The sequence below is a fragment of the Ovis canadensis genome, chromosome 8, assembly GCF_042477335.2.
Source record: "Ovis canadensis isolate MfBH-ARS-UI-01 breed Bighorn chromosome 8, ARS-UI_OviCan_v2, whole genome shotgun sequence".
Taxonomy (NCBI): Eukaryota; Metazoa; Chordata; class Mammalia; order Artiodactyla; family Bovidae; genus Ovis; species Ovis canadensis.
The window spans coordinates 4742759-4813738 of NC_091252.1; positions in this window are offsets into that span (position 1 = coordinate 4742759).

Genomic DNA, 70980 nt, shown 5'->3' on the forward strand with positions numbered 1-70980 from the left:
GGCCCCGACTCCACACAAGGTCTTAGGCCCCGGCATCGACGGGAGAGGAATCCCGAGACGCCCCCGAGGAACTCGCATGGGGACTGGCCTTTCCTGAGGCCACCAGAGCGGGTCCCTGAGGTCCCCGTCGTAAGTCGAGAGCACCTGCCGCAACTCGAGAAAATCCAGGAGGTTTTGCCCTCCAGGCGAGATGAGGCCCATTTCCGCTGAGGCTTCTCGAGGCCAATCACATCTAACCACTGGAACTTCCAAAGGGTCCTTTACACCCTTGCTGCAACTCAAGAAGTTCCCCGACATACCCGTCTCCACTCGAGAGGAAGCACTTGGTGTCCCGCACACATCCAGGGGAGCCCCGTTTCCGCCTCCTAGCTCGAGATGAGGGATCCTTTCCCTGTTTCGTAGGGAAAGAATTCCCGGCGTTCCCGTCGCATCTCAAGAGGAGGCGCTCTCCACAGGCAAGGCGAGAGGAACTCCAGGGTCGTGACACCATTCCAAGAGTCCCCCAGATGTGTCAGTCCATTCCAGAGGAACCTGTTTTCCCTGCACTGCCTTGACGTTCAAGCCAAGGATCGACTCCCACCACGTGTGCCCGTGGGACAGCCCTGTGGGAAAGCCTCGTGGGAAAGACTCGTGGGAAATACTCGAGGGAAAACCATAGATCCTTTGATCCACGCGGCGGGCTGCGTGACACTGCTGCTACCGCTCTGGAGGAAAGCGCAAGTGCATGCCCGCATTCGAGACGAGGACTGACTCCCCTGGGGAGACTCCAGAAGTACCCCAAGATCCATGTCAGCACTGGAGAGGAATCCTCAGGTTCCGGCCCCGACTCCACACAAGGTCTTAGGCCCCGGCATCGACGGGAGAGGAATCCCGAGACGCCCCCGAGGAACTCGCATGGGGACTGGCCTTTCCTGAGGCCACCAGAGCGGTTCCCTGAGGTCCCCGTAGTAAGTCGAGAGCACCTGCCGCAACTCGAGAAAATCCAGGAGGTTTTGCCCTCCAGGCGAGATGAGGCCCATTTCCGATGAGGCTTCTCGAGGCCAATCACATCTAACCACTGGAACTTCCAAAGGGTCCTTCACACCATTGCTGTAACTCAAGAAGTTCCCCGACATACCCGTCTCCACTCGAGAGGAAGCACGTGGGTTCCCGCACACATCCAGGGGAGCCCCGTTTCCACCTCCTAGCTCGAGATGAGGGATCCTTTCCCTGTTTCGTAGGGAAAGAATTCCCAGCGTTCCCGTCGCATCTCAAGAGGAGGCGCTCTCCACAGGAAAGGCGAGAGGAACTCCAGGGTCGTGACACCATTCCAAGAGTCCCCCAGATGTGTCAGTCCATTCCAGAGGAACCTGTTTTCCCTGCACTGCCTTGACGTTCAAGCCGAGGATCGACTCCCACCACGTGTGCACGTGGGACAGCCCTGTGGGAAAGCCTCGTGGGAAAGCCTCGTGGGAAAGACTCGAGGGAAAACCATAGATCCTTTGATCCACGCGGCGGACTGCGTGACACTGCTGCTACCGCTCTGGAGGAAAGCGCAAGTGCATGCCCGCATTCGAGACGAGGACTGACTCCCCTGGGGAGACTCCAGAAGTACCCCAAGATCCATGTCAGCACTGGAGAGGAATCCTCAGGTTCCGGCCCCGACTCCACACAAGGTCTTAGGCCCCGGCATCGACGGGAGAGGAATCCCGAGACGCCCCCGAGGAACTCGCATGGGGACTGGCCTTTCCTGAGGCCACCAGAGCGGGTCCCTGAGGTCCCCGTCGTAAGTCGAGAGCACCTGCCGCAACTCGAGAAAATCCAGGAGGTTTTGCCCTCCAGGCGAGATGAGGCCTATTTCCGCTGAGGCTTCTCGAGGCCAATCACATCTAACCACTGGAACTTCCAAAGGGTCCTTCACACCATTGCTGCAACTCAAGAAGTTCCCCGACATACCCGTCTCCATTCGAGAGGAAGCACGTGGGGTCCCGCACACATCCAGGGGAGCCCCGTTTCCGCCTCCTAGCTCGAGATGAGGGATCCTTTCGCTGTTTCGTAGGGAAAGAATTCCCGGCGTTCTCGTCGCATCTCAAGAGGAGGCGCTCTCCACAGGAAAGGCGAGAGGAACTCCAGGGTCGTGACACCATTCCAAGAGTCCCCCAGATGTGTCATTCCATTCCAGAGGAACCTGTTTTCCCTGTACTGCCTTGACGTTCAAGCCGAGGATCGACTCCCACCACGTGTGCACGTGGGACAGCCCTGTGTGAAAGCCTCGTGGGAAAGCCTCGTGGGAAAGACTCGAGGGAAAACCATAGATCCTTTGATCCACGCGGCGGACTGCGTGACACTGCTGCTACCGCTCTGGAGGAAAGCGCAAGCGCATGCCCGCATTCGAGACGAGGACAGACTCCCCTGGGGAGACTCCAGAAGTACCCCAAGATCCATGTCAGCACTGGAGAGGAATCCTCAGGTTCCGGCCCCGACTCCACACAAGGTCTTAGGCCCCGGCATCGACGGGAGAGGAATCCCGAGAGGCCCCCGAGGAACTCGCATGGGGACTGGCCTTTCCTGAGGCCACCAGAGCGGGTCCCTGAGGTCCCCGTCATAAGTCGAGAGCACCTGCCGCAACTCGAGAAAATCCAGGAGGTTTTGCCCTCCAGGCGAGATGAGGCCCATTTCCGCTGAGGCTTCTCGAGGCCAATCACGTCTAACCACTGGAACTTACAAAGGGTCCTTCACACCCTTGCTGCAACTCAAGAAGTTCCCCGACATACCCGTCTCCACTCGAGAGGAAGCATGTGGTGCCCCGCACACATCCAGGGGAGCGCCGTTTCCGCCTCCTAGCTCGAGATGAGGGATCCTTTCCCTGTTTCGTAGGGAAAGAATTCCCGGCGTTCCCGTCGCATCTCACGAGGAGGCGCTCTACACAGGAAAGGCGAGAGGAACTCCAGGGTCGTGCCACCATTCCAAGAGTCCCCCAGATGTGTCAGTCCATTCCAGAGGAACCTGTTTTCCCTGCACTGCCTTGACGTTCAAGCCGAGGATCGACTCCCAAAACGTGTGCACGTGGGACAGCCCTTTTGGAAAGCCTCGTGGGAAAGCCTCGTGGGAAAGACTCGAGGGAAAACCATAGATCCTTTGATCCACGCGGCGGACTGCGTGACACTGCTGCTACCGCTCTGGAGGAAAGCGCAAGTGCATGCCCGCATTCGAGACGAGGACTGACTCCCCTGGGGAGACTCCAGAAGTACCCCAAGATCCATGTCAGCACTGGAGAGGAATCCTCAGGTTCCGGCCCCGACTCCACACAAGGTCTTAGGCCCCGGCATCGACGGGAGAGGAATCCCGAGACGCCCCCGAGGAACTCGCATGGGGACTGGCCTTTCCTGAGGCCACCAGAGCGGGTCCCTGAGGTCCCCGTCGTAAGTCGAGAGCACCTGCCGCAACTCGAGAAAATCCAGGAGGTTTTGCTCTCCAGGCGAGATGAGGCCCATTTCCGCTGAGGCTTCTCGAGGCCAATCACATCTAACCACTGGAACTTCCAAAGGGTCCTTCACACCATTGCTGCAACTCAAGAAGTTCCCCGACATACCCGTCTCCACTCGAGAGGAAGCACGTGGGGTCCCGCACACATCCAGGGGAGCCCCGTTTCCGCCTTCTAGCTCGAGAAGAGGGATCCTTTCCCTGTTTCGTAGGGAAAGAATTCCCGGCGTTCCCGTCGCATCTCAAGAGGAGGCGCTCTCCACAGGAAAGGCGAGAGGAACTCCAGGGTCGTGACACCATTCCAAGAGTCCCCCAGATGTGTCAGTCCATTCCAGAGGAACCTGTTTTCCCTGCACTGCCTTGACGTTCAAGCCGAGGATCGACTCCCACCACGTGTGCACGTGGGACAGCCCTGTGGGAAAGCCTCGTGGGAAAGCCTCGTGGGAAAGACTCGAGGGAAAACCATAGATCCTTTGATCCACGCGGCGGACTGCGTGACACTGCTGCTACCGCTCTGGAGGAAAGCTCAAGTGCATGCCCGCATTCGAGACGAGGACTGACTCCCCTGGGGAGACTCCAGAAGTACCCCAAGATCCATGTCAGCACTGGAGAGGAATCCTCAGGTTCCGGCCCCGACTCCACACAAGGTCTTAGGCCCCGGCATCGACGGGAGAGGAATCCCGAGAGGCCCCCGAGGAACTCGCATGGGGACTGGCCTTTCCTGAGGCCACCAGAGCGGGTCCCTGAGGTCCCCGTCGTAAGTCGAGAGCACCTGCCGCAACTCGAGAAAATCCAGGAGGTTTTGCCCTCCAGGCGAGATGAGGCCCATTTCCGCTGAGGCTTCTCGAGGCCAATCACATCTAACCACTGGAACTTCCAAAGGGTCCTTTACACCCTTGCTGCAACTCAAGAAGTTCCCCGACATACCCGTCTCCACTCGAGAGGAAGCACTTGGTGTCCCGCACACATCCAGGGGAGCCCCGTTTCCGCCTCCTAGCTCGAGATGAGGGATCCTTTCCCTGTTTCGTAGGGAAAGAATTCCCGGCGTTCCCGTCGCATCTCAAGAGGAGGCGCTCTCCACAGGCAAGGCGAGAGGAACTCCAGGGTCGTGACACCATTCCAACAGTCCCCCAGATGTGTCAGTCCATTCCAGAGGAACCTGTTTTCCCTGCACTGCCTTGACGTTCAAGCCGAGGATCGACTCCCACCACGTGTGCCCGTGGGACAGCCCTGTGGGAAAGCCTCGTGGGAAAGACTCGTGGGAAATACTCGAGGGAAAACCATAGATCCTTTGATCCACGCGGCGGGCTGCGTGACACTGCTGCTACCGCTCTGGAGGAAAGCGCAAGTGCATGCCCGCATTCGAGACGAGGACTGACTCCCCTGGGGAGACTCCAGAAGTACCCCAAGATCCATGTCAGCACTGGAGAGGAATCCTCAGGTTCCGGCCCCGACTCCACACAAGGTCTTAGGCCCCGGCATCGACGGGAGAGGAATCCCGAGACGCCCCCGAGGAACTCGCATGGGGACTGGCCTTTCCTGAGGCTACCAGAGCGGTTCCCTGAGGTCCCCGTAGTAAGTCCAGAGCACCTGCCGCAACTCGAGAAAATCCAGGAGGTTTTGCACTCCAGGCGAGATGAGGCCCATTTCCGCTGAGGCTTCTCGAGGCCAATCACATCTAACCACTGGAACTTCCAAAGGGTCCTTCACACCATTGCTGTAACTCAAGAAGTTCCCCGACATACCCGTCTCCACTCGAGAGGAAGCACGTGGGTTCCCGCACACATCCAGGGGAGCCCCGTTTCCGCCTCCTAGCTCGAGATGAGGGATCCTTTCCCTGTTTCGTAGGGAAAGAATTCCCAGCGTTCCCGTCGCATCTCAAGAGGAGGCGCTCTCCACAGGAAAGGCGAGAGGAACTCCAGGGTCGTGACACCATTCCAAGAGTCCCCCAGATGTGTCAGTCCATTCCAGAGGAACCTGTTTTCCCTGCACTGCCTTGACGTTCAAGCCGAGGATCGACTCCCACCACGTGTGCACGTGGGACAGCCCTGTGGGAAAGCCTCGTGGGAAAGCCTCGTGGGAAAGACTCGAGGGAAAACCATAGATCCTTTGATCCACGCGGCGGACTGCGTGACACTGCTGCTACCGCTCTGGAGGAAAGCGCAAGTGCATGCCCGCATTCGAGACGAGGACTGACTCCCCTGGGGAGACTCCAGAAGTACCCCAAGATCCATGTCAGCACTGGAGAGGAATCCTCAGGTTCCGGCCCCGACTCCACACAAGGTCTTAGGCCCCGGCATCGACGGGAGAGGAATCCCGAGACGCCCCCGAGGAACTCGCATGGGGACTGGCCTTTCCTGAGGCCACCAGAGCGGGTCCCTGAGGTCCCCGTCGTAAGTCGAGAGCACCAGCCGCAACTCGAGAAAATCCAGGAGGTTTTGCCCTCCAGGCAAGATGAGGCCCATTTCCGCTGAGGCTTCTCGAGGCCAATCACATCTAACCACTGGAAATTCCAAAGGGTCCTTCACACCATTGCTGCAACTCAAGAAGTTCCCCGACATACCCGTCTCCACTCGAGAGGAAGCACGTGGGGTCCCTCACACATCCAGGGGAGCCCCGTTTCTGCCTACTAGCTCGAGGTGAGGGATCCTTCCCTGTTTCGTAGGGAAAGAATTCCCGGCGTTCCAGTCGCATCTCAAGAGGAGGCGCTCTCCACAGGAAAGGCGAGAGGAACTCCAGGGTCGTGACACCATTCCAAGAGTCCCCCAGATGTGTCAGTCCATTCCAGAGGAACCTGTTTTCCCTGCACTGCCTTGACGTTCAAGCCGAGGATCGACTCCCACCACGTGTGCACGTGGGACAGCCCTGTGGGAAAGCCTCGTGGGAAAGCCTCGTGGGAAAGACTCGAGGGAAAACCATAGATCCTTTGATCCACGCGGCGGACTGCGTGACACTGCTGCTACCGCTCTGGAGGAAAGTGCAAGTGCATGCCCGCATTCGAGACGAGGACTGACTCCCCTGGGGAGACTCCAGAAGTACCCCAAGATCCATGTCAGCACTGGAGAGGAATCCTCAGGTTCCGGCCCCGACTCCACACAAGGTCTTAGGCCCCGGCATCGACGGGAGAGGAATCCCGAGAGGCCCCCGAGGAACTCGCATGGGGACTGGCCTTTCCTGAGGCCACCAGAGCGGGTCCCTGAGGTCCCCGTCGTAAGTCGAGAGCACCTGCCGCAACTCTAGAAAATCCAGGAGGTTTTGCCCTCCAGGCGAGATGAGGCCCATTTCCGCTGAGGCTTCTCGAGGCCAATCACATCTAACCACTGGAACTTCCAAAGGGTCCTTCACACCATTGCTTCAACTCAAGAAGTTCCCCGGCATACCCGTCTCCACTCGAGAGGAAGCACTTGGTGTCCCGCACACATCCAGGGGAGCCCGGTTTCCGCCTCCTAGCTCGAGATGAGGGATCCTTTCCCTGTTTCGTAGGGAAAGAATTCCCGGCGTTCCCGTCGCATCTCAAGAGGAGGCGCTCTCCACAGGCAAGGCGAGAGGAACTCCAGGGTCGTGACACCATTCCAACAGTCCCCCAGATGTGTCAGTCCATTCCAGAGGAACCTGTTTTCCCTGCACTGCCTTGACGTTCAAGCCAAGGATCGACTCCCACCACGTGTGCCCGTGGGACAGCCCTGTGGGAAAGCCTCGTGGGAAAGACTCGTGGGAAATACTCGAGGGAAAACCATAGATCCTTTGATCCACGCGGCGGGCTGCGTGACACTGCTGCTACCGCTCTGGAGGAAAGCGCAAGTGCATGCCCGCATTCGAGACGAGGACTGACTCCCCTGGGGAGACTCCAGAAGTACCCCAAGATCCATGTCAGCACTGGAGAGGAATCCTCAGGTTCCGGCCCCGACTCCACACAAGGTCTTAGGCCCCGGCATCGACGGGAGAGGAATCCCGAGACGCCCCCGAGGAACTCGCATGGGGACTGGCCTTTCCTGAGGCCACCAGAGCGGTTCCCTGAGGTCCCCGTAGTAAGTCCAGAGCACCTGCCGCAACTCGAGAAAATCCAGGAGGTTTTGCCCTCCAGGCGAGATGAGGCCCATTTCCGCTGAGGCTTCTCGAGGCCAATCACATCTAACCACTGGAACTTCCAAAGGGTCCTTCACACCATTGCTGTAACTCAAGAAGTTCCCCGACATACCCGTCTCCACTCGAGAGGAAGCACGTGGGTTCCCGCACACATCCAGGGGAGCCCCGTTTCCGCCTCCTAGCTCGAGATGAGGGATCCTTTCCCTGTTTCGTAGGGAAAGAATTCCCAGCGTTCCCGTCGCATCTCAAGAGGAGGCGCTCTCCACAGGAAAGGCGAGAGGAACTCCAGGGTCGTGACACCATTCCAAGAGTCCCCCAGATGTGTCAGTCCATTCCAGAGGAACCTGTTTTCCCTGCACTGCCTTGACGTTCAAGCCGAGGATCGACTCCCACCACGTGTGCACGTGGGACAGCCCTGTGGGAAAGCCTCGTGGGAAAGCCTCGTGGGAAAGACTCGAGGGAAAACCATAGATCCTTTGATCCACGCGGCGGACTGCGTGACACTGCTGCTACCGCTCTGGAGGAAAGCGCAAGTGCATGCCCGCATTCGAGACGAGGACTGACTCCCCTGGGGAGACTCCAGAAGTACCCCAAGATCCATGTCAGCACTGGAGAGGAATCCTCAGGTTCCGGCCCCGACTCCACACAAGGTCTTAGGCCCCGGCATCGACGGGAGAGGAATCCCGAGACGCCCCCGAGGAACTCGCATGGGGACTGGCCTTTCCTGAGGCCACCAGAGCGGGTCCCTGAGGTCCCCGTCGTAAGTCGAGAGCACCTGCCGCAACTCGAGAAAATCCAGGAGGTTTTGCCCTCCAGGCGAGATGAGGCCTATTTCCGCTGAGGCTTCTCGAGGCCAATCACATCTAACCACTGGAACTTACAAAGGGTCCTTCACACCATTGCTGCAACTCAAGAAGTTCCCCGACATACCCGTCTCCATTCGAGAGGAAGCACGTGGGGTCCCGCACACATCCAGGGGAGCCCCGTTTCCGCCTCCTAGCTCGAGATGAGGGATCCTTTCGCTGTTTCGTAGGGAAAGAATTCCCGGCGTTCCCGTCGCATCTCAAGAGGAGGCGCTCTCCACAGGAAAGGCGAGAGGAACTCCAGGGTCGTGACACCATTCCAAGAGTCCCCCAGATGTGTCATTCCATTCCAGAGGAACCTGTTTTCCCTGTACTGCCTTGACGTTCAAGCCGAGGATCGACTCCCACCACGTGTGCACGTGGGACAGCCCTGTGTGAAAGCCTCGTGGGAAAGCCTCGTGGGAAAGACTCGAGGGAAAACCATAGATCCTTTGATCCACGCGGCGGACTGCGTGACACTGCTGCTACCGCTCTGGAGGAAAGCGCAGGCGCATGCCCGCATTCGAGACGAGGACAGACTCCCCTGGGGAGACTCCAGAAGTACCCCAAGATCCATGTCAGCACTGGAGAGGAATCCTCAGGTTCCGGCCCCGACTCCACACAAGGTCTTAGGCCCCGGCATCGACGGGAGAGGAATCCCGAGAGGCCCCCGAGGAACTCGCATGGGGACTGGCCTTTCCTGAGGCCACCAGAGCGGGTCCCTGAGGTCCCCGTCATAAGTCGAGAGCACCTGCCGCAACTCGAGAAAATCCAGGAGGTTTTGCCCTCCAGGCGAGATGAGGCCCATTTCCGCTGAGGCTTCTCGAGGCCAATCACGTCTAACCACTGGAACTTCCAAAGGGTCCTTCACACCCTTGCTGCAACTCAAGAAGTTCCCCGACATACCCGTCTCCACTCGAGAGGAAGCATGTGGTGCCCCGCACACATCCAGGGGAGCGCCGTTTCCGCCTCCTAGCTCGAGATGAGGGATCCTTTCCCTGTTTCGTAGGGAAAGAATTCCCGGCGTTCCCGTCGCATCTCACGAGGAGGCGCTCTACACAGGAAAGGCGAGAGGAACTCCAGGGTCGTGCCACCATTCCAAGAGTCCCCCAGATGTGTCAGTCCATTCCAGAGGAACCTGTTTTCCCTGCACTGCCTTGACGTTCAAGCCGAGGATCGACTCCCAAAACGTGTGCATGTGGGACAGCCCTGTGGGAAAGCCTCGTGGGAAAGCCTCGTGGGAAAGACTCGAGGGAAAACCATAGATCCTTTGATCCACGCGGCGGACTGCGTGACACTGCTGCTACCGCTCTGGAGGAAAGCGCAAGTGCATGCCCGCATTCGAGACGAGGACTGACTCCCCTGGGGAGACTCCAGAAGTACCCCAAGATCCATGTCAGCACTGGAGAGGAATCCTCAGGTTCCGGCCCCGACTCCACACAAGGTCTTAGGCCCCGGCATCGACGGGAGAGGAATCCCGAGACGCCCCCGAGGAACTCGCATGGGGACTGGCCTTTCCTGAGGCCACCAGAGCGGGTCCCTGAGGTCCCCGTCGTAAGTCGAGAGCACCTGCCGCAACTCGAGAAAATCCAGGAGGTTTTGCCCTCCAGGCGAGATGAGGCCCATTTCCGCTGAGGCTTCTCGAGGCCAATCACATCTAACCACTGGAACTTCCAAAGGGTCCTTCACACCATTGCTGCAACTCAAGAAGTTCCCCGACATACCCGTCTCCACTCGAGAGGAAGCACGTGGGGTCCCGCACACATCCAGGGGAGCCCCGTTTCCGCCTTCTAGCTCGAGAAGAGGGATCCTTTCCCTGTTTCGTAGGGAAAGAATTCCCGGCGTTCCCGTCGCATCTCAAGAGGAGGCGCTCTCCACAGGAAAGGCGAGAGGAACTCCAGGGTCGTGACACCATTCCAAGAGTCCCCCAGATGTGTCAGTCCATTCCAGAGGAACCTGTTTTCCCTGCACTGCCTTGACGTTCAAGCCGAGGATCGACTCCCACCACGTGTGCACGTGGGACAGCCCTGTGGGAAAGCCTCGTGGGAAAGCCTCGTGGGAAAGACTCGAGGGAAAACCATAGATCCTTTGATCCACGCGGCGAACTGCATGACACTGCTGCTACCGCTCTGGAGGAAAGCTCAAGTGCATGCCCGCATTCGAGACGAGGACTGACTCCCCTGGGGAGACTCCAGAAGTACCCCAAGATCCATGTCAGCACTGGAGAGGAATCCTCAGGTTCCGGCCCCGACTCCACACAAGGTCTTAGGCCCCGGCATCGACGGGAGAGGAATCCCGAGAGGCCCCCGAGGAACTCGCATGGGGACTGGCCTTTCCTGAGGCCACCAGAGCGGGTCCCTGAGGTCCCCGTCGTAAGTCGAGAGCACCTGCCGCAACTCGAGAAAATCCAGGAGGTTTTGCCCTCCAGGCGAGATGAGGCCCATTTCCGCTGAGGCTTCTCGAGGCCAATCACATCTAACCACTGGAACTTCCAAAGGGTCCTTTACACCCTTGCTGCAACTCAAGAAGTTCCCCGACATACCCGTCTCCACTCGAGAGGAAGCACTTGGTGTCCCGCACACATCCAGGGGAGCCCCGTTTCCGCCTCCTAGCTCGAGATGAGGGATCCTTTCCCTGTTTCGTAGGGAAAGAATTCCCGGCGTTCCCGTCGCATCTCAAGAGGAGGCGCTCTCCACAGGCAAGGCGAGAGGAACTCCAGGGTCGTGACACCATTCCAACAGTCCCCCAGATGTGTCAGTCCATTCCAGAGGAACCTGTTTTCCCTGCACTGCCTTGACTTTCAAGCCGAGGATCGACTCCCACCACGTGTGCCCGTGGGACAGCCCTGTGGGAAAGCCTCGTGGGAAAGACTCGTGGGAAATACTCGAGGGAAAACCATAGATCCTTTGATCCACGCGGCGGGCTGCGTGACACTGCTGCTACCGCTCTGGAGGAAAGCGCAAGTGCATGCCCGTATTCGAGACGAGGACTGACTCCCCTGGGGAGACTCCAGAAGTACCCCAAGATCCATGTCAGCACTGGAGAGGAATCCTCAGGTTCCGGCCCCAACTCCACACAAGGTCTTAGGCCCCGGCATCGACGGGAGAGGAATCCCGAGACGCCCCCGAGGAACTCGCATGGGGACTGGCCTTTCCTGAGGCCACCAGAGCGGTTCCCTGAGGTCCCCGTAGTAAGTCCAGAGCACCTGCCGCAACTCGAGAAAATCCAGGAGGTTTTGCCCTCCAGGCGAGATGAGGCCCATTTCCGCTGAGGCTTCTCGAGGCCAATCACATCTAACCACTGGAACTTCCAAAGGGTCCTTCACACCATTGCTGTAACTCAAGAAGTTCCCCGACATACCCGTCTCCACTCGAGAGGAAGCACGTGGGTTCCCGCACACATCCAGGGGAGCCCCGTTTCCGCCTCCTAGCTCGAGATGAGGGATCCTTTCCCTGTTTCGTAGGGAAAGAATTCCCAGCGTTCCCGTCGCATCTCAAGAGGAGGCGCTCTCCACAGGAAAGGCGAGAGGAACTCCAGGGTCGTGACACCATTCCAAGAGTCCCCCAGATGTGTCAGTCCATTCCAGAGGAACCTGTTTTCCCTGCACTGCCTTGACGTTCAAGCCGAGGATCGACTCCCACCACGTGTGCACGTGGGACAGCCCTGTGGGAAAGCCTCGTGGGAAAGCCTCGTGGGAAAGACTCGAGGGAAAACCATAGATCCTTTGATCCACGCGGCGGACTGCGTGACACTGCTGCTACCGCTCTGGAGGAAAGCGCAAGTGCATGCCCGCATTCGAGACGAGGACTGACTCCCCTGGGGAGACTCCAGAAGTACCCCAAGATCCATGTCAGCACTGGAGAGGAATCCTCAGGTTCCGGCCCCGACTCCACACAAGGTCTTAGGCCCCGGCATCGACGGGAGAGGAATCCCGAGACGCCCCCGAGGAACTCGCATGGGGACTGGCCTTTCCTGAGGCCACCAGAGCGGGTCCCTGAGGTCCCCGTCGTAAGTCGAGAGCACCTGCCGCAACTCGAGAAAATCCAGGAGGTTTTGCCCTCCAGGCGAGATGAGGCCTATTTCCGCTGAGGCTTCTCGAGGCCAATCACATCTAACCACTGGAACTTCCAAAGGGTCCTTCACACCATTGCTGCAACTCAAGAAGTTCCCCGACATACCCGTCTCCATTCGAGAGGAAGCACGTGGGGTCCCGCACACATCCAGGGGAGCCCCGTTTCCGCCTCCTAGCTCGAGATGAGGGATCCTTTCGCTGTTTCGTAGGGAAAGAATTCCGGGCGTTCCCGTCGCATCTCAAGAGGAGGCGCTCTCCACAGGAAAGGCGAGAGGAACTCCAGGGTCGTGACACCATTCCAAGAGTCCCCCAGATGTGTCATTCCATTCCAGAGGAACCTGTTTTCCCTGTACTGCCTTGACGTTCAAGCCGAGGATCGACTCCCACCACGTGTGCACGTGGGACAGCCCTGTGTGAAAGCCTCGTGGGAAAGCCTCGTGGGAAAGACTTGAGGGAAAACCATAGATCCTTTGATCCACGCGGCGGACTGCGTGACACTGCTGCTACCGCTCTGGAGGAAAGCGCAGGCGCATGCCCGCATTCGAGACGAGGACAGACTCCCCTGGGGAGACTCCAGAAGTACCCCAAGATCCATGTCAGCACTGGAGAGGAATCCTCAGGTTCCGGCCCCGACTCCACACAAGGTCTTAGGCCCCGGCATCGACGGGAGAGGAATCCCGAGAGGCCCCCGAGGAACTCGCATGGGGACTGGCCTTTCCTGAGGCCACCAGAGCGGGTCCCTGAGGTCCCCGTCATAAGTCGAGAGCACCTGCCGCAACTCGAGAAAATCCAGGAGGTTTTGCCCTCCAGGCAAGATGAGGCCCATTTCCGCGGAGGCTTCTCGAGGCCAATCACGTCTAACCACTGGAACTTCCAAAGGGTCCTTCACACCCTTGCTGCAACTCAAGAAGTTCCCCGACATACCCGTCTCCACTCGAGAGGAAGCATGTGGTGCCCCGCACACATCCAGGGGAGCGCCGTTTCCGCCTCCTAGCTCGAGATGAGGGATCCTTTCCCTGTTTCGTAGGGAAAGAATTCCCGGCGTTCCCGTCGCATCTCACGAGGAGGCGCTCTACACAGGAAAGGCGAGAGGAACTCCAGGGTCGTGCCACCATTCCAAGAGTCCCCCAGATGTGTCAGTCCAGTCCAGAGGAACCTGTTTTCCCTGCACTGCCTTGACGTTCAAGCCGAGGATCGACTCCCAAAACGTGTGCATGTGGGACAGCCCTGTGGGAAAGCCTCGTGGGAAAGCCTCGTGGGAAAGACTCGAGGGAAAACCATAGATCCTTTGATCCACGCGGCGGACTGCGTGACACTGCTGCTACCGCTCTGGAGGAAAGCGCAAGTGCATGCCCGCATTCGAGACGAGGACTGACTCCCCTGGGGAGACTCCAGAAGTACCCCAAGATCCATGTCAGCACTGGAGAGGAATCCTCAGGTTCCGGCCCCGACTCCACACAAGGTCTTAGGCCCCGGCATCGACGGGAGAGGAATCCCGAGACGCCCCCGAGGAACTCGCATGGGGACTGGCCTTTCCTGAGGCCACCAGAGCGGGTCCCTGAGGTCCCCGTCGTAAGTCGAGAGCACCTGCCGCAACTCGAGAAAATCCAGGAGGTTTTGCCCTCCAGGCGAGATGAGGCCCATTTCCGCTGAGGCTTCTCGAGGCCAATCACATCTAACCACTGGAACTTCCAAAGGGTCCTTTACACCCTTGCTGCAACTCAAGAAGTTCCCCGACATACCCGTCTCCACTCGAGAGGAAGCACTTGGTGTCCCGCACACATCCAGGGGAGCCCCGTTTCCGCCTCCTAGCTCGAGATGAGGGATCCTTTCCCTGTTTCGTAGGGAAAGAATTCCCGGCGTTCCCGTCGCATCTCAAGAGGAGGCGCTCTCCACAGGCAAGGCGAGAGGAACTCCAGGGTCGTGACACCATTCCAACAGTCCCCCAGATGTGTCAGTCCATTCCAGAGGAACCTGTTTTCCCTGCACTGCCTTGACGTTCAAGCCGAGGATCGACTCCCACCACGTGTGCCCGTGGGACAGCCCTGTGGGAAAGCCTCGTGGGAAAGACTCGTGGGAAATACTCGAGGGAAAACCATAGATCCTTTGATCCACGCGGCGGGCTGCGTGACACTGCTGCTACCGCTCTGGAGGAAAGCGCAAGTGCATGCCCGCATTCGAGACGAGGACTGACACCCCTGGGGAGACTCCAGAAGTACCCCAAGATCCATGTCAGCACTGGAGAGGAATCCTCAGGTTCCGGCCCCGACTCCACACAAGGTCTTAGGCCCCGGCATCGACAGTAGAGGAATCCCGAGACGCCCCCGAGGAACTCGCATGGGGACTGGCCTTTCCTGAGGCCACCAGAGCGGTTCCCTGAGGTCCCCGTAGTAAGTCCAGAGCACCTGCCGCAACTCGAGAAAATCCAGGAGGTTTTGCCCTCCAGGCGAGATGAGGCCCATTTCCGCTGAGGCTTCTCCAGGCCAATCACATCTAACCACTGGAACTTCCAAAGGGTCCTTCACACCATTGCTGTAACTCAAGAAGTTCCCCGACATACCCGTCTCCACTCGAGAGGAAGCACGTGGGTTCCCGCACACATCCAGGGGAGCCCCGTTTCCGCCTCCTAGCTCGAGATGAGGGATCCTTTCCCTGTTTCGTAGGGAAAGAATTCCCAGCGTTCCCGTCGCATCTCAAGAGGAGGCGCTCTCCACAGGAAAGGCGAGAGGAACTCCAGGGTCGTGACACCATTCCAAGAGTCCCCCAGATGTGTCAGTCCATTCCAGAGGAACCTGTTTTCCCTGCAATGCCTTGACGTTCAAGCCGAGGATCGACTCCCACCACGTGTGCACGTGGGACAGCCCTGTGGGAAAGCCTCGTGGGAAAGCCTCGTGGGAAAGACTCGAGGGAAAACCATAGATCCTTTGATCCACGCGGCGGACTGCGTGACACTGCTGCTACCGCTCTGGAGGAAAGCGCAAGTGCATGCCCGCATTCGAGACGAGGACTGACTCCCCTGGGGAGACTCCAGAAGTACCCCAAGATCCATGTCAGCACTGGAGAGGAATCCTCAGGTTCCGGCCCCGACTCCACACAAGGTCTTAGGCCCCGGCATCGACGGGAGAGGAATCCCGAGAGGCCCCCGAGGAACTCGCATGGGGACTGGCCTTTCCTGAGGCCACCAGAGCGGGTCCCTGAGGTCCCCGTCGTAAGTCGAGAGCACCTGCCGCAACTCGAGAAAATCCAGGAGGTTTTGCCCTCCAGGCGAGATGAGGCCTATTTCCGCTGAGGCTTCTCGAGGCCAATCACATCTAACCACTGGAACTTACAAAGGGTCCTTCACACCATTGCTGCAACTCAAGAAGTTCCCCGACATACCCGTCTCCATTCGAGAGGAAGCACGTGGGGTCCCGCACACATCCAGGGGAGCCCCGTTTCCGCCTCCTAGCTCGAGATGAGGGATCCTTTCGCTGTTTCGTAGGGAAAGAATTCCCGGCGTTCTCGTCGCATCTCAAGAGGAGGCGCTCTCCACAGGAAAGGCGAGAGGAACTCCAGGGTCGTGACACCATTCCAAGAGTCCCCCAGATGTGTCAGTCCATTCCAGAGGAACCTGTTTTCCCTGCACTGCCTTGACGTTCAAGCCGAGGATCGACTCCCACCACGTGTGCACGTGGGACAGCCCTGTGGGAAAGCCTCGTGGGAAAGCCTCGTGGGAAAGACTCGAGGGAAAACCATAGATCCTTTGATCCACGCGGCGGACTGCGTGACACTGCTGCTACCGCTCTGGAGGAAAGCGCAAGCGCATGCCCGCATTCGAGACGAGGACAGACTCCCCTGGGGAGACTCCAGAAGTACCCCAAGATCCATGTCAGCACTGGAGAGGAATCCTCAGGTTCCGGCCCCGACTCCACACAAGGTCTTAGGCCCCGGCATCGACGGGAGAGGAATCCCGAGAGGCCCCCGAGGAACTCGCATGGGGACTGGCCTTTCCTGAGGCCACCAGAGCGGATCCCTGAGGTCCCCGTCATAAGTCGAGAGCACCTGCCGCAACTCGAGAAAATCCAGGAGGTTTTGCCCTCCAGGCGAGATGAGGCCCATTTCCGCTGAGGCTTCTCGAGGCCAATCACGTCTAACCACTGGAACTTCCAAAGGGTCCTTCACACCCTTGCTGCAACTCAAGAAGTTCCCCGACATACCCGTCTCCACTCGAGAGGAAGCACGTGGGTTCCCGCACACATCCAGGGGAGCCCCGTTTCCGCCTCCTAGCTCGAGATGAGGGATCCTTTCCCTGTTTCGTAGGGAAAGAATTCCCAGCGTTCCCGTCGCATCTCAAGAGGAGGCGCTCTCCACAGGAAAGGCGAGAGCAATTCCAGGGTCGTGACACCATTCCAAGAGTCCCCCAGATGTGTCAGTCCATTCCAGAGAAACCTGTTTTCCCTGCACTGCCTTGACGTTCAAGCCGAGGATCGACTCCCACCACGTGTGCACGTGGGACAGCCCTGTGGGAAAGCCTCGTGGGAAAGCCTCGTGGGAAAGACTCCAGGGAAAACCATAGATCCTTTGATCCACGCGGCGGACTGCGTGACACTGCTGCTACCGCTCTGGAGGAAAGCGCAAGTGCATGCCCGCATTCGAGACGAGGACTGACTCCCCTGGGGAGACTCCAGAAGTACCCCAAGATCCATGTCAGCACTGGAGAGGAATCCTCAGGTTCCGGCCCCGACTCCACACAAGGTCTTAGGCCCCGGCATCGACGGGAGAGGAATCCCGAGACGCCCCCGAGGAACTCGCATGGGGACTGGCCTGTCCTGAGGCCACCAGAGCGGGTCCCTGAGGTCCCCGTCGTAAGTCGAGAGCACCTGCCGCAACTCGAGAAAATCCAGGAGGTTTTGCCCTCCAGGCGAGATGAGGCCCATTTCCGCTGAGGCTTCTCGAGGCCAATCACGTCTAACCACTGGAACTTCCAAAGGGTCCTTCACACCCTTGCTGCAACTCAAGAAGTTCCCCGACATACCCGTCTCCACTCGAGAGGAAGCATGTGGTGCCCCGCACACATCCAGGGGAGCGCCGTTTCCGCCTCCTAGCTCGAGATGAGGGATCCTTTCCCTGTTTCGTAGGGAAAGAATTCCCGGCGTTCCCGTCGCATCTCACGAGGAGGCGCTCTACACAGGAAAGGCGAGAGGAACTCCAGGGTCGTGCCACCATTCCAAGAGTCCCCCAGATGTGTCAGTCCATTCCAGAGGAACCTGTTTTCCCTGCACTGCCATGACGTTCAAGCCGAGGATCGACTCCCAAAACGTGTGCATGTGGGACAGCCCTGTGGGAAAGCCTCGTGGGAAAGCCTCGTGGGAAAGACTCGAGGGAAAACCATAGATCCTTTGATCCACGCGGCGGACTGCGTGACACTGCTGCTACCGCTCTGGAGGAAAGCGCAAGTGCATGCCCGCATTCGAGACGAGGACTGACTCCCCTGGGGAGACTCCAGAAGTACCCCAAGATCCATGTCAGCACCGGAGAGGAATCCTCAGGTTCCGGCCCCGACTCCACACAAGGTCTTAGGCCCCGGCATCGACGGGAGAGGAATCCCGAGAGGCCCCCGAGGAACTCGCATGGGGACTGGCCTTTCCTGAGGCCACCAGAGCGGGTCCCTGAGGTCCCCGTCGTAAGTCGAGAGCACCTGCCGCAACTCGAGAAAATCCAGGAGGTTTTGCCCTCCAGGCGAGATGAGGCCCATTTCCGCTGAGGCTTCTCGAGGCCAATCACATCTAACCACTGGAACTTCCAAAGGGTCCGTCACACCATTGCTGCAACTCAAGAAGTTCCCCGACATACCCGTCTCCACTCGAGAGGAAGCACGTGGGGTCCCGCACACATCCAGGGGAGCCCCGTTTCCGCCTTCTAGCTCGAGAAGAGGGATCCTTTCCCTGTTTCGTAGGGAAAGAATTCCCGGCGTTCCCGTCGCATCTCAAGAGGAGGCGCTCTCCACAGGAAAGGCGAGAGGAACTCCAGGGTCGTGACACCATTCCAAGAGTCCCCCAGATGTGTCAGTCCATTCCAGAGGAACCTGTTTTCCCTGCACTGCCTTGACGTTCAAGCCGAGGATCGACTCCCACCACGTGTGCACGTGGGACAGCCCTGTGGGAAAGCCTCCTGGGAAAGCCTCGTGGGAAAGACTCGAGGGAAAACCATAGATCCTTTGATCCACGCGGCGGACTGCATGACACTGCTGCTACCGCTCTGGAGGAAAGCTCAAGTGCATGCCCGCATTCGAGACGAGGACTGACTCCCCTGGGGAGACTCCAGAAGTACCCCAAGATCCATGTCAGCAATGGAGAGGAATCCTCAGGTTCCGGCCCCGACTCCACACAAGGTCTTAGGCCCCGGCATCGACGGGAGAGGAATCCCGAGAGGCCCCCGAGGAACTCGCATGGGGACTGGCCTTTCCTGAGGCCACCAGAGCGGGTCCCTGAGGTCCCCGTCGTAAGTCGAGAGCACCTGCCGCAACTCGAGAAAATCCAGGAGGTTTTGCCCTCCAGGCGAGATGAGGCCCATTTCCGCTGAGTCTTCTCGAGGCCAATCACATCTAACCACTGGAACTTCCAAAGGGTCCTTTACACCCTTGCTGCAACTCAAGAAGTTCCCCGACATACCCGTCTCCACTCGAGAGGAAGCACTTGGTGTCCCGCACACATCCAGGGGAGCCCCGTTTCCGCCTCCTAGCTCGAGATGAGGGATCCTTTCCCTGTTTCGTAGGGAAAGAATTCCCGGCGTTCCCGTCGCATCTCAAGAGGAGGCGCTCTCCACAGGCAAGGCGAGAGGAACTCCAGGGTCGTGACACCATTCCAACAGTCCCCCAGATGTGTCAGTCCATTCCAGAGGAACCTGTTTTCCCTGCACTGCCTTGACTTTCAAGCCGAGGATCGACTCCCACCACGTGTGCCCGTGGGACAGCCCTGTGGGAAAGCCTCGTGGGAAAGACTCGTGGGAAATACTCGAGGGAAAACCATAGATCCTTTGATCCACGCGGCGGGCTGCGTGACACTGCTGCTACCGCTCTGGAGGAAAGCGCAAGTGCATGCCCGCATTCGAGACGAGGACTGACTCCCCTGGGGAGACTCCAGAAGTACCCCAAGATCCATGTCAGCACTGGAAAGGAATCCTCAGGTTCCGGCCCCAACTCCACACAAGGTCTTAGGCCCCGGCATCGACGGGAGAGGAATCCCGAGACGCCCCCGAGGAACTCGCATGGGGACTGGCCTTTCCTGAGGCCACCAGAGCGGTTCCCTGAGGTCCCCGTAGTAAGTCCAGAGCACCTGCCGCAACTCGAGAAAATCCAGGAGGTTTTGCCCTCCAGGCGAGATGAGGCCCATTTCCGCTGAGGCTTCTCGAGGCCAATCACATCTAACCACTGGAACTTCCAAAGGGTCCTTCACACCATTGCTGTAACTCAAGAAGTTCCCCGACATACCCGTCTCCACTCGAGAGGAAGCACGTGGGTTCCCGCACACATCCAGGGGAGCCCCGTTTCCGCCTCCTAGCTCGAGATGAGGGATCCTTTCCCTGTTTCGTAGGGAAAGAATTCCCAGCGTTCCCGTCGCATCTCAAGAGGAGGCGCTCTCCACAGGAAAGGCGAGAGGAACTCCAGGGTCGTGACACCATTCCAAGAGTCCCCCAGATGTGTCAGTCCATTCCAGAGGAACCTGTTTTCCCTGCACTGCCTTGACGTTCAAGCCGAGGATCGACTCCCACCACGTGTGCACGTGGGACAGCCCTGTGGGAAAGCCTCGTGGGAAAGCCTCGTGGGAAAGACTCGAGGGAAAACCATAGATCCTTTGATCCACGCGGCGGACTGCGTGACACTGCTGCTACCGCTCTGGAGGAAAGCGCAAGTGCATGCCCGCATTCGAGACGAGGACTGACTCCCCTGGGGAGACTCCAGAAGTACCCCAAGATCCATGTCAGCACTGGAGAGGAATCCTCAGGTTCCGGCCCCGACTCCACACAAGGTCTTAGGCCCCGGCATCGACGGGAGAGGAATCCCGAGACGCCCCCGAGGAACTCGCATGGGGACTGGCCTTTCCTGAGGCCACCAGAGCGGGTCCCTGAGGTCCCCGTCGTAAGTCGAGAGCACCTGCCGCAACTCGAGAAAATCCAGGAGGTTTTGCCCTCCAGGCGAGATGAGGCCTATTTCCGCTGAGGCTTCTCGAGGCCAATCACATCTAACCACTGGAACTTACAAAGGGTCCTTCACACCATTGCTGCAACTCAAGAAGTTCCCCGACATACCCGTCTCCATTCGAGAGGAAGCACGTGGGGTCCCGCACACATCCAGGGGAGCCCCGTTTCCGCCTCCTAGCTCGAGATGAGGGATCCTTTCGCTGTTTCGTAGGGAAAGAATTCCCGGCGTTCCCGTCGCATCTCAAGAGGAGGCGCTCTCCACAGGAAAGGCGAGAGGAACTCCAGGGTCGTGACACCATTCCAAGAGTCCCCCAGATGTGTCATTCCATTCCAGAGGAACCTGTTTTCCCTGTACTGCCTTGACGTTCAAGCCGAGGATCGACTCCCACCACGTGTGCACGTGGGACAGCCCTGTGTGAAAGCCTCGTGGGAAAGCCTCGTGGGAAAGACTCGAGGGAAAACCATAGATCCTTTGATCCACGCGGCGGACTGCGTGACACTGCTGCTACCGCTCTGGAGGAAAGCGCAGGCGCATGCCCGCATTCGAGACGAGGACAGACTCCCCTGGGGAGACTCCAGAAGTACCCCAAGTTCCATGTCAGCACTGGAGAGGAATCCTCAGGTTCCGGCCCCGACTCCACACAAGGTCTTAGGCCCCGGCATCGACGGGAGAGGAATCCCGAGAGGCCCCCGAGGAACTCGCATGGGGACTGGCCTTTCCTGAGGCCACCAGAGCGGGTCCCTGAGGTCCCCGTCATAAGTCGAGAGCACCTGCCGCAACTCGAGAAAATCCAGGAGGTTTTGCCCTCCAGGCGAGATGAGGCCCATTTCCGCTGAGGCTTCTCGAGGCCAATCACGTCTAACCACTGGAACTTCCAAAGGGTCCTTCACACCCTTGCTGCAACTCAAGAAGTTCCCCGACATACCCGTCTCCACTCGAGAGGAAGCATGTGGTGCCCCGCACACATCCAGGGGAGCGCCGTTTCCGCCTCCTAGCTCGAGATGAGGGATCCTTTCCCTGTTTCGTAGGGAAAGAATTCCCGGCGTTCCCGTCGCATCTCACGAGGAGGCGCTCTACACAGGAAAGGCGAGAGGAACTCCAGGGTCGTGCCACCATTCCAAGAGTCCCCCAGATGTGTCAGTCCAGTCCAGAGGAACCTGTTTTCCCTGCACTGCCTTGACGTTCAAGCCGAGGATCGACTCCCAAAACGTGTGCATGTGGGACAGCCCTGTGGGAAAGCCTCGTGGGAAAGCCTCGTGGGAAAGACTCGAGGGAAAACCATAGATCCTTTGATCCACGCGGCGGACTGCGTGACACTGCTGCTACCGCTCTGGAGGAAAGCGCAAGTGCATGCCCGCATTCGAGACGAGGACTGACTCCCCTGGGGAGACTCCAGAAGTACCCCAAGATCCATGTCAGCACTGGAGAGGAATCCTCAGGTTCCGGCCCCGACTCCACACAAGGTCTTAGGCCCCGGCATCGACGGGAGAGGAATCCCGAGACGCCCCCGAGGAACTCGCATGGGGACTGGCCTTTCCTGAGGCCACCAGAGCGGGTCCCTGAGGTCCCCGTCGTAAGTCGAGAGCACCTGCCGCAACTCGAGAAAATCCAGGAGGTTTTGCCCTCCAGGCGAGATGAGGCCCATTTCCGCTGAGGCTTCTCGAGGCCAATCACATCTAACCACTGGAACTTCCAAAGGGTCCTTCACACCATTGCTGCAACTCAAGAAGTTCCCCGACATACCCGTCTCCACTCGAGAGGAAGCACGTGGGGTCCCGCACACATCCAGGGGAGCCCCGTTTCCGCCTTCTAGCTCGAGAAGAGGGATCCTATCCCTGTTTCGTAGGGAAAGAATTCCCGGCGTTCCCGTCGCATCTCAAGAGGAGGCGCTCTCCACAGAAAAGGCGAGAGGAACTCCAGGGTCGTGACACCATTCCAAGAGTCCCCCAGATGTGTCAGTCCATTCCAGAGGAACCTGTTTTCCCTGCACTGCCTTGACGTTCAAGCCGAGGATCGACTCCCACCACGTGTGCACGTGGGACAGCCCTGTGGGAAAGCCTCGTGGGAAAGCCTCGTGGGAAAGACTCGAGGGAAAACCATAGATCCTTTGATCCACGCGGCGGACTGCATGACACTTCTGCTACCGCTCTGGAGGAAAGCTCAAGTGCATGCCCGCATTCGAGACGAGGACTGACTCCCCTGGGGAGACTCCAGAAGTACCCCAAGATCCATGTCAGCACTGGAGAGGAATCCTCAGGTTCCGGCCCCGACTCCACACAAGGTCTTAGGCCCCGGCATCGACGGGAGAGGAATCCCGAGAGGCCCCCGAGGAACTCGCATGGGGACTGGCCTTTCCTGAGGCCACCAGAGCGGGTCCCTGAGGTCCCCGTCGTAAGTCGAGAGCACCTGCCGCAACTCGAGAAAATCCAGGAGGTTTTGCCCTCCAGGCGAGATGAGGCCCATTTCCGCTGAGGCTTCTCGAGGCCAATCACATCTAACCACTGGAACTTCCAAAGGGTCCTTTACACCCTTGCTGCAACTCAAGAAGTTCCCCGACATACCCGTCTCCACTCGAGAGGAAGCACTTGGTGTCCCGCACACATCCAGGGGTGCCCCGTTTCCGCCTCCTAGCTCGAGATGAGGGATCCTTTCCCTGTTTCGTAGGGAAAGAATTCCCGGCGTTCCCGTCGCATCTCAAGAGGAGGCGCTCTCCACAGGCAAGGCGAGAGGAACTCCAGGGTCGTGACACCATTCCAACAGTCCCCCAGATGTGTCAGTCCATTCCAGAGGAACCTGTTTTCCCTGCACTGCCTTGACGTTCAAGCCGAGGATCGACTCCCACCACGTGTGCACGTGGGACAGCCCTGTGGGAAAGCCTCGTGGGAAAGACTTGTGGGAAATACTCGAGGGAAAACCATAGATCCTTTGATCCACGCGGCGGGCTGCGTGACACTGCTGCTACCGCTCTGGAGGAAAGCGCAAGTGCATGCCCGCATTCGAGACGAGGACTGACTCCCCTGGGGAGACTCCAGAAGTACCCCAAGATCCATGTCAGCACTGGAGAGGAATCCTCAGGTTCCGGCCCCGACTCCACACAAGGTCTTAGGCCCCGGCATCGACGGGAGAGGAATCCCGAGACGCCCCCGAGGAACTCGCATGGGGACTGGCCTTTCCTGAGGCCACCAGAGCGGTTCCCTGAGGTCCCCGTAGTAAGTCCAGAGCACCTGCCGCAACTCGAGAAAATCCAGGAGGTTTTGCCCTCCAGGCGAGATGAGGCCCATTTCCGCTGAGGCTTCTCGAGGCCAATCACATCTAACCACTGGAACTTCCAAAGGGTCCTTCACACCATTGCTGTAACTCAAGAAGTTCCCCGACATACCCGTCTCCACTCGAGAGGAAGCACGTGGGTTCCCGCACACATCCAGGGGAGCCCCGTTTCCGCCTCCTAGCTCGAGATGAGGGATCCTTTCCCTGTTTCGTAGGGAAAGAATTCCCAGCGTTCCCGTCGCATCTCAAGAGGAGGCGCTCTCCACAGGAAAGGCGAGAGGAACTCCAGGGTCGTGACACCATTCCAAGAGTCCCCCAGATGTGTCAGTCCATTCCAGAGGAACCTGTTTTCCCTGCAATGCCTTGACGTTCAAGCCGAGGATCGACTCCCACCACGTGTGCACGTGGGACAGCCCTGTGGGAAAGCCTCGTGGGAAAGCCTCGTGGGAAAGACTCGAGGGAAAACCATAGATCCTTTGATCCACGCGGCGGACTGCGTGACACTGCTGCTACCGCTCTGGAGGAAAGCGCAAGTGCATGCCCGCATTCGAGACGAGGACTGACTCCCCTGGGGAGACTCCAGAAGTACCCCAAGATCCATGTCAGCACTGGAGAGGAATCCTCAGGTTCCGGCCCCGACTCCACACAAGGTCTTAGGCCCCGGCATCGACGGGAGAGGAATCCCGAGACGCCCCCGAGGAACTCGCATGGGGACTGGCCTTTCCTGAGGCCACCAGAGCGGTTCCCTGAGGTCCCCGTAGTAAGTCCAGAGCACCTGCCGCAACTCGAGAAAATCCAGGAGGTTTTGCCCTCCAGGCGAGATGAGGCCCATTTCCGCTGAGGCTTCTCGAGGCCAATCACATCTAACCACTGGAACTTCCAAAGGGTCCTTCACACCATTGCTGTAACTCAAGAAGTTCCCCGACATACCCGTCTCCACTCGAGAGGAAGCACGTGGGTTCCCGCACACATCCAGGGGAGCCCCGTTTCCGCCTCCTAGCTCGAGATGAGGGATCCTTTCCCTGTTTCGTAGGGAAAGAATTCCCAGCGTTCCCGTCGCATCTCAAGAGGAGGCGCTCTCCACAGGAAAGGCGAGAGGAACTCCAGGGTCGTGACACCATTCCAAGAGTCCCCCAGATGTGTCAGTCCATTCCAGAGGAACCTGTTTTCCCTGCAATGCCTTGACGTTCAAGCCGAGGATCGACTCCCACCACGTGTGCACGTGGGACAGCCCTGTGGGAAAGCCTCGTGGGAAAGCCTCGTGGGAAAGACTCGAGGGAAAACCATAGATCCTTTGATCCACGCGGCGGACTGCGTGACACTGCTGCTACCGCTCTGGAGGAAAGCGCAAGTGCATGCCCGCATTCGAGACGAGGACTGACTCCCCTGGGGAGACTCCAGAAGTACCCCAAGATCCATGTCAGCACTGGAGAGGAATCCTCAGGTTCCGGCCCCGACTCCACACAAGGTCTTAGGCCCCGGCATCGACGGGAGAGGAATCCCGAGACGCCCCCGAGGAACTCGCATGGGGACTGGCCTTTCCTGAGGCCACCAGAGCGGGTCCCTGAGGTCCCCGTCGTAAGTCGAGAGCACCTGCCGCAACTCGAGAAAATCCAGGAGGTGTTGCCCTCCAGGCGAGATGAGGCCTATTTCCGCTGAGGCTTCTCGAGGCCAATCACATCTAACCACTGGAACTTACAAAGGGTCCTTCACACCATTGCTGCAACTCAAGAAGTTCCCCGACATACCCGTCTCCATTCGAGAGGAAGCACGTGGGGTCCCGCACACATCCAGGGGAGCCCCGTTTCCGCCTCCTAGCTCGAGATGAGGGATCCTTTCGCTGTTTCGTAGGGAAAGAATTCCCGGCGTTCTCGTCGCATCTCAAGAGGAGGCGCTCTCCACAGGAAAGGCGAGAGGAACTCCAGGGTCGTGACACCATTCCAAGAGTCCCCCAGATGTGTCAGTCCATTCCAGAGGAACCTGTTTTCCCTGCACTGCCTTGACGTTCAAGCCGAGGATCGACTCCCACCACGTGTGCACGTGGGACAGCCCTGTGTGAAAGCCTCGTGGGAAAGCCTCGTGGGAAAGACTCGAGGGAAAACCATAGATCCTTTGATCCACGCGGAGGACTGCGTGACACTGCTGCTACCGCTCTGGAGGAAAGCGCAAGCGCATGCCCGCATTCGAGACGAGGACAGACTCCCCTGGGGAGACTCCAGAAGTACCCCAAGATCCATGTCAGCACTGGAGAGGAATCCTCAGGTTCCGGCCCCGACTCCACACAAGGTCTTAGGCCCCGGCATCGACGGGAGAGGAATCCCGAGAGGCCCCCGAGGAACTCGCATGGGGACTGGCCTTTCCTGAGGCCACCAGAGCGGGTCCCTGAGGTCCCCGTCATAAGTCGAGAGCACCTGCCGCAACTCGAGAAAATCCAGGAGGTTTTGCCCTCCAGGCGAGATGAGGCCCATTTCCGCTGAGGCTTCTCGAGGCCAATCATGTCTAACCACTGGAACTTCCAAAGGGTCCTTCACACCCTTGCTGCAACTCAAGAAGTTCCCCGACATACCCGTCTCCACTCGAGAGGAAGCATGTGGTGCCCCGCACACATCCAGGGGAGCGCCGTTTCCGCCTCCTAGCTCGAGATGAGGGATCCTTTCCCTGTTTCGTAGGGAAAGAATTCCCGGCGTTCCCGTCGCATCTCACGAGGAGGCGCTCTACACAGGAAAGGCGAGAGGAACTCCAGGGTCGTGCCACCATTCCAAGAGTCCCCCAGATGTGTCAGTCCATTCCAGAGGAACCTGTTTTCCCTGCACTGCCTTGACGTTCAAGCCGAGGATCGACTCCCAAAACGTGTGCATGTGGGACAGCCTTGTGGGAAAGCCTCGTGGGAAAGCCTCGTGGGAAAGACTCGAGGGAAAACCATAGATCCTTTGATCCACGCGGCGGACTGCGTGACACTGCTGCTACCGCTCTCGAGGAAAGCGCAAGTGCATGCCCGCATTCGAGACGAGGACTGACTCCCCTGGGGAGACTCCAGAAGTACCCCAAGATCCATGTCAGCACTGGAGAGGAATCCTCAGGTTCCGGCCCCGACTCCACACAAGGTCTTAGGCCCCGGCATCGACGGGAGAGGAATCCCGAGAGGCCCCCGAGGAACTCGCATGGGGACTGGCCTTTCCTGAGGCCACCAGAGCGGGTCCCTGAGGTCCCCGTCGTAAGTCGAGAGCACCTGCCGCAACTCGAGAAAATCCAGGAGGTTTTGCCCTCCAGGCGAGATGAGGCCCATTTCCGCTGAGGCTTCTCGAGGCCAATCACATCTAACCACTGGAACTTACAAAGGGTCCTTCACACCCTTGCTGCAACTCAAGAAGTTCCCCGACATACCCGTCTCCACTCCAGAGGAAGCACGTGGGTTCCCGCACACATCCAGGGGAGCCCCGTTTCCGCCTCCTAGCTCGAGATGAGGGATCCTTTCCCTGTTTCGTAGGGAAAGAATTCCCAGCGTTCCCGTCGCATCTCAAGAGGAGGCGCTCTCCATAGGAAAGGCGAGAGCAATTCCAGGGTCGTGACACCATTCCAAGAGTCCCCCAGATGTGTCAGTCCATTCCAGAGAAACCTGTTTTCCCTGCACTGCCTTGACGTTCAAGCCGAGGATCGACTCCCACCACGTGTGCACGTGGGACAGCCCTGTGGGAAAGCCTCGTGGGAAAGCCTCGTGGGAAAGACTCCAGGGAAAACCATAGATCCTTTGATCCACGCGGCGGACTGCGTGACACTGCTGCTACCGCTCTGGAGGAAAGCGCAAGTGCATGCCCGCATTCGAGACGAGGACTGACTCCCCTGGGGAGACTCCAGAAGTACCCCAAGATCCATGTCAGCACTGGAGAGGAATCCTCAGGTTCCGGCCCCGACTCCACACAAGGTCTTAGGCCCCGGCATCGACGGGAGAGGAATCCCGAGACGCCCCCGAGGAACTCGCATGGGGACTGGCCTGTCCTGAGGCCACCAGAGCGGGTCCCTGAGGTCCCCGTCGTAAGTCGAGAGCACCTGCCGCAATTCGAGAAAATTCAGAAGGTTTTGCCCTCCAGGCGAGATGAGGCCCATTTCCGCTGAGGCTTCTCGAGGCCAATCACATCTAACCACTGGAACTTCCAAAGGGTCCTTCACACCCTTGCTGCAACTCAAGAAGTTCCCCGACATACCCGTCTCCACTCGAGAGGAAGCACTTGGTGTCCCGCACACATCCAGGGGAGCCCCGTTTCCGCCTCCTATCTCGAGATGAGGGATCCTTTCCCTGTTTCGTAGGGAAAGAATTCCCGGCGTTCCCGTCGCATCTCAAGAGCAGGCGCTCTCCACAGGCAAGGCGAGAGGAACTCCAGGGTCGTGACACCATTCCAAGAGTCCCCAAGATGTGTCAGTCCATTCCAGAGGAACCTGTTTTCCCTGCACTGCCTTGACGTTCAAGCCGAGGATCGACTCCCACCACGTGTGCACGTGGGACAGCCCTGTGGGAAAGCCTCGTGGGAAAGACTCGTGGGAAATACTCGAGGGAAAACCATAGATCCTTTGATCCACGCGGCGGGCTGCGTGACACTGCTGCTACCGCTCTGGAGGAAAGCGCAAGTGCATGCCCGCATTCGAGACGAGGACTGACTCCCCTGGGGAGACTCCAGAAGTACCCCAAGATCCATGTCAGCACTGGAGAGGAATCCTCAGGTTCCGGCCCCGACTCCACACAAGGTCTTAGGCCCCGGCATCGACGGGAGAGGAATCCCGAGACGCCCCCGAGGAACTCGCATGGGGACTGGCCTGTCCTGAGGCCACCAGAGCGGGTCCCTGAGGTCCCCGTCGTAAGTCGAGAGCACCTGCCGCAACTCGAGAAAATCCAGGAGGTTTTGCCCTCCAGGCGAGATGAGGCCCATTTCCGCTGAGCCTTCTCGAGGCCAATCACATCTAACCACTGGAACTTCCAAAGGGTCCTTCACACCATTGCTGCAACTCAAGAAGTTCCCCGACATACCCGTCTCCACTCGAGAGGAAGCACGTGGGTTCCCGCACACATCCAGGGGAGCCCCGTTTCCGCCTCCTAGCTCGAGATGAGGGATCCTTTCCCTGTTTCGTAGGGAAAGAATTCCCGGCGTTCCCGTCGCATCTCAAGAGGAGGCGCTCTCCACAGGAAAGGCGAGAGGAACTCCAGGGTCGTGCCACCATTCCAAGAGTTCCCCAGATGTGTCAGTCCATTCCAGAGAAACCTGTTTTCCCTGCACTGCCTTGACGTTCAAGCCGAGGATCGACTCCCACCACGTGTGCACGTGGGACAGCCCTGTGGGAAAGCCTCGTGGGAAAGCCTCGTGGGAAAGACTCGAGGGAAAACCATAGATCCTTTGATCCACGCGGCGGACTGCGTGACACTGCTGCTACCGCTCTGGAGGAAAGCGCAAGTGCATGCCCACATTCGAGACGAGGACTGACTCCCCTGGGGAGACTCCAGAAGTACCCCAAGATCCATGTCAGCACTGGAGAGGAATCCTCAGGTTCCGGCCCCGACTCCACACAAGGTCTTAGGCCCCGGCATCGACGGGAGAGGAATCCCGAGAGGCCCCCGAGGAACTCGCATGGGGACTGGCCTTTCCTGAGGCCACCAGAGCGGGTCCCTGAGGTCCCCGTCGTAAGTCGAGAGCACCTGCCGCAACTCGAGAAAATCCAGGAGGTTTTGCCCTCCAGGCGAGATGAGGCCCATTTCCGCTGAGGCTTCTCGAGGCCAATCACATCTAACCACTGGAACTTCCAAAGGGTCCTTTACACCCTTGCTGCAACTCAAGAAGTTCCCCGACATACCCGTCTCCACTCGAGAGGAAGCACTTGGTGTCCCGCACACATCCAGGGGAGCCCCGTTTCCGCCTCCTAGCTCGAGAAGAGGGATCCTTTCCCTGTTTCGTAGGGAAAGAATTCCCGGCGTTCCCGTCGCATCTCAAGAGGAGGCGCTCTCCACAGGCAAGGCGAGAGGAACTCCAGGGTCGTGACACCATTCCAACAGTCCCCCAGATGTGTCAGTCCATTCCAGAGGAACCTGTTTTCCCTGCACTGCCTTGACGTTCAAGCCAAGGATCGACTCCCACCACGTGTGCCCGTGGGACAGCCCTGTGGGAAAGCCTCGTGGGAAAGACTCGTGGGAAATACTCGAGGGAAAACCATAGATCCTTTGATCCACGCGGCGGGCTGCGTGACACTGCTGCTACCGCTCTGGAGGAAAGCGCAAGCGCATGCCCGCATTCGAGACGAGGACAGACTCCCCTGGGGAGACTCCAGAAGTACCCCAAGATCCATGTCAGCACTGGAGAGGAATCCTCAGGTTCCGGCCCCGACTCCACACAAGGTCTTAGACCCCGGCATCGACGGGAGAGGAATCCCGAGAGGCCCCCGAGGAACTCGCATGGGGACTGGCCTTTCCTGAGGCCACCAGAGCGGGTCCCTGAGGTCCCCGTCATAAGTCGAGAGCACCTGCCGCAACTCGAGAAAATCCAGGAGGTTTTGCCCTCCAGGCGAGATGAGGCCCATTTCCGCTGAGGCTTCTCGAGGCCAATCATGTCTAACCACTGGAACTTCCAAAGGGTCCTTCACACCCTTGCTGCAACTCAAGAAGTTCCCCGACATACCCGTCTCCACTCGAGAGGAAGCATGTGGTGCCCCGCACACATCCAGGGGAGCGCCGTTTCCGCCTCCTAGCTCGAGATGAGGGATCCTTTCCCTGTTTCGTAGGGAAAGAATTCCCGGCGTTCCCGTCGCATCTCACGAGGAGGCGCTCTACACAGGAAAGGCGAGAGGAACTCCAGGGTCGTGCCACCATTCCAAGAGTCCCCCAGATGTGTCAGTCCATTCCAGAGGAACCTGTTTTCCCTGCACTGCCTTGACGTTCAAGCCGAGGATCGACTCCCAAAACGTGTGCATGTGGGACAGCCCTGTGGGAAAGCCTCGTGGGAAAGCCTCGTGGGAAAGACTCGAGGGAAAACCATAGATCCTTTGATCCACGCGGCGGACTGCGTGACACTGCTGCTACCGCTCTGGAGGAAAGCGCAAGTGCATGCCCGCATTCGAGACGAGGACTGACTCCCCTGGGGAGACTCCAGAAGTACCCCAAGATCCATGTCAGCACTGGAGAGGAATCCTCAGGTTCCGGCCCCGACTCCACACAAGGTCTTAGGCCCCGGCATCGACGGGAGAGGAATCCCGAGACGCCCCCGAGGAACTCGCATGGGGACTGGCCTTTCCTGAGGCCACCAGAGCGGGTCCCTGAGGTCCCCGTCGTAAGTCGAGAGCACCTGCCGCAACTCGAGAAAATCCAGGAGGTTTTGCCCTCCAGGCGAGATGAGGCCTATTTCCGCTGAGGCTTCTCGAGGCCAATCACATCTAACCACTGGAACTTACAAAGGGTCCTTCACACCATTGATGCAACTCAAGAAGTTCCCCGACATACCCGTCTCTATTCGAGAGGAAGCACGTGGGGTCCCGCACACATCCAGGGGAGCCCCGTTTCCGCCTCCTAGCTCGAGATGAGGGATCCTTTCGCTGTTTCGTAGGGAAAGAATTCCCGGCGTTCTCGTCGCATCTCAAGAGGAGGCGCTCTCCACAGGAAAGGCGAGAGGAACTCCAGGGTCGTGACACCATTCCAAGAGTCCCCCAGATGTGTCAGTCCATTCCAGAGGAACCTGTTTTCCCTGCACTGCCTTGACGTTCAAGCCGAGGATCGACTCCCACCACGTGTGCACGTGGGACAGCCCTGTGTGAAAGCCTCGTGGGAAAGCCTCGTGGGAAAGACTCGAGGGAAAACCATAGATCCTTTGATCCACGCGGCGGACTGCGTGACACTGCTGCTACCGCTCTGGAGGAAAGCGCAAGCGCATGCCCGCATTCGAGACGAGGACAGACTCCCCTGGGGAGACTCCAGAAGTACCCCAAGATCCATGTCAGCACTGGAGAGGAATCCTCAGGTTCCGGCCCCGACTCCACACAAGGTCTTAGGCCCCGGCATCGACGGGAGAGGAATCCCGAGAGGCCCCCGAGGAACTCGCATGGGGACTGGCCTTTCCTGAGGCCACCAGAGCGGGTCCCTGAGGTCCCCGTCATAAGTCGAGAGCACCTGCCGCAACTCGAGAAAATCCAGGAGGTTTTGCCCTCCAGGCGAGATGAGGCCCATTTCCGCTGAGGCTTCTCGAGGCCAATCACGTCTAACCACTGGAACTTCCAAAGGGTCCTTCACACCCTTGCTGCAACTCAAGAAGTTCCCCGACATACCCGTCTCCACTCGAGAGGAAGCATGTGGTGCCCCGCACACATCCAGGGGTGCGCCGTTTCCGCCTCCTAGCTCGAGATGAGGGATCCTTTCCCTGTTTCGTAGGGAAAGAATTCCCGGCATTCCCGTCGCATCTCACGAGGAGGCGCTCTACACAGGAAAGGCGAGAGGAACTCCAGGGACGTGCCACCATTCCAAGAGTCCCCCAGATGTGTCAGTCCATTCCAGAGGAACCTGTTTTCCCTGCACTGCCTTGACGTTCAAGCCGAGGATCGACTCCCACAACGTGTGCACGTGGGACAGCCCTGTAGGAAAGCCTCGTGGGAAAGCCTCGTGGGAAAGACTCGAGGGAAAACCATAGATCCTTTGATCCACGCGGCGGACTGCGTGACACTGCTGCTACCGCTCTCGAGGAAAGCGCAAGTGCATGCCCGCATTCGAGACGAGGACTGACTCCCCTGGGGAGACTCCAGAAGTACCCCAAGATCCATGTCAGCACTGGAGAGGAATCCTCAGGTTCCGGCCCCGACTCCACACAAGGTCTTAGGCCCCGGCATCGACGGGAGAGGAATCCTGAGACGCCCCCGAGGAACTCGCATGGGGACTGGCCTTTCCTGAGGCCACCAGAGCGGGTCCCTGAGGTCCCCGTCGTAAGTCGAGAGCACCTGCCGCAACTCGAGAAAATCCAGGAGGTTTTGCCCTCCAGGCCAGATGAGGCCCATTTCCGCTGAGGCTTCTCGAGGCCAATCACATCTAACCACTGGAACTTACAAAGGGTCCTTCACACCCTTGCTGCAACTCAAGAAGTTCCCCGACATACCCGTCTCCACTCGAGAGGAAGCACGTGGGTTCCCGCACACATCCAGGGGAGCCCCGTTTCCGCCTCCTAGCTCGAGATGAGGGATCCTTTCCCTGTTTCGTAGGGAAAGAATTCCCAGCGTTCCCGTCGCATCTCAAGAGGAGGCGCTCTCCATAGGAAAGGCGAGAGCAATTCCAGGGTCGTGACACCATTCCAAGAGTCCCCCAGATGTGTCAGTCCATTCCAGAGAAACCTGTTTTCCCTGCACTGCCTTGACGTTCAAGCCGAGGATCGACTCCCACCACGTGTGCACGTGGGACAGCCCTGTGGGAAAGCCTCGTGGGAAAGCCTCGTGGGAAAGACTCGAGGGAAAACCATAGATCCTTTGATCCACGCGGCGGACTGCGTGACACTGCTGCTACCGCTCTGGAGGAAAGCCCAAGCGCATGCCCGCATTCGAGACGAGGACTGACTCCCCTGGGGAGACTCCAGAAGTACCCCAAGATCCATGTCAGCACTGGAGAGGAATCCTCAGGTTCCGGCCCCGACTCCACACAAGGTCTTAGGCCCCGGCATCGACGGGAGAGGAATCCCGAGACGCCCCCGAGGAACTCGCATGGGGACTGGCCTGTCCTGAGGCCACCAGAGCGGGTCCCTGAGGTCCCCGTCGTAAGTCGAGAGCACCTGCCGCAACTCGAGAAAATCCAGGAGGTTTTGCCCTCCAGGCGAGATGAGGCCCATTTCCGCTGAGGCTTCTCGAGGCCAATCACGTCTAACCACTGGAACTTCCAAAGGGTCCTTCACACCCTTGCTGCAACTCAAGAAGTTCCCCGAAATACCCGTCTCCACTCGAGAGGAAGCATGTGGTGCCCCGCACACATCCAGGGGAGCGCCGTTTCCGCCTCCTAGCTCGAGATGAGGGATCCTTTCCCTGTTTCGTAGGGAAAGAATTCCCGGCGTTCCCGTCGCAACTCAAGAGGAGGCGCTCTCCACAGGAAAGGCGAGAGGAACTCCAGGGTCGTGCCACCATTCCAAGAGTCCCCCAGATGTGTCAGTCCATTCCAGAGGAACCTGTTTTCCCTGCACTGCCTTGTCGTTCAAGCCGAGGATCGACTCCCACCACGTGTGCACGTGGGACAGCCCTGTGGGAAAGCCTCGTGGGAAAGACTCGTGGGAAAGACTCGAGGGAAAACCATAGATCCTTTGATCCACGCGGCGGACTGCGTGACACTGCTGCTACCGCTCTGGAGGAAAGCGCAAGTGCATGCCCGCATTCGAGACGAGGACTGACTCCCCTGGGGAGACTCCAGAAGTACCCCAAGATCCATGTCAGCACTGGAGAGGAATCCTCAGGTTCCGGCCCCGACTCCACACAAGGTCTTAGGCCCCGGCATCGACGGGAGAGGAATCCCGAGACGCCCCGGAGGAACTCGCATGGGGACTGGCCTTTCCTGAGGCCACCAGAGCGGGTCCCTGAGGTCCCCGTCGTAAGTCGAGAGCACCTGCCGCAACTCGAGAAAATCCAGGAGGTTTTGCCCTCCAGGCGAGATGAGGCCCATTTCCGCTGAGGCTTCTCGAGGCCAATCACGTCTAACCACTGGAACTTCCAAAGGGTCCTTCACACCCTTGCTGCAACTCAAGAAGTTCCCCGACATACCCTTCTCCACTCGAGAGGAAGCATGTGGTGCCCCGCACACATCCAGGGGAGCGCCGTTTCCGCCTCCTAGCTCGAGATGAGGGATCCTTTCCCTGTTTCGTAGGGAAAGAATTCCCGGCGTTCCCGTCGCATCTCAAGAGGAGGCGCTCTCAACAGGAAAGGCGAGAGGAACTCCAGGGTCGTGCCACCATTCCAAGAGTCCCCCAGATGTGTCAGTCCATTCCAGAGGAACCTGTTTTCCCTGCACTGCCTTGACGTTCAAGCCGAGGATCGACTCCCACCACGTGTGCACGTGGGACAGCCCTGTGGGAAAGCCTCGTGGGAAAGACTCGTGGGAAAGACTCGAGGGAAAACCATAGATCCTTTGATCCACGCGGCGGACTGCGTGACACTGCTGCTACCGCTCTGGAGGAAAGCGCAAGTGCATGCCCGCATTCGAGACGAGGACTGACTCCCCTGGGGAGACTCCAGAAGTACCCCAAGATCCATGTCAGCACTGGAGAGGAATCCTCAGGTTCCGGCCCCGACTCCACACAGGTCTTAGGCCCCGGCATCGACGGGAGAGGAATCCTGAGACGCCCCCGAGGAACTCGCATGGGGACTGGCCTTTCCTGAGGCCACCAGAGCGGGTCCCTGAGATCCCCGTCGTAAGTCGAGAGCACCTGCCGCAACTCGAAAAAATCCAGGAGGTTTTGCCCTCCAGGCGAGATGAGGCCCATTTCCGCTGAGGCTTCTCGAGGCCAATCACATCTAACCACTGGAACTTCCAAAGGGTCCTTCACACCATTGCTGCAACTCAAGAAGTTCCCCGACATACCCGTCTCCACTCGAGAGGAAGCACGTAGGGTCCCGCACACATCCAGGGGAGCCCCGTTTCCGCCTCCTAGCTCGAGATGAGGGATCCTTTCCCTGTTTCGTAGGGAAAGAATTCCCGGCGTTCCCGTCGCATCTCAAGAGGAGGCGCTCTCCACAGGAAAGGCGAGAGGAACTCCAGGGTCGTGACACCATTCCAAGAGTCCCCCAGATGTGTCAGTCCATTCCAGAGGAACCTGTTTTCCCTGCATTGCCTTGACGTTCAAGCCGAGGATCGACTCCCACCACGTGTGCACGTGGGACTGCTCTGTGGGAAAGCCTCGTGGGAAAGCCTCGTGGGAAAGACTCGAGGGAAAACCATAGATCCTTTGATCCACGCGGCCGACTGCGTGACACTGCTGCTACCGCTCTGGAGGAAAGCGCAAGTGCATGCCCGCATTCGAGACGAGGACTGACTCCCCTGGGGAGACTCCAGAAGTACCCCAAGATCCATGTCAGCACTGGAGAGGATTCCTCAGGTTCCGGCCCCGACTCCACACAAGGTCTTAGGCCCCGGCATCGACGGGAGAGGAATCCCGAGACGCCCCCGAGGAACTCGCATGAGGACTGGCCTTTCCTGAGGCCACCAGAGCGGTTCCCTGAGGTCCCTGTCGTAAGTCGAGAGCACCTGCCGCAACTCGAGAAAATCCAGGAGGTTTTGCCCTCCAGGCGAGATGAGGCCCATTTCCGCAGAGGCTTCTCGAGGCCAATCACGTCTAACCACTGGAACTTCCAAAGGGTCCTTCACACCCTTGCTGCAACTCCAGAAGTTCCCCGACATACCCGTCTCCACTCGAGAGGAAGCATGTGGTGCCCCGCACACATCCAGGGGAGCGCCGTTTCCGCCTCCTAGCTCGAGATGAGGGATCCTTTCCCTGTTTCGTAGGGAAAGAATTCCCGGCGTTCCCGTCGCATCTCAAGAGGAGGCGCTCTCCACAGGAAATGCGAGAGGAACTCCAGGGTCGTGACACCATTCCAAGAGTCCCCCAGATGTGTCAGTCCATTCCAGAGGAACCTGTTTTCCCTGCACTGCCTTGACGTTCAAGCCGAGGATCGACTCCCACCACGTGTGCACGTGGGACAGCCCTGTGGGAAAGCCTCGTGGGAAAGCCTCGTGGGAAAGACTCGAGGGAAAACCATAGATCCTTTGATCCACGCGGCGGACTGCGTGACACTGCTGCTACCGCTCTGGAGGAAAGCGCAAGTGCATGCCCGCATTCGAGACGAGGACTGACTCCCCTGGGGAGACTGCAGAAGTACCCCAAGATCCATGTCAGCACTGGAGAGGAATCCTCAGGTTCCGGCCCCGACTCCACACAAGGTCTTAGGCCCCGGCATCGACGGGAGAGGAATCCCGAGACGCCCCCGAGGAACTCGCATGGGGACTGGCCTTTCCTTAGGCCACCAGAGCGGTTCCCTGAGGTCCCCGTAGTAAGTCCAGAGCACCTGCCGCAACTCGAGAAAATCCAGGAGGTTTTGCCCTCCAGGCGAGATGAGGCCCATTTCCGCTGAGGCTTCTCGAGGCCAATCACATCTAACCACTGGAACTTCCAAAGGGTCCTTCACACCATTGCTGTAACTCAAGAAGTTCCCCGACATACCCGTCTCCACTCGAGAGGAAGCACGTGGGTTCCCGCACACATCCAGGGGTGCCCCGTTTCCGCCTCCTAGCTCGAGATGAGGGATCCTTTCCCTGTTTCGTAGGGAAAGAATTCCCAGCGTTCCCGTCGCATCTCAAGAGGAGGCGCTCTCCACAGGAAAGGCGAGAGGAACTCCAGGGTCGTGACACCATTCCAAGAGTCCCCCAGATGTGTCAGTCCATTCCAGAGGAACCTGTTTTCCCTGCACTGCCTTGACGTTCAAGCCGAGGATCCACTCCCACCACGTGTGCACGTGGGACAGCCCTGTGGGAAAGCCTCGTGGGAAAGCCTCGTGGGAAAGACTCGAGGGAAAACCATAGATCCTTTGATCCACGCGGCGGACTGCGTGACACTGCTGCTACCGCTCTGGAGGAAAGCGCAAGTGCATGCCCGCATTCGAGACGAGGACTGACTCCCCTGGGGAGACTCCAGAAGTACCCCAAGATCCATGTCAGCACTGGAGAGGAATCCTCAGGTTCCGGCCCCGACTCCACACAAGGTCTTAGGCCCCGGCATCGACGGGAGAGGAATCCCGAGAGGCCCCCGAGGAACTCGCATGGGGACTGGCCTTTCCTGAGGCCACCAGAGCGGGTCCCTGAGGTCCCCGTCGTAAGTCGAGAGCACCTGCCGCAACTCGAGAAAATCCAGGAGGTTTTGCCCTCCAGGCGAGATGAGGCCCATTTCCGCTGAGGCTTCTCGAGGCCAATCACATCTAACCACTGGAACTTACAAAGGGTCCTTCACACCATTGCTGCAACTCAAGAAGTTCCCCGACATACCCGTCTCCATTTGAGAGGAAGCACGTGGGGTCCCGCACACATCCAGGGGAGCCCCGTTTCCGCCTCCTAGCTCGAGATGAGGGATCCTTTCGCTGTTTCGTAGGGAAAGAATTCCCGGCGTTCTCGTCGCATCTCAAGAGGAGGCGCTCTCCACAGGAAAGGCGAGAGGAACTCCAGGGTCGTGACACCATTCCAAGAGTCCCCCAGATGTGTCAGTCCATTCCAGAGGAACCTGTTTTCCCTGTACTGCCTTGACGTTCAAGCCGAGGATCGACTCCTACCACGTGTGCACGTGGGAGAGCCCTGTGGGAAAGCCTCGTGGGAAAGCCTCGTGGGAAAGAATCGAGGGAAAACCATAGATCCTTTGATCCACGCGGCGGACTGCGTGACACTGCTGCTACCGCTCTGGAGGAAAGCGCAAGCGCATGCCCGCATTCGAGACGAGGACTGACTCCCCTGGGGAGACTCCAGAAGTACCCCAAGGTCCATGTCAGCACTGGAGAGGAATCCTCAGGTTCCGGCCCCGACTCCACACAAGGTCTTAGGCCCCGGCATCGACGGGAGAGGAATCCCGAGAGGCCCCCGAGGAACTCGCATGGGGACTGGCCTTTCCTGAGGCCACCAGAGCGGGTCCCTGAGGTCCCCGTCGTAAGTCGAGAGCACCTGCCGCAACTCGAGAAAATCCAGGAGGTTTTGCCCTCCAGGCGAGATGAGGCCCATTTCCGCTGAGGCTTCTCGAGGCCAATCACATCTAACCACTGGAACTTACAAAGGGTCCTTCACACCATTGCTGCAACTCAAGAAGTTCCCCGACATACCCGTCTCCACTCGAGAGGAAGCACGTGGGGTCCCGCACACATCCAGGGAAGCCCCGTTTCCGCCTCCTAGCTCGAGATGAGGGATCCTTTCCCTGTTTCGTAGGGAAAGAATTCCCGGCGTTCTCGTCGCATCTCAAGAGGAGGCGCTCTCCACAGGAAAGGCGAGAGGAACTCCAGGGTCGTGACACCATTCCAAGAGTCCCCCAGATGTGTCAGTCCATTCCAGAGGAACCTGTTTTCCCTGTACTGCCTTGACGTTCAAGCCGAGGATCGACTCCCACCACGTGTGCACGTGGGACAGCCCTGTGGGAAAGCCTCGTGGGAAAGCCTCGTGGGAAAGACTCGAGGGAAAACCATAGATCCTTTGATCCACGCGGCGGACTGCGTGACACTGCTGCTACCGCTCTGGAGGAAAGCGCAAGCGCATGCCCGCATTCGAGACGAGGACTGACTCCCCTGGGGAGACTCCAGAAGTACCCCAAGATCCATGTCAGCACTGGAGAGGAATCCTCAGGTTCCGGCCCCGACTCCACACAAGGTCTTAGGCCCCGGCATCGACGGGAGAGGAATCCCGAGAGGCCCACGAGGAACTCGCATGGGGACTGGCCTTTCCTGAGGCCACCAGAGCGGGTCCCTGAGGTCCCCGTCGTAAGTCGAGAGCACCTGCCGCAACTCGAGAAAATCCAGGAGGTTTTGCCCTCCAGGCGAGATGAGGCCCATTTCCGCTGAGGCTTCTCGAGGCCAATCACGTCTAACCGCTGGAACTTCCAAAGGGTCCTTCACACCCTTGCTGCAACTCAAGAAGTTCCCCGACATACCCGTCTCCACTCGAGAGGAAGCATGTGGTGCCCCGCACACATCCAGGGGAGCGCCGTTTCCGCCTCCTAGCTCGAGATGAGGGATCCTTTCCCTGTTTCGTAGGGAAAGAATTCCCGGCGTTCCCGTCGCATCTCAAGAGGAGGCGCTCTCCACAGGAAAGGCGAGAGGAACTCCAGGGTCGTGACACCATTCCAAGAGTCCCCCAGATGTGTCAGTCCATTCCAGAGGAACCTGTTTTCCCTGCACTGCCTTGACGTTCAAGCCGAGGATCGACTCCCACCACGTGTGCACGTGGGACAGCCCTATGGGAAAGCCTCGTGGGAAAGCCTCGTGGGAAAGACTCGAGGGAAAACCATAGATCCTTTGATCCACGCGGCGGACTGCGTGACACTGCTGCTACCGCTCTCGAGGAAAGCGCAAGTGCATGCCCGCATTCGAGACGAGGACTGACTCCCCTGGGGAGACTGCAGAAGTACCCCAAGATCCATGTCAGCACTGGAGAGGAATCCTCAGGTTCCGGCCCCGACTCCACACAAGGTCTTAGGCCCCGGCATCGACGGGAGAGGAATCCCGAGACGCCCCCGAGGAACTCGCATGGGGACTGGCCTTTCCTTAGGCCACCAGAGCGGTTCCCTGAGGTCCCCGTAGTAAGTCCAGAGCACCTGCCGCAACTCGAGAAAATCCAGGAGGTTTTGCCCTCCAGGCGAGATGAGGCCCATTTCCGCTGAGGCTTCTCGAGGCCAATCACATCTAACCACTGGAACTTCCAAAGGGTCCTTCACACCATTGCTGTAACTCAAGAAGTTCCCCGACATACCCGTCTCCACTCGAGAGGAAGCACGTGGGTTCCCGCACACATCCAGGGGTGCCCCGTTTCCGCCTCCTAGCTCGAGATGAGGGATCCTTTCCCTGTTTCGTAGGGAAAGAATTCCCAGCGTTCCCGTCGCATCTCAAGAGGAGGCGCTCTCCACAGGAAAGGCGAGAGGAACTCCAGGGTCGTGACACCATTCCAAGAGTCCCCCAGATGTGTCAGTCCATTCCAGAGGAACCTGTTTTCCCTGCACTGCCTTGACGTTCAAGCCGAGGATCCACTCCCACCACGTGTGCACGTGGGACAGCCCTGTGTGAAAGCCTCGTGGGAAAGCCTCGTGGGAAAGACTCGAGGGAAAACCATACATCCTTTGATCCACGCGGCGGACTGCGTGACACTGCTGCTACCGCTCTGGAGGAAAGCGCAAGTGCATGCCCGCATTCGAGACGAGGACTGACTCCCCTGGGGAGACTCCAGAAGTACCCCAAGATCCATGTCAGCACTGGAGAGGAATCCTCAGGTTCCGGCCCCGACTCCACACAAGGTCTTAGGCCCCGGCATCGACGGGAGAGGAATCCCGAGAGGCCCCCGAGGAACTCGCATGGGGACTGGCCTTTCCTGAGGCCACCAGAGCGGGTCCCTGAGGTCCCCGTCGTAAGTCGAGAGCACCTGCCGCAACTCGAGAAAATCCAGGAGGTTTTGCCCTCCAGGCGAGATGAGGCCCATTTCCGCTGAGGCTTCTCGAGGCCAATCACATCTAACCACTGGAACTTACAAAGGGTCCTTCACACCATTGCTGCAACTCAAGAAGTTCCCCGACATACCCGTCTCCATTCGAGAGGAAGCACGTGGGGTCCCGCACACATCCAGGGGAGCCCCGTTTCCGCCTCCTAGCTCGAGATGAGGGATCCTTTCGCTGTTTCGTAGGGAAAGAATTCCCGGCGTTCTCGTCGCATCTCAAGAGGAGGCGCTCTCCACAGGAAAGGCGAGAGGAACTCCAGGGTCGTGACACCATTCCAAGAGTCCCCCAGATGTGTCAGTCCATTCCAGAGGAACCTGTTTTCCCTGTACTGCCTTGACGTTCAAGCCGAGGATCGACTCCCACCACGTGTGCACGTGGGACAGCCCTGTGGGAAAGCCTCGTGGGAAAGCCTCGTGGGAAAGAATCGAGGGAAAACCATAGATCCTTTGATCCACGCGGCGGACTGCGTGACACTGCTGCTACCGCTCTGGAGGAAAGCGCAAGCGCATGCCCGCATTCGAGACGAGGACTGACTCCCCTGGGGAGACTCCAGAAGTACCCCAAGATCCATGTCAGCACTGGAGAGGATTCCTCAGGTTCCGGCCCCGACTCCACACAAGGTCTTAGGCCCCGGCATCGACGGGAGAGGAATCCCGAGAGGCCCCCGAGGAACTCGCATGGGGACTGGCCTTTCCTGAGGCCACCAGAGCGGGTCCCTGAGGTCCCCGTCGTAAGTCGAGAGCACCTGCCGCAACTCGAGAAAATCCAGGAGGTTTTGCCCTCCAGGCGAGATGAGGCCCATTTCCGCTGAGGCTTCTCGAGGCCAATCACATCTAACCACTGGAACTTACAAAGGGTCCTTCACACCATTGCTGCAACTCAAGAAGTTCCCCGACATACCCGTCTCCACTCGAGAGGAAGCACGTGGGGTCCTGCACACATCCAGGGGAGCCCCGTTTCCGCCTCCTAGCTCGAGATGAGGGATCCTTTCGCTGTTTCGTAGGGAAAGAATTCCCGGCGTTCTCGTCGCATCTCAAGAGGAGGCGCTCTCCATAGGAAAGGCGAGAGGAACTCCAGGGTCGTGACACCATTCCAAGAGTCCCCCAGATGTGTCAGTCCATTCCAGAGGAACCTGTTTTCCCTGTACTGCCTTGACGTTCAAGCCGAGGATCGACTCCCACCACGTGTGCACGTGGGACAGCCCTGTGGGAAAGCCTCGTGGGAAAGCCTCGTGGGAAAGACTCGAGGGAAAACCATAGATCCTTTGATCCACGCGGCGGACTGCGTGACACTGCTGCTACCGCTCTGGAGGAAAGCGCAAGCGCATGCCCGCATTCGAGACGAGGACTGACTCCCCTGGGGAGACTCCAGAAGTACCCCAAGATCCATGTCAGCACTGGAGAGGAATCCTCAGGTTCCGGCCCCGACTCCACACAAGGTCTTAGGCCCCGGCATCGACGGGAGAGGAATCCCGAGAGGCCCCCGAGGAACTCGCATGGGGACTGGCCTTTCCTGAGGCCACCAGAGCGGGTCCCTGAGGTCCCCGTCGTAAGTCGAGAGCACCTGCCGCAACTCGAGAAAATCCAGGAGGTTTTGCCCTCCAGGCGAGATGAGGCCCATTTCCGCTGAGGCTTCTCGAGGCCAATCACGTCTAACCGCTGGAACTTCCAAAGGGTCCTTCACACCCTTGCTGCAACTCAAGAAGTTCCCCGACATACCCGTCTCCACTCGAGAGGAAGCATGTGGTGCCCCGCACACATCCAGGGGAGCGCCGTTTCCGCCTCCTAGCTCGAGATGAGGGATCCTTTCCCTGTTTCGTAGGGAAAGAATTCCCGGCGTTCCCGTCGCATCTCAAGAGGAGGCGCTCTCCACAGGAAAGGCGAGAGGAACTCCAGGGTCGTGACACCATTCCAAGAGTCCCCCAGATGTGTCAGTCCATTCCAGAGGAACCTGTTTTCCCTGCACTGCCTTGACGTTCAAGCCGAGGATCGACTCCCACCACGTGTGCACGTGGGACAGCCCTATGGGAAAGCCTCGTGGGAAAGCCTCGTGGGAAAGACTCGAGGGAAAACCATAGATCCTTTGATCCACGCGGCGGAATGCGTGACACTGCTGCTACCGCTCTCGAGGAAAGCGCAAGTGCATGCCCGCATTCGAGACGAGGACTGACTCCCCTGGGGAGACTCCAGAAGTACCCCAAGATCCATGTCAGCACTGGAGAGGAATCCTCAGGTTCCGGCCCCGACTCCACACAAGGTCTTAGGCCCCGGCATCGACGGGAGAGGAATCCCGAGACGCCCCCGAGGAACTCGCATGGGGACTGGCCTTTCCTGAGGCCACCAGAGCGGTTCCCTGAGGTCCCCGTAGTAAGTCGAGAGCACCTGCCGCAACTCGAGAAAATCCAGGAGGTTTTGCCCTCCAGGCGAGATGAGGCCCATTTCCGCTGAGGCTTCTCGAGGCCAATCACATCTAACCACTGGAACTTCCAAAGGGTCCTTCACACCCTTGCTGCAACTCAAGAAGTTCCCCGACATACCCGTCTCCACTCGAGAGGAAGCATGTGGTGCCCCGCACACATCCAGGGGAGCGCCGTTTCCGCCTCCTAGCTCGAGATGAGGGATCCTTTCCCTGTTTCGTAGGGAAAGAATTCCCGGCGTTCCCGTCGCATCTCAAGAGGAGGCGCTCTCCACAGGAAAGGCGAGAGGAACTCCAGGGTCGTGCCACCATTCCAAGAGTCCCCCAGATGTGTCAGTCCATTCCAGAGGAACCTGTTTTCCCTGCACTGCCTTGACGTTCAAGCCGAGGATCGACTCCCACCACGTGTGCACGTGGGACAGCCCTGTGGGAAAGCCTCGTGGGAAAGCCTCGTGGGAAAGACTCGAGGGAAAACCATAGATCCTTTGATCCACGCGGCGGACTGCGTGACACTGCTGCTACCGCTCTCGAGGAAAGCGCAAGTGCATGCCCGCATTCGAGACGAGGACTGACTCCCCTGGGGAGACTCCAGAAGTACCCCAAGATCCATGTCAGCACTGGAGAGGAATACTCAGGTTCCGGCCCCGACTCCACACAAGGTCTTAGGCCCCGGCATCGACGGGAGAGGAATCCCGAGACGCCCCCGAGGAACTCGCATGGGGACTGGCCTTTCCTGAGGCCACCAGAGCGGTTCCCTGAGGTCCCCGTAGTAAGTCGAGAGCACCTGCTGCAACTCGAGAAAATCCAGGAGGTTTTGCCCTCCAGGCGAGATGAGGCCCATTTCCGCTGAGGCTTCTCGAGGCCAATCACATCTAACCACTGGAACTTCCAAAGGGTCCTTCACACCATTGCTGCAACTCAAGAAGTTCCCCGACATACCTGTCTCCACTCGAGAGGAAGCACGTGAGTTCCCGCACACATCCAGGGGAGCCCTGTTTCCGCCTCCTAGCTCGAGATGAGGGATTCTTTCCCTGTTTCGTAGGGAAAGAATTCCCGGCGTTCTCGTCGCATCTCAAGAGGAGGAGCTCTCCACAGGAAAGGCGAGAGGAACTCCAGGGTCGTGACACCATTCCAAGAGTCCCCCAGATGTGTCAGTCCATTCCAGAGGAACCTGTTTTCCCTGTACTGCCTTGACGTTCAAGCCGAGGATCGACTCCCACCACGTGTGCACGTGGGACAGCCCTGTGGGAAAGCCTCGTGGGAAAGCCTCGTGGGAAAGACTCGAGGGAAAACCATAGATCCTTTGATCCACGCGGCGGACTGCGTGACACTGCTGCTACCGCTCTGGAGGAAAGCGCAAGCGCATGCCCGCATTCGAGACGAGGACTGACTCCCCTGGGGAGACTCCAGAAGTACCCCAAGATCCATGTCAGCACTGGAGAGGAATCCTCAGGTTCCGGCCCCGACTCCACACAAGGTCTTAGGCCCCGGCATCGACGGGAGAGGAATCCCGAGAGGCCCCCGAGGAACTCGCATGGGGACTGGCCTTTCCTGAGGCCACCAGACCGGGTCCCTGAGGTCCCCGTCATAAGTCGAGAGCACCTGCCGCAACTCGAGAAAATCCAGGAGGTTTTGCCCTCCAGGCGAGATGAGGCCCATTTCCGCTGAGGCTTCTCGAGGCCAATCACGTCTAACCACTGGAACTTCCAAAGGGTCCTTCACACCCTTGCTGCAACTCAAGAAGTTCCCCGACATACCCGTCTCCACTCGAGAGGAAGCATGTGGTGCCCCGCACACATCCAGGGGAGCGCCGTTTCCGCCTCCTAGCTCGAGATGAGGGATCCTTTCCCTGTTTCGTAGGGAAAGAATTCCCGGCGTTCCCGTCGCATCTCAATAGTAGGCGCTCTCCACAGGAAAGGCGAGAGGAACTCCAGGGTCGTGCCACCATTCCAAGAGTCCCCCAGATGTGTCAGTCCATTCCAGAGGAACCTGTTTTCCCTGCACTGCCTTGACGTTCAAGCCGAGGATCGACTCCCACCACGTGTGCACGTGGGACAGCCCTGTGGGAAAGCCTCGTGGGAAAGCCTCGTGGGAAAGACTCCAGGGAAAACCATAGATCCTTTGATCCACGCGGCGGACTGCGTGACACTGCTGCTACCGCTCTCGAGGAAAGCGCAAGTGCATGCCCGCATTCGAGACGAGGACTGACTCCCCTGGGGAGACTCCAGAAGTACCCCAAGATCCATGTCAGCACTGGAGAGGAATCCTCAGGTTCCGGCCCCGACTCCACACAAGGTCTTAGGCCCCGGCATCGACGGGAGAGGAATCCCTAGACGCCCCCGAGGAACTCGCATGGGGACTGGCCTGTCCTGAGGCCACCAGAGCGGGTCCCTGAGGTCCCCGTCGTAAGTCGAGAGCACCTGCCGCAACTCGAGAAAATCCAGGAGGTTTTGCCCTCCAGGCGAGATGAGGCCCATTTCCGCTGAGGCTTCTCGAGGCCAATCACATCTAACCACTGGAACTTCCAAAGGGTCCTTCACACCCTTGCTGCAACTCAAGAAGTTCCCCGACATACCCGTCTCCACTCGAGAGGAAGCACTTGGTGTCCCGCACACATCCAGGGGAGCCCCGTTTCCGCCTCCTAGCTCGAGATGAGGGATCCTTTCCCTGTTTCGTAGGGAAAGAATTCCCGGCGTTCCCGTCGCATCTCAAGAGGAGGCGCTCTCCACAGGCAAGGCGAGAGGAACTCCAGGGTCGTGACACCATTCCAAGAGTCCCCCAGATGTGTAAGTCCATTCCAGAGGAACCTGTTTTCCCTGCACTGCCTTGACGTTCAAGCCGAGGATCGACTCCCACACGTGTGCACGTGGGACAGCCCTGTGGGAAAGCCTCGTGGGAAAGACTCGTGGGAAATACTCGAGGGAAAACCATAGATCCTTTGATCCACGCGGCGGGCTGCGTGACACTGCTGCTACCGCTCTGGAGGAAAGCGCAAGTGCATGCCCGCATTCGAGACGAGGACTGACTCCCCTGGGGAGACTCCAGAAGTACCCCAAGATCCATGTCAGCACTGGAGAGGAATCCTCAGGTTCCGGCCCCGACTCCACACAAGGTCTTAGGCCCCGGCATCGACGGGAGAGGAATCCCGAGACGCCCCCGAGGAACTCGCATGGGGACTGGCCTTTCCTGAGGCCACCAGAGCGGGTCCCTGAGGTCCCCGTCGTAAGTCGAGAGCACCTGCCGCAACTCGAGAAAATCCAGGAGGTTTTGCCCTCCAGGCGAGATGAGGCCCATTTCCGCTGAGGCTTCTCGAGGCCAATCACATCTAACCACTGGAACTTCCAAAGGGTCCTTCACACCATTGCTGCAACTCAAGAAGTTCCCCGACATACCCGTCTCCACTCGAGAGGAAGCACGTGGGTTCCCGCACACATCCAGGGGAGCCCCGTTTCCGCCTCCTAGCTCGAGATGAGGGATCCTTTCCCTGTTTCGTAGGGAAAGAATTCCCAGCGTTCCCGTCGCATCTCAAGAGGAGGCGCTCTCCACAGGAAAGGCGAGAGGAACTCCAGGGTCGTGACACCATTCCAAGAGTCCCCCAGATGTGTCAGTCCATTCCAGAGGAACCTGTTTTCCCTGCAATGCCTTGACGTTCAAGCCGAGGATCGACTCCCACCACGTGTGCACGTGGGACAGCCCTGTGGGAAAGCCTCGTGGGAAAGCCTCGTGGGAAAGACTCGAGGGAAAACCATAGATCCTTTGATCCACGCGGCGGACTGCGTGACACTGCTGCTACCGCTCTGGAGGAAAGCGCAAGTGCATGCCCGCATTCGAGACGAGGACTGACTCCCCTGGGGAGACTCCAGAAGTACCCCAAGATCCATGTCAGCACTGGAGAGGAATCCTCAGGTTCCGGCCCCGACTCCACACAAGGTCTTAGGCCCCGGCATCGACGGGAGAGGAATCCCGAGACGCCCCCGAGGAACTCGCATGGGGACTGGCCTTTCCTGAGGCCACCAGAGCGGGTCCCTGAGGTCCCCGTCGTAAGTCGAGAGCACCTGCCGCAACTCGAGAAAATCCAGGAGGTTTTGCCCTCCAGGCGAGATGAGGCCTATTTCCGCTGAGGCTTCTCGAGGCCAATCACATCTAACCACTGGAACTTACAAAGGGTCCTTCACACCATTGCTGCAACTCAAGAAGTTCCCCGACATACCCGTCTCTATTCGAGAGGAAGCACGTGGGGTCCCGCACACATCCAGGGGAGCCCCGTTTCCGCCTCCTAGCTCGAGATGAGGGATCCTTTCGCTGTTTCGTAGGGAAAGAATTCCCGGCGTTCTCGTCGCATCTCAAGAGGAGGCGCTCTCCACAGGAAAGGCGAGAGGAACTCCAGGGTCGTGACACCATTCCAAGAGTCCCCCAGATGTGTCAGTCCATTCCAGAGGAACCTGTTTTCCCTGCACTGCCTTGACGTTCAAGCCGAGGATCGACTCCCACCACGTGTGCACGTGGGACAGCCCTGTGTGAAAGCCTCGTGGGAAAGCCTCGTGGGAAAGACTCGAGGGAAAACCATAGATCCTTTGATCCACGCGGCGGACTGCGTGACACTGCTGCTACCGCTCTGGAGGAAAGCGCAAGCGCATGCCCGCATTCGAGACGAGGACAGACTCCCCTGGGGAGACTCCAGAAGTACCCCAAGATCCATGTCAGCACTGGAGAGGAATCCTCAGGTTCCGGCCCCGACTCCACACAAGGTCTTAGGCCCCGGCATCGACGGGAGAGGAATCCCGAGAGGCCCCCGAGGAACTCGCATGGGGACTGGCCTTTCCTGAGGCCACCAGAGCGGGTCCCTGAGGTCCCCGTCATAAGTCGAGAGCACCTGCCGCAACTCGAGAAAATCCAGGAGGTTTTGCCCTCCAGGCGAGATGAGGCCCATTTCCGCTGAGGCTTCTCGAGGCCAATCACGTCTAACCACTGGAACTTCCAAAGGGTCCTTCACACCCTTGCTGCAACTCAAGAAGTTCCCCGACATACCCGTCTCCACTCGAGAGGAAGCATGTGGTGCCCCGCACACATCCAGGGGTGCGCCGTTTCCGCCTCCTAGCTCGAGATGAGGGATCCTTTCCCTGTTTCGTAGGGAAAGAATTCCCGGCATTCCCGTCGCATCTCACGAGGAGGCGCTCTACACAGGAAAGGCGAGAGGAACTCCAGGGACGTGCCACCATTCCAAGAGTCCCCCAGATGTGTCAGTCCATTCCAGAGGAACCTGTTTTCCCTGCACTGCCTTGACGTTCAAGCCGAGGATCGACTCCCACAACGTGTGCACGTGGGACAGCCCTGTAGGAAAGCCTCGTGGGAAAGCCTCGTGGGAAAGACTCGAGGGAAAACCATAGATCCTTTGATCCACGCGGCGGACTGCGTGACACTGCTGCTACCGCTCTCGAGGAAAGCGCAAGTGCATGCCCGCATTCGAGACGAGGACTGACTCCCCTGGGGAGACTCCAGAAGTACCCCAAGATCCATGTCAGCACTGGAGAGGAATCCTCAGGTTCCGGCCCCGACTCCACACAAGGTCTTAGGCCCCGGCATCGACGGGAGAGGAATCCTGAGACGCCCCCGAGGAACTCGCATGGGGACTGGCCTTTCCTGAGGCCACCAGAGCGGGTCCCTGAGGTCCCCGTCGTAAGTCGAGAGCACCTGCCGCAACTCGAGAAAATCCAGGAGGTTTTGCCCTCCAGGCCAGATGAGGCCCATTTCCGCTGAGGCTTCTCGAGGCCAATCACATCTAACCACTGGAACTTACAAAGGGTCCTTCACACCCTTGCTGCAACTCAAGAAGTTCCCCGACATACCCGTCTCCACTCGAGAGGAAGCACGTGGGTTCCCGCACACATCCAGGGGAGCCCCGTTTCCGCCTCCTAGCTCGAGATGAGGGATCCTTTCCCTGTTTCGTAGGGAAAGAATTCCCAGCGTTCCCGTCGCATCTCAAGAGGAGGCGCTCTCCATAGGAAAGGCGAGAGCAATTCCAGGGTCGTGACACCATTCCAAGAGTCCCCCAGATGTGTCAGTCCATTCCAGAGAAACCTGTTTTCCCTGCACTGCCTTGACGTTCAAGCCGAGGATCGACTCCCACCACGTGTGCACGTGGGACAGCCCTGTGGGAAAGCCTCGTGGGAAAGCCTCGTGGGAAAGACTCGAGGGAAAACCATAGATCCTTTGATCCACGCGGCGGACTGCGTGACACTGCTGCTACCGCTCTGGAGGAAAGCGCAAGCGCATGCCCGCATTCGAGACGAGGACTGACTCCCCTGGGGAGACTCCAGAAGTACCCCAAGATCCATGTCAGCACTGGAGAGGAATCCTCAGGTTCCGGCCCCGACTCCACACAAGGTCTTAGGCCCCGGCATCGACGGGAGAGGAATCCCGAGACGCCCCCGAGGAACTCGCATGGGGACTGGCCTGTCCTGAGGCCACCAGAGCGGGTCCCTGAGGTCCCCGTCGTAAGTCGAGAGCACCTGCCGCAACTCGAGAAAATCCAGGAGGTTTTGCCCTCCAGGCGAGATGAGGCCCATTTCCGCTGAGGCTTCTCGAGGCCAATCACGTCTAACCACTGGAACTTCCAAAGGGTCCTTCACACCCTTGCTGCAACTCAAGAAGTTCCCCGACATACCCGTCTCCACTCGAGAGGAAGCATGTGGTGCCCCGCACACATCCAGGGGAGCGCCGTTTCCGCCTCCTAGCTCGAGATGAGGGATCCTTTCCCTGTTTCGTAGGGAAAGAATTCCCGGCGTTCCCGTCGCAACTCAAGAGGAGGCGCTCTCAACAGGAAAGGCGAGAGGAACTCCAGGGTCGTGCCACCATTCCAAGAGTCCCCCAGATGTGTCAGTCCATTCCAGAGGAACCTGTTTTCCCTGCACTGCCTTGTCGTTCAAGCCGAGGATCGACTCCCACCACGTGTGCACGTGGGACAGCCCTGTGGGAAAGCCTCGTGGGAAAGACTCGTGGGAAAGACTCGAGGGAAAACCATAGATCCTTTGATCCACGCGGCGGACTGCGTGACACTGCTGCTACCGCTCTGGAGGAAAGCGCAAGTGCATGCCCGCATTCGAGACGAGGACTGACTCCCCTGGGGAGACTCCAGAAGTACCCCAAGATCCATGTCAGCACTGGAGAGGAATCCTCAGGTTCCGGCCCCGACTCCACACAGGTCTTAGGCCCCGGCATCGACGGGAGAGGAATCCTGAGACGCCCCCGAGGAACTCGCATGGGGACTGGCCTTTCCTGAGGCCACCAGAGCGGGTCCCTGAGATCCCCGTCGTAAGTCGAGAGCACCTGCCGCAACTCGAAAAAATCCAGGAGGTTTTGCCCTCCAGGCGAGATGAGGCCCATTTCCGCTGAGGCTTCTCGAGGCCAATCACATCTAACCACTGGAACTTCCAAAGGGTCCTTCACACCATTGCTGCAACTCAAGAAGTTCCCCGACATACCCGTCTCCACTCGAGAGGAAGCACGTAGGGTCCCGCACACATCCAGGGGAGCCCCGTTTCCGCCTCCTAGCTCGAGATGAGGGATCCTTTCCCTGTTTCGTAGGGAAAGAATTCCCGGCGTTCCCGTCGCATCTCAAGAGGAGGCGCTCTCCACAGGAAAGGCGAGAGGAACTCCAGGGTCGTGACACCATTCCAAGAGTCCCCCAGATGTGTCAGTCCATTCCAGAGGAACCTGTTTTCCCTGCATTGCCTTGACGTTCAAGCCGAGGATCGACTCCCACCACGTGTGCACGTGGGACTGCTCTGTGGGAAAGCCTCGTGGGAAAGCCTCGTGGGAAAGACTCGAGGGAAAACCATAGATCCTTTGATCCACGCGGCCGACTGCGTGACACTGCTGCTACCGCTCTGGAGGAAAGCGCAAGTGCATGCCCGCATTCGAGACGAGGACTGACTCCCCTGGGGAGACTCCAGAAGTACCCCAAGATCCATGTCAGCACTGGAGAGGATTCCTCAGGTTCCGGCCCCGACTCCACACAAGGTCTTAGGCCCCGGCATCGACGGGAGAGGAATCCCGAGACGCCCCCGAGGAACTCGCATGAGGACTGGCCTTTCCTGAGGCCACCAGAGCGGTTCCCTGAGGTCCCTGTCGTAAGTCGAGAGCACCTGCCGCAACTCGAGAAAATCCAGGAGGTTTTGCCCTCCAGGCGAGATGAGGCCCATTTCCGCAGAGGCTTCTCGAGGCCAATCACGTCTAACCACTGGAACTTCCAAAGGGTCCTTCACACCCTTGCTGCAACTCAAGAAGTTCCCCGACATACCCGTCTCCACTCGAGAGGAAGCATGTGGTGCCCCGCACACATCCAGGGGAGCGCCGTTTCCGCCTCCTAACTCGAGATGAGGGATCCTTTCCCTGTTTCGTAGGGAAAGAATTCCCGGCGTTCCCGTCGCATCTCAAGAGGAGGCGCTCTCCACAGGAAATGCGAGAGGAACTCCAGGGTCGTGACACCATTCCAAGAGTCCCCCAGATGTGTCAGTCCATTCCAGAGGAACCTGTTTTCCCTGCACTGCCTTGACGTTCAAGCCGAGGATCGACTCCCACCACGTGTGCACGTGGGACAGCCCTGTGGGAAAGCCTCGTGGGAAAGCCTCGTGGGAAAGACTCGAGGGAAAACCATAGATCCTTTGATCCACGCGGCGGACTGCGTGACACTGCTGCTACCGCTCTGGAGGAAAGCGCAAGTGCATGCCCGCATTCGAGACGAGGACTGACTCCCCTGGGGAGACTGCAGAAGTACCCCAAGATCCATGTCAGCACTGGAGAGGAATCCTCAGGTTCCGGCCCCGACTCCACACAAGGTCTTAGGCCCCGGCATCGACGGGAGAGGAATCCCGAGACGCCCCCGAGGAACTCGCATGGGGACTGGCCTTTCCTTAGGCCACCAGAGCGGTTCCCTGAGGTCCCCGTAGTAAGTCCAGAGCACCTGCCGCAACTCGAGAAAATCCAGGAGGTTTTGCCCTCCAGGCGAGATGAGGCCCATTTCCGCTGAGGCTTCTCGAGGCCAATCACATCTAACCACTGGAACTTCCAAAGGGTCCTTCACACCATTGCTGTAACTCAAGAAGTTCCCCGACATACCCGTCTCCACTCGAGAGGAAGCACGTGGGTTCCCGCACACATCCAGGGGTGCCCCGTTTCCGCCTCCTAGCTCGAGATGAGGGATCCTTTCCCTGTTTCGTAGGGAAAGAATTCCCAGCGTTCCCGTCGCATCTCAAGAGGAGGCGCTCTCCACAGGAAAGGCGAGAGGAACTCCAGGGTCGTGACACCATTCCAAGAGTCCCCCAGATGTGTCAGTCCATTCCAGAGGAACCTGTTTTCCCTGCACTGCCTTGACGTTCAAGCCGAGGATCCACTCCCACCACGTGTGCACGTGGGACAGCCCTGTGGGAAAGCCTCGTGGGAAAGCCTCGTGGGAAAGACTCGAGGGAAAACCATAGATCCTTTGATCCACGCGGCGGACTGCGTGACACTGCTGCTACCGCTCTGGAGGAAAGCGCAAGTGCATGCCCGCATTCGAGACGAGGACTGACTCCCCTGGGGAGACTCCAGAAGTACCCCAAGATCCATGTCAGCACTGGAGAGGAATCCTCAGGTTCCGGCCCCGACTCCACACAAGGTCTTAGGCCCCGGCATCGACGGGAGAGGAATCCCGAGAGGCCCCCGAGGAACTCGCATGGGGACTGGCCTTTCCTGAGGCCACCAGAGCGGGTCCCTGAGGTCCCCGTCGTAAGTCGAGAGCACCTGCCGCAACTCGAGAAAATCCAGGAGGTTTTGCCCTCCAGGCGAGATGAGGCCCATTTCCGCTGAGGCTTCTCGAGGCCAATCACATCTAACCACTGGAACTTACAAAGGGTCCTTCACACCATTGCTGCAACTCAAGAAGTTCCCCGACATACCCGTCTCCATTTGAGAGGAAGCACGTGGGGTCCCGCACACATCCAGGGGAGCCCCGTTTCCGCCTCCTAGCTCGAGATGAGGGATCCTTTCGCTGTTTCGTAGGGAAAGAATTCCCGGCGTTCTCGTCGCATCTCAAGAGGAGGCGCTCTCCACAGGAAAGGCGAGAGGAACTCCAGGGTCGTGACACCATTCCAAGAGTCCCCCAGATGTGTCAGTCCATTCCAGAGGAACCTGTTTTCCCTGTACTGCCTTGACGTTCAAGCCGAGGATCGACTCCCACCACGTGTGCACGTGGGAGAGCCCTGTGGGAAAGCCTCGTGGGAAAGCCTCGTGGGAAAGAATCGAGGGAAAACCATAGATCCTTTGATCCACGCGGCGGACTGCGTGACACTGCTGCTACCGCTCTGGAGGAAAGCGCAAGCGCATGCCCGCATTCGAGACGAGGACTGACTCCCCTGGGGAGACTCCAGAAGTACCCCAAGGTCCATGTCAGCACTGGAGAGGAATCCTCAGGTTCCGGCCCCGACTCCACACAAGGTCTTAGGCCCCGGCATCGACGGGAGAGGAATCCCGAGAGGCCCCCGAGGAACTCGCATGGGGACTGGCCTTTCCTGAGGCCACCAGAGCGGGTCCCTGAGGTCCCCGTCGTAAGTCGAGAGCACCTGCCGCAACTCGAGAATATCCAGGAGGTTTTGCCCTCCAGGCGAGATGAGGCCCATTTCCGCTGAGGCTTCTCGAGGCCAATCACATCTAACCACTGGAACTTACAAAGGGTCCTTCACACCATTGCTGCAACTCAAGAAGTTCCCCGACATACCCGTCTCCACTCGAGAGGAAGCACGTGGGGTCCCGCACACATCCAGGGAAGCCCCGTTTCCGCCTCCTAGCTCGAGATGAGGGATCCTTTCCCTGTTTCGTAGGGAAAGAATTCCCGGCGTTCTCGTCGCATCTCAAGAGGAGGCGCTCTCCACAGGAAAGGCGAGAGGAACTCCAGGGTCGTGACACCATTCCAAGAGTCCCCCAGATGTGTCAGTCCATTCCAGAGGAACCTGTTTTCCCTGTACTGCCTTGACGTTCAAGCCGAGGATCGACTCCCACCACGTGTGCACGTGGGACAGCCCTGTGGGAAAGCCTCGTGGGAAAGCCTCGTGGGAAAGACTCGAGGGAAAACCATAGATCCTTTGATCCACGCGGCGGACTGCGTGACACTGCTGCTACCGCTCTGGAGGAAAGCGCAAGCGCATGCCCGCATTCGAGACGAGGACTGACTCCCCTGGGGAGACTCCAGAAGTACCCCAAGATCCATGTCAGCACTGGAGAGGAATCCTCAGGTTCCGGCCCCGACTCCACACAAGGTCTTAGGCCCCGGCATCGACGGGAGAGGAATCCCGAGAGGCCCACGAGGAACTCGCATGGGGACTGGCCTTTCCTGAGGCCACCAGAGCGGGTCCCTGAGGTCCCCGTCGTAAGTCGAGAGCACCTGCCGCAACTCGAGAAAATCCAGGAGGTTTTGCCCTCCAGGCGAGATGAGGCCCATTTCCGCTGAGGCTTCTCGAGGCCAATCACGTCTAACCGCTGGAACTTCCAAAGGGTCCTTCACACCCTTGCTGCAACTCAAGAAGTTCCCCGACATACCCGTCTCCACTCGAGAGGAAGCATGTGGTGCCCCGCACACATCCAGGGGAGCGCCGTTTCCGCCTCCTAGCTCGAGATGAGGGATCCTTTCCCTGTTTCGTAGGGAAAGAATTCCCGGCGTTCCCGTCGCATCTCAAGAGGAGGCGCTCTCCACAGGAAAGGCGAGAGGAACTCCAGGGTCGTGACACCATTCCAAGAGTCCCCCAGATGTGTCAGTCCATTCCAGAGGAACCTGTTTTCCCTGCACTGCCTTGACGTTCAAGCCGAGGATCGACTCCCACCACGTGTGCACGTGGGACAGCCCTATGGGAAAGCCTCGTGGGAAAGCCTCGTGGGAAAGACTCGAGGGAAAACCATAGATCCTTTGATCCACGCGGCGGACTGCGTGACACTGCTGCTACCGCTCTCGAGGAAAGCGCAAGTGCAAGCCCGCATTCGAGACGAGGACTGACTCCCCTGGGGAGACTGCAGAAGTACCCCAAGATCCATGTCAGCACTGGAGAGGAATCCTCAGGTTCCGGCCCCGACTCCACACAAGGTCTTAGGCCCCGGCATCGACGGGAGAGGAATCCCGAGACGCCCCCGAGGAACTCGCATGGGGACTGGCCTTTCCTTAGGCCACCAGAGCGGTTCCCTGAGGTCCCCGTAGTAAGTCCAGAGCACCTGCCGCAACTCGAGAAAATCCAGGAGGTTTTGCCCTCCAGGCGAGATGAGGCCCATTTCCGCTGAGGCTTCTCGAGGCCAATCACATCTAACCACTGGAACTTCCAAAGGGTCCTTCACACCATTGCTGTAACTCAAGAAGTTCCCCGACATACCCGTCTCCACTCGAGAGGAAGCACGTGGGTTCCCGCACACATCCAGGGGTGCCCCGTTTCCGCCTCCTAGCTCGAGATGAGGGATCCTTTCCCTGTTTCGTAGGGAAAGAATTCCCAGCGTTCCCGTCGCATCTCAAGAGGAGGCGCTCTCCACAGGAAAGGCGAGAGGAACTCCAGGGTCGTGACACCATTCCAAGAGTCCCCCAGATGTGTCAGTCCATTCCAGAGGAACCTGTTTTCCCTGCACTGCCTTGACGTTCAAGCCGAGGATCCACTCCCACCACGTGTGCACGTGGGACAGCCCTGTGTGAAAGCCTCGTGGGAAAGCCTCGTGGGAAAGACTCGAGGGAAAACCATACATCCTTTGATCCACGCGGCGGACTGCGTGACACTGCTGCTACCGCTCTGGAGGAAAGCGCAAGTGCATGCCCGCATTCGAGACGAGGACTGACTCCCCTGGGGAGACTCCAGAAGTACCCCAAGATCCATGTCAGCACTGGAGAGGAATCCTCAGGTTCCGGCCCCGACTCCACACAAGGTCTTAGGCCCCGGCATCGACGGGAGAGGAATCCCGAGAGGCCCCCGAGGAACTCGCATGGGGACTGGCCTTTCCTGAGGCCACCAGAGCGGGTCCCTGAGGTCCCCGTCGTAAGTCGAGAGCACCTGCCGCAACTCGAGAAAATCCAGGAGGTTTTGCCCTCCAGGCGAGATGAGGCCCATTTCCGCTGAGGCTTCTCGAGGCCAATCACATCTAACCACTGGAACTTACAAAGGGTCCTTCACACCATTGCTGCAACTCAAGAAGTTCCCCGACATACCCGTCTCCATTCGAGAGGAAGCACGTGGGGTCCCGCACACATCCAGGGGAGCCCCGTTTCCGCCTCCTAGCTCGAGATGAGGGATCCTTTCGCTGTTTCGTAGGGAAAGAATTCCCGGCGTTCTCGTCGCATCTCAAGAGGAGGCGCTCTCCACAGGAAAGGCGAGAGGAACTCCAGGGTCGTGACACCATTCCAAGAGTCCCCCAGATGTGTCAGTCCATTCCAGAGGAACCTGTTTTCCCTGTACTGCCTTGACGTTCAAGCCGAGGATCGACTCCCACCACGTGTGCACGTGGGACAGCCCTGTGGGAAAGCCTCGTGGGAAAGCCTCGTGGGAAAGACTCGAGGGAAAACCATAGATCCTTTGATCCACGCGGCGGACTGCGTGACACTGCTGCTACCGCTCTGGAGGAAAGCGCAAGCGCATGCCCGCATTCGAGACGAGGACTGACTCCCCTGGGGAGACTCCAGAAGTACCCCAAGATCCATGTCAGCACTGGAGAGGAATCCTCAGGTTCCGGCCCCGACTCCACACAAGGTCTTAGGCCCCGGCATCGACGGGAGAGGAATCCCGAGAGGCCCCCGAGGAACTCGCATGGGGACTGGCCTTTCCTGAGGCCACCAGAGCGGGTCCCTGAGGTCCCCGTCGTAAGTCGAGAGCACCTGCCGCAACTCGAGAAAATCCAGGAGGTTTTGCCCTCCAGGCGAGATGAGGCCCATTTCCGCTGAGGCTTCTCGAGGCCAATCACGTCTAACCGCTGGAACTTCCAAAGGGTCCTTCACACCCTTGCTGCAACTCAAGAAGTTCCCCGACATACCCGTCTCCACTCGAGAGGAAGCATGTGGTGCCCCGCACACATCCAGGGGAGCGCCGTTTCCGCCTCCTAGCTCGAGATGAGGGATCCTTTCCCTGTTTCGTAGGGAAAGAATTCCCGGCGTTCCCGTCGCATCTCAAGAGGAGGCGCTCTCCACAGGAAAGGCGAGAGGAACTCCAGGGTCGTGACACCATTCCAAGAGTCCCCCAGATGTGTCAGTCCATTCCAGAGGAACCTGTTTTCCCTGCACTGCCTTGACGTTCAAGCCGAGGATCGACTCCCACCACGTGTGCACGTGGGACAGCCCTATGGGAAAGCCTCGTGGGAAAGCCTCGTGGGAAAGACTCGAGGGAAAACCATAGATCCTTTGATCCACGCGGCGGAATGCGTGACACTGCTGCTACCGCTCTCGAGGAAAGCGCAAGTGCATGCCCGCATTCGAGACGAGGACTGACTCCCCTGGGGAGACTCCAGAAGTACCCCAAGATCCATGTCAGCACTGGAGAGGAATCCTCAGGTTCCGGCCCCGACTCCACACAAGGTCTTAGGCCCCGGCATCGACGGGAGAGGAATCCCGAGACGCCCCCGAGGAACTCGCATGGGGACTGGCCTTTCCTGAGGCCACCAGAGCGGTTCCCTGAGGTCCCCGTAGTAAGTCGAGAGCACCTGCCGCAACTCGAGAAAATCCAGGAGGTTTTGCCCTCCAGGCGAGATGAGGCCCATTTCCGCTGAGGCTTCTCGAGGCCAATCACATCTAACCACTGGAACTTCCAAAGGGTCCTTCACACCCTTGCTGCAACTCAAGAAGTTCCCCGACATACCCGTCTCCACTCGAGAGGAAGCATGTGGTGCCCCGCACACATCCAGGGGAGCGCCGTTTCCGCCTCCTAGCTCGAGATGAGGGATCCTTTCCCTGTTTCGTAGGGAAAGAATTCCCGGCGTTCCCGTCGCATCTCAAGAGGAGGCGCTCTCCACAGGAAAGGCGAGAGGAACTCCAGGGTCGTGCCACCATTCCAAGAGTCCCCCAGATGTGTCAGTCCATTCCAGAGGAACCTGTTTTCCCTGCACTGCCTTGACGTTCAAGCCGAGGATCGACTCCCACCACGTGTGCACGTGGGACAGCCCTGTGGGAAAGCCTCGTGGGAAAGCCTCGTGGGAAAGACTCGAGGGAAAACCATAGATCCTTTGATCCACGCGGCGGACTGCGTGACACTGCTGCTACCGCTCTCGAGGAAAGCGCAAGTGCATGCCCGCATTCGAGACGAGGACTGACTCCCCTGGGGAGACTCCAGAAGTACCCCAAGATCCATGTCAGCACTGGAGAGGAATACTCAGGTTCCGGCCCCGACTCCACACAAGGTCTTAGGCCCCGGCATCGACGGGAGAGGAATCCCGAGACGCCCCCGAGGAACTCGCATGGGGACTGGCCTTTCCTGAGGCCACCAGAGCGGTTCCCTGAGGTCCCCGTAGTAAGTCGAGAGCACCTGCTGCAACTCGAGAAAATCCAGGAGGTTTTGCCCTCCAGGCGAGATGAGGCCCATTTCCGCTGAGGCTTCTCGAGGCCAATCACATCTAACCACTGGAACTTCCAAAGGGTCCTTCACACCATTGCTGCAACTCAAGAAGTTCCCCGACATACCTGTCTCCACTCGAGAGGAAGCACGTGAGTTCCCGCACACATCCAGGGGAGCCCTGTTTCCGCCTCCTAGCTCGAGATGAGGGATTCTTTCCCTGTTTCGTAGGGAAAGAATTCCCGGCGTTCTCGTCGCATCTCAAGAGGAGGCGCTCTCCACAGGAAAGGCGAGAGGAACTCCAGGGTCGTGACACCATTCCAAGAGTCCCCCAGATGTGTCAGTCCATTCCAGAGGAACCTGTTTTCCCTGTACTGCCTTGACGTTCAAGCCGAGGATCGACTCCCACCACGTGTGCACGTGGGACAGCCCTGTGGGAAAGCCTCGTGGGAAAGCCTCGTGGGAAAGACTCGAGGGAAAACCATAGATCCTTTGATCCACGCGGCGGACTGCGTGACACTGCTGCTACCGCTCTGGAGGAAAGCGCAAGCGCATGCCCGCATTCGAGACGAGGACTGACTCCCCTGGGGAGACTCCAGAAGTACCCCAAGATCCATGTCAGCACTGGAGAGGAATCCTCAGGTTCCGGCCCCGACTCCACACAAGGTCTTAGGCCCCGGCATCGACGGGAGAGGAATCCCGAGAGGCCCCCGAGGAACTCGCATGGGGACTGGCCTTTCCTGAGGCCACCAGACCGGGTCCCTGAGGTCCCCGTCATAAGTCGAGAGCACCTGCCGCAACTCGAGAAAATCCAGGAGGTTTTGCCCTCCAGGCGAGATGAGGCCCATTTCCGCTGAGGCTTCTCGAGGCCAATCACGTCTAACCACTGGAACTCCCAAAGGGTCCTTCACACCCTTGCTGCAACTCAAGAAGTTCCCCGACAGACCCGTCTCCACTCGAGAGGAAGCATGTGGTGCCCCGCACACATCCAGGGGAGCGCCGTTTCCGCCTCCTAGCTCGAGATGAGGGATCCTTTCCCTGTTTCGTAGGGAAAGAATTCCCGGCGTTCCCGTCGCATCTCAATAGTAGGCGCTCTCCACAGGAAAGGCGAGAGGAACTCCAGGGTCGTGCCACCATTCCAAGAGTCCCCCAGATGTGTCAGTCCATTCCAGAGGAACCTGTTTTCCCTGCACTGCCTTGACGTTCAAGCCGAGGATCGACTCCCACCACGTGTGCACGTGGGACAGCCCTGTGGGAAAGCCTCGTGGGAAAGCCTCGTGGGAAAGACTCCAGGGAAAACCATAGATCCTTTGATCCACGAGGCGGACTGCGTGACACTGCTGCTACCGCTCTCGAGGAAAGCGCAAGTGCATGCCCGCATTCGAGACGAGGACTGACTCCCCTGGGGAGACTCCAGAAGTACCCCAAGATCCATGTCAGCACTGGAGAGGAATCCTCAGGTTCCGGCCCCGACTCCACACAAGGTCTTAGGCCCCGGCATCGACGGGAGAGGAATCCCTAGACGCCCCCGAGGAACTCGCATGGGGACTGGCCTGTCCTGAGGCCACCAGAGCGGGTCCCTGAGGTCCCCGTCGTAAGTCGAGAGCACCTGCCGCAACTCGAGAAAATCCAGGAGGTTTTGCCCTCCAGGCGAGATGAGGCCCATTTCCGCTGAGGCTTCTCGAGGCCAATCACATCTAACCACTGGAACTTCCAAAGGGTCCTTCACACCCTTGCTGCAACTCAAGAAGTTCCCCGACATACCCGTCTCCACTCGAGAGGAAGCACTTGGTGTCCCGCACACATCCAGGGGAGCCCCGTTTCCGCCTCCTAGCTCGAGATGAGGGATCCTTTCCCTGTTTCGTAGGGAAAGAATTCCCGGCGTTCCCGTCGCATCTCAAGAGGAGGCGCTCTCCACAGGCAAGGCGAGAGGAACTCCAGGGTCGTGACACCATTCCAAGAGTCCCCCAGATGTGTAAGTCCATTCCAGAGGAACCTGTTTTCCCTGCACTGCCTTGACGTTCAAGCCGAGGATCGACTCCCACCACGTGTGCACGTGGGACAGCCCTGTGGGAAAGCCTCGTGGGAAAGACTCGTGGGAAATACTCGAGGGAAAACCATAGATCCTTTGATCCACGCGGCGGGCTGCGTGACACTGCTGCTACCGCTCTGGAGGAAAGCGCAAGTGCATGCCCGCATTCGAGACGAGGACTGACTCCCCTGGGGAGACTCCAGAAGTACCCCAAGATCCATGTCAGCACTGGAGAGGAATCCTCAGGTTCCGGCCCCGACTCCACACAAGGTCTTAGGCCCCGGCATCGACGGGAGAGGAATCCCGAGACGCCCCCGAGGAACTCGCATGGGGACTGGCCTTTCCTGAGGCCACCAGAGCGGGTCCCTGAGGTCCCCGTCGTAAGTCGAGAGCACCTGCCGCAACTCGAGAAAATCCAGGAGGTTTTGCCCTCCAGGCGAGATGAGGCCCATTTCCGCTGAGGCTTCTCGAGGCCAATCACATCTAACCACTGGAACTTCCAAAGGGTCCTTCACACCATTGCTGCAACTCAAGAAGTTCCCCGACATACCCGTCTCCACTCGAGAGGAAGCACGTGAGTTCCCGCACACATCCAGGGGAGCCCCGTTTCCGCCTCCTAGCTCGAGATGAGGGATCCTTTCCCTGTTTCGTAGGGAAAGAATTCCCAGCGTTCCCGTCGCATCTCAAGAGGAGGCGCTCTCCACAGGAAAGGCGAGAGGAACTCCAGGGTCGTGACACCATTCCAAGAGTCCCCCAGATGTGTCAGTCCATTCCAGAGGAACCTGTTTTCCCTGCACTTCCTTGACGTTCAAGCCGAGGATCGACTCCCACCACGTGTGCACGTGGGACAGCCCTGTGGGAAAGCCTCGTGGGAAAGCCTCGTGGGAAAGACTCGAGGGAAAACCATAGATCCTTTGATCCACGCGGCGGACTGCGTGACACTGCTGCTACCGCTCTGGAGGAAAGCGCAAGTGCATGCCCGCATTCGAGACGAGGACTGACTCCCCTGGGGAGACTCCAGAAGTACCCCAAGATCCATGTCAGCACTGGAGAGGAATCCTCAGGTTCCGGCCCCGACTCCACACAAGGTCTTAGGCCCCGGCATCGACGGGAGAGGAATCCCGAGACGCCCCCGAGGAACTCGCATGGGGACTGGCCTGTCCTGAGGCCACCAGAGCGGGTCCCTGAGGTCCCCGTCGTAAGTCGAGAGCACCTGCCGCAACTCGAGAAAATCCAGGAGGTTTTGCCCTCCATGCGAGATGAGGCCCATTTCCGCTGAGGCTTCTCGAGGCCAATCACATCTAACCACTGGAACTTCCAAAGGGTCCTTCACACCATTGCTGCAACTCAAGAAGTTCCCCGACATACCCGTCTCCACTCGAGAGGAAGCACGTGGGGTCCCGCACACATCCAGGGGAGCCCCGTTTCCGCCTTCTAGCTCGAGAAGAGGGATCCTTTCCCTGTTTCGTAGGGAAAGAATTCCCGTCGTTCCCGTCGCATCTCAAGAGGAGGCGCTCTTTACAGGAAAGGCGAGAGGAACTCCAGGGTCGTGCCACCATTCCAAGAGTCCCCCAAATGTGTCAGTCCATTCCAGAGGAACCTGTTTTCCCTGTACTGCCTTGACGTTCAAGCCGAGGATCGACTCCCACCACGTGTGCACGTGGGACAGCCCTGTGGGAAAGCCTCGTGGGAAAGCCTCGTGGGAAAGACTCGAGGGAAAACCATAGATCCTTTGATCCACGCGGCGGACTGCGTGACACTGCTGCTACCGCTCTGGAGGAAAGCGCAAGCGCATGCCCGCATTCGAGACGAGGACTGACTCCCCTGGGGAGACTCCAGAAGTACCCCAAGATCCATGTCAGCACTGGAGAGGAATCCTCAGGTTCCGGCCCCGACTCCACACAAGGTCTTAGGCCCCGGCATCGACGGGAGAGGAATCCCGAGACGCCCCCGAGGAACTCGCATGGGGACTGGCCTTTCCTGAGGCGACCAGAGCGGGTCCCTGAGGTCCCCGTCGTAAGTCGAGAGCACCTGCCGCAACTCGAGAAAATCCAGGAGGTTTTGCCCTCCAGGCGAGATGAGGCCCATTTCCGCTGAGGCTTCTCGAGGCCAATCACGTCTAACCACTGGAACTTCCAAAGGGTCCTCCACACCCTTGCTGCAACTCAAGAAGTTCCCCGACATACCCGTCTCCACTCGAGAGGAAGCATGTGGTGTCCCTCACACATCCAGGGGAGCGCCGTTTCCGCCTCCTAGCTCGAGATGAGGGATCCTTTCCCTGTTTCGTAGGGAAAGAATTCCCGGCGTTCCCGTCGCATCTCAAGAGGAGGCGCTCTCAACAGGAAAGGCGAGAGGAACTCCAGGGTCGTGCCACCATTCCAAGAGTCCCCCAGATGTGTCAGTCCATTCCAGAGGAACCTGTTTTCCCTGCACTGCCTTGACGTTCAAGCCGAGGATCGACTCCCACCACGTGTGCACGTGGGACAGCCCTGTGGGAAAGCCTCGTGGGAACGCCTCGTGGGAAAGACTCGAGGGAAAACCATAGATCCTTTGATCCACGCGGCGGACTGCGTGACACTGCTGCTACCGCTCTGGAGGAAATCGCAAGTGCATGCCCGCATTCGAGACGAGGACTGACTCCCCTGGGGAGACTCCAGAAGAACCCCAAGATCCATGTCAGCACTGGAGAGGAATCCTAAGGTTCCGGCCCGACTCCACACAAGGTCTTAGGCCCCGGCATCGACGGGAAAGGAATCCCGAGAGGCCGCCGAGGAACTCCCATGGGGACTGGCCTTTCCTGAGGCCACCAGAGCGGGTCCCTGAGGTCCCCGTCGTAAGTCGAGAGCACCTGCCGCAACTCCAGAAAATCCAGGAGGTTTTGCCCTCCAGGCGAGATGAGGCCCATTTCCGATGAGGCTTCTCGAGGCCAATCACATCTAACCACTGGAACTTCCAAAGGGTCCTTCACACCCTTGCTGCAACTCAAGAAGTTCCCCGACATACCCGTCTGCACTCGAGAGGAAGCACGTGGTGTCCCGCACACATCCAGGGGAGCCCCGTTTCCGCCTCCTAGCTCGAGATGAGGGATCGTTTCCCTGTTTCGTAGGGAAAGAATTCCCGGCGTTCCCGTCGCATCTCAAGAGGAGGTGCTCTCCACAGGAAAGGCGAGAGGAACTCCAGGGTCGTGCCACCATTCCAAGAGTCCCCCAGATGTGTCAGTCCATTCCAGAGGAACCTGTTTTCCCTGCACTGCCTTGACGTTCAAGCCGAGGATCGACTCCCACCACGTGTGCACGTGGGACAGCCCTGTGGGAAAGCCTCGTGGGAAAGCCTCGTGGGAAAGACTCGAGGGAAAACCATAGATCCTTTGATCCACGCGGCGGACTGCGTGACACTGCTGCTACCGCTCTCGAGGAATGCGCAAGTGCATGCCCGCATTCGAGACGAGGACTGACTCCCCTGGGGAGACTCCAGAAGTACCCCAAGATCCATGTCAGCACTGGAGAGGAATCCTCAGGTTCCGGCCCCGACTCCACACAAGGTCTTAGGCCCCGGCATCGACGGGAGAGGAATCCTGAGACGCCCCCGAGGAACTCGCATGGGGACTGGCCTTTCCTGAGGCCACCAGAGCGGGTCCCTGAGGTCCCCGTCGTAAGTCGAGAGCACCTGCCGCAACTCGAGAAAATCCAGGAGGTTTTGCCCTCCAGGCGAGATGAGGCCCATTTCCGCTGAGGCTTCTCGAGGCCAATCACATCTAACCACTGGAACTTCCAAAGGGTCCTTCACACCCTTGCTGCAACTCAAGAAGTTCCCCGACATACCCGTCTCCACTCGAGAGGAAGCACGTGGGTTCCCGCACACATCCAGGGGAGCCCCGTTTCCGCCTCCTAGCTCGAGATGAGGGATCCTTTCCCTGTTTCGTAGGGAAAGAATTCCCAGCGTTCCCGTCGCATCTCAAGAGGAGGCGCTCTCCACAGGAAAGGCGAGAGCAATTCCAGGGTCGTGACACCATTCCAAGAGTCCCCCAGATGTGTCAGTCCATTTCAGAGAAACCTGTTTTCCCTGCACTGCCTTGACGTTCAAGCCGAGGATCGACTCCCACCACGTGTGCACGTGGGACAGCCCTGTGGGAAAGCCTCGTGGGAAAGCCTCATGGGAAAGACTCGAGGGAAAACCATAGATCCTTTGATCCACGCGGCGGACTGCGTGACACTGCTGCTACCGCTCTGGAGGAAAGCGCAAGTGCATGCCCGCATTCGAGACGAGGACTGACTCCCCTGGGGAGACTCCAGAAGTACCCCAAGATCCATGTCAGCACTGGAGAGGAATCCTCAGGTTCCGGCCCCGACTCCACACAAGGTCTTAGGCCCCGGCATCGACGGGAGAGGAATCCCGAGACGCCCCCGAGGAACTCGCATGGGGACTGGCCTGTCCTGAGGCCACCAGAGCGGTTCCCTGAGGTCCCCGTCGTAAGTCGAGAGCACCTGCCGCAACTCGAGAAAATCCAGGAGGTTTTGCCCTCCAGGCGAGATGAGGCCCATTTCCGCTGAGGCTTCTCGAGGCCAATCACATCTAACCACTGGAACTTCCAAAGGGTCCTTCACACCCTTGCTGCAACTCAAGAAATTCCCCGGCATACCCGTCTCCACTCGAGAGGAAGCACTTGGTGTCCCGCACACATCCAGGGGAGCCCCGTTTCCGCCTCCTAGCTCGAGATGAGGGATCCTTTCCCTGTTTCGTAGGGAAAGAATTCCCGGCGTTCCCGTCGCATCTCAAGAGGAGGCGCTCTCCGCAGGCAAGGCGAGAGGAACTCCAGGGTCGTGACACCATTCCAAGAGTCCCCCAGATGTGTCAGTCCATTCCAGAGGAACCTGTTTTCCCTGCACTGCCTTGACGTTCAAGCCGAGGATCGACTCCCACCACGTGTGCACGTGGGACAGCCCTGTGGGAAAGCCTCGTGGGAAAGACTCGTGGGAAATACTCGAGGGAAAACCATAGATCCTTTGATCCACGCGGCGGGCTGCGTGACACTGCTGCTACCGCTCTGGAGGAAAGCGCAAGTGCATGCCCGCATTCGAGACGAGGACTGACTCCCCTGGGGAGACTCCAGAAGTACCCCAAGATCCATGTCAGCACTGGAGAGGAATCCTCAGGTTCCGGCCCCGACTCCACACAAGGTCTTAGGCCCCGGCATCGACGGGAGAGGAATCCCGAGACGCCCCCGAGGAACTCGCATGGGGACTGGCCTTTCCTGAGGCCACCAGAGCGGTTCCCTGAGGTCCCCGTAGTAAGTCGAGAGCACCTGCCGCAACTCGAGAAAATCCAGGAGGTTTTGCCCTCCAGGCGAGATGAGGCCCATTTCCGCTGAGGCTTCTCGAGGCCAATCACATCTAACCACTGGAACTTCCAAAGGGTCCTTCACACCATTGCTGCAACTCAAGAAGTTCCCCGACATACCCGTCTCCACTCGAGAGGAAGCACGTGAGTTCCCGCACACATCCAGGGGAGCCCCGTTTCCGCCTCCTAGCTCGAGATGAGGGATCCTTTCCCTGTTTCGTAGGGAAAGAATTCCCAGCGTTCCCGTCGCATCTCAAGAGGAGGCGCTCTCCACAGGAAAGGCGAGAGGAACTCCAGGGTCGTGACACCATTCCAAAAGTCCCCCAGATGTGTCAGTCCATTCCAGAGGAACCTGTTTTCCCTGCACTGCCTTGACGTTCAAGCCGAGGATCGACTCCCACCACGTGTGCACGTGGGACAGCCCTGTGGGAAAGCTTCGTGGGAAAGCCTCGTGGGAAAGACTCGAGGGAAAACCATAGATCCTTTGATCCACGCGGCGGACTGCGTGACACTGCTGCTACCGCTCTGGAGGAAAGCGCAAGTGCATGCCCGCATTCGAGACGAGGACTGACTCCCCTGGGGAGACTCCAGAAGTACCCCAAGATCCATGTCAGCACTGGAGAGGAATCCTCAGGTTCCGGCCCCGACTCCACACAAGGTCTTAGGCCCCGGCATCGACGGGAGAGGAATCCCGAGACGCCCCCGAGGAACTCGCATGGGGACTGGCCTGTCCTGAGGCCATCAGAGCGGGTCCCTGAGGTCCCCTTCGTAAGTCGAGAGCACCTGCCGCAACTCGAGAAAATCCAGGAGGTTTTGCCCTCCAGGCGAGATGAGGCCCATTTCCGCTGAGGCTTCTCGAGGCCAATCACATCTAACCACTGGAACTTCCAAAGGGTCCTTCACACCCTTGCTGCAACTCAAGAAGTTCCCCGACATACCCGTCTCCACTCGAGAGGAAGCACTTGGTGTCCCGCACACATCCAGGGGAGCCCCGTTTCCGCCTAATAGCTCGAGATGAGGGATCCTTTCCCTGTTTCGTAGGGAAAGAATTCCCGGCGTTCCCGTCGCATCTCAAGAGGAGGCGCTCTCCACAGGCAAGGCGAGAGGAACTCCAGGGTCGTGACACCATTCCAAGAGTCCCCCAGATGTGTCAGTCCATTCCAGAGGAACCTGTTTTCCCTGCACTGCCTTGACGTTCAAGCCGAGGATCGACTCCCACCACGTGTGCACGTGGGACAGCCCTGTGGGAAAGCCTCGTGGGAAAGACTCGTGGGAAATACTCGAGGGAAAACCATAGATCCTTTGATCCACGCGGCGGGCTGCGTGACACTGCTGCTACCGCTCTGGAGGAAAGCGCAAGTGCATGCCCGCATTCGAGACGAGGACTGACTCCCCTGGGGAGACTCCAGAAGTACCCCAAGATCCATGTCAGCACTGGAGAGGAATCCTCAGGTTCCGGCCCCGACTCCACACAAGGTCTTAGGCCCCGGCATCGACGGGAGAGGAATCCCGAGACGCCCCCGAGGAACTCGCATTGGGACTGGCCTTTCCTGAGGCCACCAGAGCGGTTCCCTGAGGTCCCCGTAGTAAGTCGAGAGCACCTGCCGCAACTCGAGAAAATCCAGGAGGTTTTGCCCTCCAGGCGAGATGAGGCCCATTTCCGCTGAGGCTTCTCGAGGCCAATCACATCTAACCACTGGAACTTCCAAAGGGTCCTTCACACCATTGCTGCAACTCAAGAAGTTCCCCGACATACCCGTCTCCACTCGAGAGGAAGCACGTGAGTTCCCGCACACATCCAGGGGAGCCCCGTTTCCGCCTCCTAGCTCGAGATGAGGGATCCTTTCGCTGTTTCGTAGGGAAAGAATTCCCGGCGTTCTCGTCGCATCTCAAGAGGAGGCGCTCTCCATAGGAAAGGCGAGAGGAACTCCAGGGTCGTGACACCATTCCAAGAGTCCCCCAGATGTGTCAGTCCATTCCAGAGGAACCTGTTTTCCCTGTACTGCCTTGACGTTCAAGCCGAGGATCGACTCCCACCACGTGTGCACGTGGGACAGCCCTGTGGGAAAGCCTCGTGGGAAAGCCTCGTGGGAAAGACTCGAGGGAAAACCATAGATCCTTTGATCCACGCGGCGGACTGCGTGACACTGCTGCTACCGCTCTGGAGGAAAGCGCAAGCGCATGCCCGCATTCGAGACGAGGACTGACTCCCCTGGGGAGACTCCAGAAGTACCCCAAGATCCATGTCAGCACTGGAGAGGAATCCTCAGGTTCCGGCCCCGACTCCACACAAGGTCTTAGGCCCCGGCATCGACGGGAGAGGAATCCCGAGAGGCCCCCGAGGAACTCGCATGGGGACTGGCCTTTCCTGAGGCCACCAGAGCGGGTCCCTGAGGTCCCCGTCGTAAGTCGAGAGCACCTGCCGCAACTCGAGAAAATCCAGGAGGTTTTGCCCTCCAGGCGAGATGAGGCCCATTTCCGCTGAGGCTTCTCGAGGCCAATCACGTCTAACCGCTGGAACTTCCAAAGGGTCCTTCACACCCTTGCTGCAACTCAAGAAGTTCCCCGACATACCCGTCTCCACTCGAGAGGAAGCATGTGGTGCCCCGCACACATCCAGGGGAGCGCCGTTTCCGCCTCCTAGCTCGAGATGAGGGATCCTTTCCCTGTTTCGTAGGGAAAGAATTCCCGGCGTTCCCGTCGCATCTCAAGAGGAGGCGCTCTCCACAGGAAAGGCGAGAGGAACTCCAGGGTCGTGACACCATTCCAAGAGTCCCCCAGATGTGTCAGTCCATTCCAGAGGAACCTGTTTTCCCTGCACTGCCTTGACGTTCAAGCCGAGGATCGACTCCCACCACGTGTGCACGTGGGACAGCCCTATGGGAAAGCCTCGTGGGAAAGCCTCGTGGGAAAGACTCGAGGGAAAACCATAGATCCTTTGATCCACGCGGCGGAATGCGTGACACTGCTGCTACCGCTCTCGAGGAAAGCGCAAGTGCATGCCCGCATTCGAGACGAGGACTGACTCCCCTGGGGAGACTCCAGAAGTACCCCAAGATCCATGTCAGCACTGGAGAGGAATCCTCAGGTTCCGGCCCCGACTCCACACAAGGTCTTAGGCCCCGGCATCGACGGGAGAGGAATCCCGAGACGCCCCCGAGGAACTCGCATGGGGACTGGCCTTTCCTGAGGCCACCAGAGCGGTTCCCTGAGGTCCCCGTAGTAAGTCGAGAGCACCTGCCGCAACTCGAGAAAATCCAGGAGGTTTTGCCCTCCAGGCGAGATGAGGCCCATTTCCGCTGAGGCTTCTCGAGGCCAATCACATCTAACCACTGGAACTTCCAAAGGGTCCTTCACACCCTTGCTGCAACTCAAGAAGTTCCCCGACATACCCGTCTCCACTCGAGAGGAAGCATGTGGTGCCCCGCACACATCCAGGGGAGCGCCGTTTCCGCCTCCTAGCTCGAGATGAGGGATCCTTTCCCTGTTTCGTAGGGAAAGAATTCCCGGCGTTCCCGTCGCATCTCAAGAGGAGGCGCTCTCCACAGGAAAGGCGAGAGGAACTCCAGGGTCGTGCCACCATTCCAAGAGTCCCCCAGATGTGTCAGTCCATTCCAGAGGAACCTGTTTTCCCTGCACTGCCTTGACGTTCAAGCCGAGGATCGACTCCCACCACGTGTGCACGTGGGACAGCCCTGTGGGAAAGCCTCGTGGGAAAGCCTCGTGGGAAAGACTCGAGGGAAAACCATAGATCCTTTGATCCACGCGGCGGACTGCGTGACACTGCTGCTACCGCTCTCGAGGAAAGCGCAAGTGCATGCCCGCATTCGAGACGAGGACTGACTCCCCTGGGGAGACTCCAGAAGTACCCCAAGATCCATGTCAGCACTGGAGAGGAATACTCAGGTTCCGGCCCCGACTCCACACAAGGTCTTAGGCCCCGGCATCGACGGGAGAGGAATCCCGAGACGCCCCCGAGGAACTCGCATGGGGACTGGCCTTTCCTGAGGCCACCAGAGCGGTTCCCTGAGGTCCCCGTAGTAAGTCGAGAGCACCTGCTGCAACTCGAGAAAATCCAGGAGGTTTTGCCCTCCAGGCGAGATGAGGCCCATTTCCGCTGAGGCTTCTCGAGGCCAATCACATCTAACCACTGGAACTTCCAAAGGGTCCTTCACACCATTGCTGCAACTCAAGAAGTTCCCCGACATACCTGTCTCCACTCGAGAGGAAGCACGTGAGTTCCCGCACACATCCAGGGGAGCCCTGTTTCCGCCTCCTAGCTCGAGATGAGGGATTCTTTCCCTGTTTCGTAGGGAAAGAATTCCCGGCGTTCTCGTCGCATCTCAAGAGGAGGCGCTCTCCACAGGAAAGGCGAGAGGAACTCCAGGGTCGTGACACCATTCCAAGAGTCCCCCAGATGTGTCAGTCCATTCCAGAGGAACCTGTTTTCCCTGTACTGCCTTGACGTTCAAGCCGAGGATCGACTCCCACCACGTGTGCACGTGGGACAGCCCTGTGGGAAAGCCTCGTGGGAAAGCCTCGTGGGAA